The sequence below is a fragment of the Mus caroli genome, unplaced genomic scaffold (genome assembly GCF_978045245.1).
Source record: "Mus caroli unplaced genomic scaffold, Mus_caroli_1 scaffold_2, whole genome shotgun sequence".
Taxonomy (NCBI): domain Eukaryota; kingdom Metazoa; phylum Chordata; class Mammalia; order Rodentia; family Muridae; genus Mus; species Mus caroli.
This window is the reverse complement of record NW_028227257.1, coordinates 118,036,254-118,097,201: the sequence shown is the minus strand read 5'-3', so window position 1 is coordinate 118,097,201 and position 60,948 is coordinate 118,036,254. Positions and strand designations below refer to the sequence as shown.

The 60,948-nt window shown below is 39.4% G+C and overlaps 1 protein-coding gene across 1 annotated transcript; it reads right to left on the bottom strand.

Annotated features, from left to right (window-relative positions):
• Positions 1–859: 859 nt before the first annotated feature.
• On the bottom strand, positions 860–51,008 carry Ifih1 (interferon induced with helicase C domain 1). The gene is made up of 16 exons (XM_021155759.2): positions 50,491–51,008; positions 44,223–44,391; positions 40,066–40,212; positions 29,486–29,590; positions 23,383–23,606; positions 17,818–18,028; positions 16,572–16,789; positions 15,331–15,447; positions 13,124–13,247; positions 12,343–12,618; positions 11,603–11,862; positions 9,606–9,755; positions 6,979–7,140; positions 4,330–4,520; positions 3,737–3,827; positions 860–3,647 (listed from the first exon to the last, which is right to left on the bottom strand). Exons 1-16 carry the CDS (start codon positions 50,941–50,943, stop codon positions 3,468–3,470), a joined length of 3,078 nt encoding a protein of 1,025 aa, XP_021011418.1. The 5' UTR covers positions 50,944–51,008; the 3' UTR covers positions 860–3,467.
• Between the last annotated feature and the right edge of the window lie 9,940 nt (positions 51,009–60,948).

The window sequence follows — 60,948 nt, the reverse complement described above, 5'->3', positions numbered from 1 at the left end:
CTCTGCATGTATTTTACTTAAAGATTAGATGCATATCTACTACTATGTTCTTTCACATTTTTTGACTACTGTAGCGGCTTCAGCTTGTCCCAAGACTCTTTCCACTGGGCTTTGTGTTTTTTTCTTGTGCATGCTAACTGCTGGCATTGTTCAATTCAGTGCCTGTATGTCTATAACAGCTCTTCAATATAGTCATTATGTCCTTTGGCCTCAAAGATTTTAAGTGACTTTGTCTCAAAGTTCCCAAACTAGTAATGATCCTCATCCAAGTTGATCTTCTTACACATTCTATGCACAAAAACAAAGACATATCTAGCAAGACTAAGTACTGCAAAAATGAACAAACTTTTAAAGTTTCAAATTAACATCATAAATCTTACAATTCTTAGAACAGCATCAAATCTGTGCCTTGTTTTGTGCTTCTTGCTCTGACTCACATTCTTGTTTAGAGATTTCATGAGTATTTTATGCTGAGGGAGAATGAGTAATACTTTCCTTACAAGCTCTCTTCTGGAAATGCAAATGCAGCTGAATTCTGGGGAGTAACATCTGGATTGTGTTTTTAAAGAGTCATAAACAATATCTGTTGAAGAAGTGTCAAAGAATGCCTTCCTATTTGAATAAAGATGAGAGTGACCAGAAAGTACTATAGCAGTGTAGCAGGAGTATAAGGTAAGGCACAGAATGTCATGGGTGCCCAGGAAGTGATTTAAGTTGGGCAATTTAGATATCTATTTTTCTCTTCATCTTCTTCTCCTAAGTGTGTGTTTGAGACTTGCACATTTAAAAAGCTACAATGGCAAGAGGGACTCTGACTCTTCCAGAGCTCTTTCAGTTGAATTGTAAACAACATCTGCAATGTCTTTTTTCCAAGGCAGTACTTTCTGCTCTAACCAATACTGAATTGCAGAGAAAGTACCTACTTCTCTTATAGCACAGTCCACGTTGAACATTTACTTGTGACATGTATTAATGGCTTTTGAGAAGTCATTTCATGTTCATGGGCTATGGTTGAGAGAAAAAGTACAGGCATGGAGCAAGAAGCACAAGGCATGCATGGGTTATGGCAGCGAAGGAACATTAATCCAGTTGTGCATGACTCGGGAGAACACATATATGCAATAGGAAGTTGGTGAAAGTCATTCAAACAACCAAAGAACTAAGACATGGCCACTCTAAGTCCCAGACTCATGACTTTGTGTCATGCGTATATTCTGTCAATCCGTGCCAAGATATTAAGGAGATTACAGTGTTCGATAACAATTTATCAAGATGCAACAATCAGTAGTTGCTTTTAAAAAGAAATGTGTCTACTAAAGTTTAAGTTGCCATACATCATCACATATTAAATTAATAGTATCTGAAATATACATCTTTAATTTAGAAATAACTCTTTATTGAAATAAAAATGATTGACAAAACCAAACAAAAATACACCCTGATATATGTTGATGTTTCAGAAACAGAATATATATGTTACAGTGGTCTACTTGGATATCTTAGATATTTGATTTCCTGCATCGTTTCCAAAATTCTTTAGAATAGAACAATACTTTAAATAGAGTTAGATGGAATGCTTCAAGTATTTTAAGAAAACCAATTCTTTTGTCCATTTATATTCCTAAGAGTTCTGATTAATATTTTCATTTTGGCTCAGTTCTCATCAATAAAAGATTCAAGATATCTTAATATGGAATTAAACTACAAAAAACTACAAAAAAAATACTGTCTTCACTCCCTTCATCATAAGAGATGATTAGGTCATATTCCAGGATGGTACCGTGTTTGCAGAAGAGAAGGCAGAAGAAGCAAGTCTGAACCCACTTGATACTGTGTTTTAATAACATTACTTTCTTTATCAAGTTTCCTGTCAATGTGATCGCCTATGGATATACATTATAATAGCAAAAAATGAACAAGTGACTATAAAATGACCCCCAAGATTCCTTCCCAAATCATGTCAGTTCATGCATGATATCCTGAATTATCTATATCCCCTTGCTTTGAGTGTGGGCATTGCCTACCAGCTACAAGGGATAGGCATGCCCAGACATCCTTATCCCAGGTAACTGCAGATCTTATCAGTTAACAATCCAGATTAAGTATCAAGTCTGCTTATTGCTAAGATGCCTCATCCAAAGCATAATGCATTGTGTTCCTATTACTATAGTTAAGTTACACAAGATTCCTTAATAGCTTTGAGAGTTTCTACTGCTCGCCCTTGAAGAAACACATGATATGTACTGTGAGGCCTTCCTGAAGAAGCCACAGACTAAAGCATTCCTAGGATGTGAGAGCAATTCCTGGTGGAAATGTAGCAAGAAAGCAGAAATCCTAGCCAGACAGCTGCAAGGAAATGGGTTGTCAGTAAGCATGGTTTCCTCCTTCAAGGCCTTTGGATCAGAACAGTCTGGCTGAAACTTTGATTTCAGCCTTGTAAGAAAACGACATCTAGATGTTTGGCATACAAAACAGCTGCTATAATGAGTAGGTGTATTTAAAACCGTAAAGGGTGTCAATAAAAGCAGGTAGTTCAATCAACATTTCACCATAAGGAGGCTGGGGAAGAAGGATGAACTGAGGAGACGAACTTGACTGTGAAAATCAGTGACCGAGAGTCTGGGAACATGGCTTAGTGGTTGAGTACTTGTTGCTCATGCAGAGGACCCATGTTTGATTCCCAGCACCCACATGGTGGCTCACAATCATCTATAACTCCAACTTCAGGGGATCTGGTGCCTTCCTCTGACCTCCAGAGGCACCAGGAATGCATATGGTGCCCATACATACATGCGGGCCAAGCAGACATAGACATAAAATAAATAAATCTGAAAAAAAAATCAGTGACAGGGCTAATATTGGTACTTGGGTTCTCATTTATATTTCAGTGTTTCCATAATACTATAACACTTTGCAGTTACGAATATTGTTGGTAGATTTTCCTTATCCCTGATGTTTTAGATACTTTTTGGTTGCTGTGATGAAACACCCTGACCATAACAATTTTGGAAGAAATGATTTATTGTAGCTTGCAGTTTGAGGTTTTAATCCATGACTGTGTGGTGGTCACCGTGACAGGAGCTTGAAGTAGCTTGCCACATTGCACTCCCCAATGAAGTGCAGAGTTAGGAGAACAAATGGAGACTCAGCTAGTTTTCTTAATTTTATATTGCCTGAGACCACCCACAGAGGACAGATCTTCCTTAATTAATTTAGGACAAGACCTCATGGGCATTCCCTGAGCCCAGGTGATTTTAGAACTCATCAAATTGACAATTTTGCTTAACAATGACATTTACCAACCAATAAGATGTATACATTTTTTGGTGTTCTGTTACGTCACTAAAAGTCAAACAAAAGCATCGTTTACATATTCTAGAGTTAGTTCAGTAGTGTAGCGAAAACATCAATCAAAATCATATTCAATGTTGAGTTGACAATATTTTAAAATAATCATGAATCAAGTGCTAGTCTTCATCACTGTACAAGCAGTATTCTGAGTAGTCAAGATCGGGAAATCTGATAGGCAATTCCACCCACTTCTTGTACTGTTTCTTCGGTGAGTTATTTTTGAAATTGACTACAAAATTCCTTATTTTAAGACAAGGCAAATCTAAACCTTTGTGCACCATCATTGTTCCCCAAGCCTAGAAAACAGAAGAGGAAGAAGAAATCAATGTTCAATGAAACATTCCTTTTGTGTAAATTGAAACTGAACCCATGAGATTTTACTCACCTGGCCACACTTGCAGATAATCTCTCCATTGGTCTGATAATCAGCAAATTTCTTTTGCAGTGCCTTGTTTTCTCTTACAATGTAGAGTCCCCTAAAAATTATTGTAGAAGAAGGATTGTTAGTGACATGTGACAAAATGACATTATGTAGCCATGGATTCATGTTGGACTTGATGATGACCCACATGGTTCTTTCTCATTTTCTGCTCCCCAGAATTTTTGTGAAAAATCAGGTGGCTGTCCCCATTCTACACATGTACTTCACAAATGTCACATTGTGTCTGGGTCTTCTTTGAAGTCTGCTGATGTTTTAACTTTTCAGTCATTCAAAGAAAAAAAAATGAGAACAGATATGGATATCCACAAATTAAGTACTTTACATCAAAATTGCTTTGGCTCTTACTGTTACTCCTTATCTCAATAGAGATTACATTCAAAGCCGACACAAGAAATGAGATTCTATTTGAGGGACTAAAAAGGGGGAAGGTTTGATGGGGGAAAAAGATCTTCCTTTCACTTGTAAACACAATGTGTACAATGCCATTATTCTCATCTCTACTAAAGAAATGCAAACGAGGATCTTGCTGCACTCACTTGAATTCTGGTGTCATATTGACATGATGCATCTTCTCAATGACATGGATGTTTTCTCCCGAGCAGACCAGCATGCTACAATTTTTGCAGAGAAGTGTTATTAACGATGGATTGTTGTTGTATTGCTTTGCAATGCTTCTTTTGACTTTCATTTTCTTTTCCAGGATACTTTGCACCTGCAATTCCAAAATCTGTGTGGAGAAAAGAAGAGAGTACTCAATTTCTTCCCTAGTTTTATGGAAGTAAACGAGCTGAAAATTGCATATCACAGGTAGATTGTACTCTAGAAGATAAAGAGATAGTGGCATGGGATAAACTTAGTTTTTCCTCTTCTACTGGAATCTACCTAAGTCTAAGCACAAAGAAATGATAGGCAGAAAGTCTTTGGGTGAGGTCATGGGGGCAGGGGGGGGGGTGTTTGGATTCAGTCTAGATGTTTAATATAATTTTAAGTTTTCAGTAAAACTGACATTTTATGACATGTGAAATAGATTTTGCTTTCTGCATCAACTCTCACTCTTTATCAGTGGTTGCCTAAAATTTGTTTAAAAGGCATTTCAAACCTGAGGGACGGAGTTGCTCTCTTAGTAATTGACTGTGTAGTAATGCTTTCTGGGGGGGCTTTGAGCATAATAGCTATGGACTTGGTCCACTTCACTGCTCTCATTCTCTTTCATCTGCCTGAGTGAGAAGTCTTGGGAGGGCAGATCTCTAGCTCAAGAGAAACAGAGAAAGAGAGTCAGTCCATTCTGGAGTCCCTCTGTGAATCCTTTCTTAGGATTTGAATATGGCTTGTACCTCTGTAGTCATGCAGGAATTGAATCCACAGTCTTGTGTAAATAAGACTTAGTAATTAAGAGAAGTGATACTTACTGTAGCTGTGTGCTAAGAAGTGGGGCCCTTGAGAAGAGATTAATCTTGGATTAAGATTTAGGGGTCCAATCCACAGGATTGAATTATGGTGGTTTTGTAAGAACAGAGAGAGCACAAAGAAATTTAGGGACATGCATTCCTGCCATAATGTGACAATGGATCAGGGGGTGAGGCCTCACAGAGCCTTCTACTTTGTTGTTAGACCTTATAGCTTTAACTCTTGAGTCAAACTAATGAACCTCTTTACATTATTAGTCAGCTCTTCTCAGGTATTTCATTAAAATAATGAAAGACTAACTACTACAATGTTTCATTCTACAGATTGGGGAAATCTGAACTGTAAACTATAGATTGTCCTATAACTGAACTAAACAATGTAGTAATAACACTTCAGCTTTTACGAGAATCTCACTGATTTGCAATTATGCCTTTAGTCATAAGTAGGAGGGAATAAATCTATAGTAGGATTATTTGGTGGAAAATGTTTGGTTTGCTTTACATTTAAGGGGGTTTAAAATGTATGTTTGTATGAAAACCTGGCCAGGAAACCCTGGAGTTGGTTATATACTTTGCACAACAATTTGAAAGCTTCCCTTCCCTAAAACTCTATTTAGGGTAGAGCCAATTCTAATGTTAAGAAACTAACATTCACACCCATATGCAAGGGTGTGAATTTTCTTCTAAATGGATTGTTTGCTATTATAAGAGTTACAGTCTTTACTTCAGTGGTATGAAAGTTTCCTGAAATATTGTATAAATATATTCTTTTTCCCCATTGCATTTCCTTCACCCAATTCAAATAGCTCTGTTAGTAAATTGAGAAAGAGCTATATGAGTTATTACATAGGTTGTAATCATTCAGAATTAGCCTCGGTGTCAACATCTCAAAAGTAGCCAGCTAGTTGTGTTTTACATTATATATTACTACTCTTGGTTTTGTTTTGTTTTGTGGGGTTTTTGAATAGGATTCACTCTATAGCCCAGGCTCACATTCAACACACTATGCAGTCCAAAATAGCCTCAAACTCACTGAGTAACGCTCTTGCCGCTGTAGCCTTTTGAATGCTGGGATTACGGACATGACCCACCAAGCCTGGCTCTGCAACCCTCGTCTCATTCTATTGTGCTTAGTTGTGTATGCTCTGCACAATACTGTTAAGGTTGTGACTATTGTCTTTCCCCACACTCAGCAAGCACACACTAGAAGCTCTACTTCACATAGCAAGGGTACTATGATGTGCTTTCTCACCATGTTCTCTTCTTTTAAAATATTGTCTGGGAGACAGTAGGCATTTTATAAATATTTCTATATTAAAGACACTGTGCTCATATATATATATATAGATTGGATCAATTTGAAACTACCAGGTAGGTCTGAATGAGTGAACTGTACAAGTCTTTCTGGAAAAGGGCATCCTAAATTTATATTACCAAAGTTGATGTTTGGTTTCCCTGCAATGATCAAAATTCCCTCAGCATTTCCTCTCTCTCTCTCTCTCTCTCTCTCTCTCTCTCTCTCTCTCTCTCTCTCTCTCTCTCTCTCTCTCTCTCTCCCCCCCCCCTCTCTCTCTCTCTCACACACACACACACACACACACACACCACACCAGATTTGGAGGCTTTGTGTTTGAATCTGGACTAAGAACAAGTCTTCCAACATAAGCTGATAACTCAGCCCAATTTCTGTCTGAAGAAGTAGCCACACAGTCATCTGTGGCAATCAAATATAGCCATTTTTAGGCAAAAACTAAACTCAGTGGTGGCCAAGAATAATACCTTATGTGCATACTCCTCTGGTTTCATATTTTGAACACGGTTAATAGCTTTATACATCATCTTCTCTCGGAAATCATTAACAATCTCCCGTTCGGTAACTCCTGAGCCACTGCTGGTGACCAGGACGTACGTGCTCTCATCAGCTCTGGCTCGACCCCGGGCCTGAGAATGTGAACAAAAAAAGGAAGTGTTGTGTCTTGTTATGAGCTCTCATGGTTTGAAACTGAGAAGATAGTCTTTGTTCAGAATCCCAGTCTTCAAATGATCTCCCTATTCTTAGTAAAGGTAGTTATTACCCACGGCTTGTGGATAAATTTTTGAACTTAAATGTTCTTTAATTCAATGTTCTAGAATGGTTTTGGCAACTCTTAGGGGCCAAAATAACACAACCATCCATTTAGCCCCATTGCACTCTGAGCAACTGTCTTACACCACAGAAACCCTGAGCAGTGACTTGGACAGTAAAGCCATCTATTTGGAAGGATGATTGAGGACAAGGGCTCTCTCTGACCTTGGCACCAGGAATTCTGAGCACAACAGAACTGTTCCTGGAAGCCTACTTTGGACTTTGTACATTTCTTTGGGAAAATGCACACAATCATGAGTCAAATTTCTATAGGCCTCTTAAGAAGGTAAAAGTTAGGCTCATCAATTTTATCATTGTTCTTTAAAATTTTTATTCATGTAAACAACAAAATATGATACTGTCCACTTCCCATCTGTCCCCTCCAACTTCTCTCAGGCCTCCCCTTTACCTCTCTCCCACCTCCACATATACCTTCATTGTCCTCTTCCTGATTTATAAAGACCATTGAGGCCATTCATTTAGTGACATCCATTCGTGCATGGATATTGGGCCATCCAATGGAGCATAAATACCTAGCACTGACCAGGGGTGGGACTCACTAGGCTGGATCAATCACTCAAAGTAGTATAGACATATTTTTTTAATAGTATAAGCTTTGGTTACCTAGCCCAGGAACTTAACTATCAACTACAATACTATTCTGAAGGCAAATTACATACATATTGTAGTCATACGCCTCTGACCTATAGGTCACTCTCTAAAATAATCTTGCTTGCTAGCAAGATGGCTGCTTAATGAGCTTCATCTTATACAACTTGTCACCCACCTAAGGATGAAAAAGAAAACTTTCACATGTTAAGAATAATGTTGTATATTTTCTTCATCTTAAGTTTTCTACATATCATGAATTTGTTAATATAGAAGAGTAAGAGAGATTTGAAACAGAATCAGTCTTTCTTTCTTCCTTTCTTTCTTTCTTTCTTTCTTTCTTTCTTTCTTTCTTTCTTTTCTTTCTTCCTTCCTTTCTTTCTTTCTTTCTTTCTTTTCTTTCTTCCTTCCTTCCTTTCTTTCTTTCTTTCTTTCTTTCTTTCTTTCTTTCTTTCTTTCTTTCTTTTCTTCCTTCCTTCCTTCCTTCCTTCCTTCCTTCCTTCCTTCCTTCCTTCCTTCTTCCTTCCTTCCTCTCTCTCTCTCCTCTCTCTCTCTCTCTCTCTCTCTCTCTCTCTCTCTCTCTCTCTCTTTCTTTCTTTCTTTCTTTCCTTCCTTTTTCCTTGTACTTGTAAGTGACCCCACTCCATATTTTATGAAAAATCAAAAATGTAGAAAAGTTGACTGCTGGAGGAAAACAGAACTGCAGAGCTCCCTAAGGTCTGTGTGGGATTTGTGGTCAGTGTGTTTCATATTCTGTATCCCTCTGGGGGCTCACTGACATCTTAAGACTGAGGAAGCCTCCTTTGACCATTGTAATGAGGCCAATATCGTTCATGGTCTTGGAAAATCTGGTCATATATTTTGGACAGCTCTGCCCCACATGATCCGTTCCCGAACTGGGATCCAACAGGGTGCTCACCCCACCCCAGATGGGAGTGGGGGACACTCTGCTGAAGTTATGCATAAAAAAGGCAGTTTGGGCCAGCAGTCAGGGACCATTGGGGAGATGTCCAGGACATAGAAATAGCAATCAAATTAGAGCTGTTAGTTAAAGTACAGGAGGTTGCTGCCATAGGTGTTCAAGAAACAGCAGTCATATAAAAAGCAGTGTCTTGCAGTTCTTTTTTTTTTTTTAATTTATTTTTTATTAGGTATTTTCCTCATTTATATTTTCAATGCTATCCCAAAAGTCCCCCATACCCACCCACCCCCAATCCCCTACCCACCCACTCCCCCTTTTTGGCCCTGGGGTTCCCCTGTACTGGGGCATATAAAGTTTGCAAGTCCGATGGGCCTCTCTGCAGTGATGGCCGTCTAGGCCATCTTTTGATACATATGCAGCTAGAGACAAGAGCTCCGGGGTACTGGTTAGTTCATATTGTTGTTCCACCTATAGGGTTGCAGTTCCCTTTAGCTCCTTGGGTAATTTCTCTAGCTCCTCCTTTGGGGGCCGCGTGGTCCATCCAATAGCTGACTGTGATCATCCACTTCTGTGTTTGCTAGGCCCCGGCATAGTCTCACAAGAGACAGCTATATCTGGGTCCTTTAACACTGGTCTTTTTTAGCAGAAACACAGCTAAAAAGGATTTATGCTGTCTTAGTAAAAGGGAGGAATCCACAATAGGAGCACAGGGACAAGAGGAAACATGCAAGGCACGGGTCTGGCACATACCTGGACCATGGCTATCTCGTTCGTGACAAGGCCATAACGGATAACAATGTTGCACTCTTTGATATCCAGGCCTTCCTCGGCCACCGTCGTAGCGATAAGCAGATTTATTTCCCCAGTGCGAAATTTACTAATGACTTCTTTTTGTTCAGTCTGTGGAAACATTTTAATAAATTAAATTTTGTGATGTTAAACACATTCGGATCTTCTAATTAGGAGAAGAAATGATAAATTGCAACTGGTCAGTGTAAACCAGAGGATTAGATCATGCATGGATTTGCTGCCATCTGTTTTTGGCAACGAACAAAGACATGATGGTGAGACAACATTTGATTTCCAATCTGGGATTACCACACAATAACAAAAATATTTCCATCCTGCAGTCTGGAGGTGGGAAGAGCGCTCTTTATGCCAAGGAAATGAATTGATGGGTGATTTGAAAGGAAGAAAGGGAGAGGTGTTGCTGGCTGAGAAAAGGCTTTGGCAAGGCTAAAATGGGGTTTACCTTCTAATATATTAACGTCAGAGTGTGATATTTAGGGAATAAAAACTCACTCAAGATTTTTCTATCACTTTTGAGACACTGAAAATTCCCCATGTATATATCCTATAGCTGGTCACTTTAAGAACCATCCAGGAAAGAAACCTATGGAATATTTCAGAAAGGCTACAGGAAAAAGTTAAAAAGTCCAGGAAGGGAAGCTGGAACAGGAGAAAGGAAAACTAGTCTATAATTGTAATTCTGTGGAAGGTTTAACTTTAACATAAGGTCTATTCAAAGGACAATATCAATTAAAAGTGGGTGAGTAATCACAGGAAGAATTCTTTTAATGTCAAGTTTGAAAGTTAATATAAATATATTGAAATATGACCTCATCCTATATGGACAGTCCTTGGTACTTTATATCCACGCAGATCTTATCGAAGCTGCTAGCGTATGTGACACTCGGTACACACTTTTATCCTTATATGTTACGTAAAATTCATCATCCTGAGCAAGTGAATGCTCTTCCATGCCCTTTCCTTTCTTCTTAAAGGTAAAGTGACCTTTTATGTGTCTTACCACTATGGAAGAATATCATAGCAAGACCCTTGAGAACTCTGTGGCAAACCTCTGCCCTATTCCTTCACATCCAATGGTAAAAAGGATGTCTTAGATTTTAACATCTAACTGTGCCTTAATCTCAAACAGTATCTGAATATGAAATTGCAGGCTCAGTGTTCGGCCCTCAGAGCAAGTATCTACCTAACTGCTAGCAGGACAGATGAGTCTGCTATGGTTCACAAGGTGACAGTCCACTGCTGGATGTTCTAGCTGTAAACTGGATAAGGGGCTATAGCTCAAGGGAAAATGCAAAGACTGGATGTCAGATTTCAAGTTTCCTTTTTGACACAAACACTAACTAGTTTTGGTTCATTCTCTCGTGTGAACAATACCACAGACCTGAAACATGCTTTCCACTAGCCAAGATTCAAGGGGAACTGAGATTTCAGAAGAACATTGAAATGCTTACACAGTTTACAAGTGTCTCTCTCTTTTTTTTCACTCAGAATTGTTTTTTTAACTGTATACACAATTAATAATATAATTCTTAAAACTGATAAAACGGCAGAAACACAGTCAGGACTTTAATTCTTCCAGTTTTGGTTATAGTCCACACAGGCTGGACAGGTTTGAATTTCCACTGGATTGTATATTGTAAACATTTCTTTATGATCTTATTAAGGTAAAGGCTACTTGGTTTTATAAGAGGCGCCAAACTCGAGAAGTTCCTGTACATTTATAAAAATGGAAGGGGATCCCACTTTCGCTTCTTCCATAACTCATCATGGACCACTATCAGCCTTGTGGTACTTAGTATATATTGGCCACTATATACCAAAGCCAAGAGCCTCTGCGAGTGTACCTGTGAGTTGGTCAATGAACTGAGAGAGCCATTATAAGCAATGAGGGAAGACTCGTTGAAATTTAAGCAATGAATTACAAAAGGAGGCCGCACCTGAGTCATGGGCTTGACTTCACTGCTGTGCCCCGCGCCAATCAGGTGATGCGCTTTGACTCCAACTTCTGCAAACTTTGCATTTTCCATGATCCACTGGGAAAGTGCGTAGGTGCTCTGTCGCGTTTTTGTGAAAATAATTCCTCGGGAGGACTCCTCAGACCTTGTGAATTGTTCCAGTATCGTGTTTCTTAATTTAATGAGTTTTTCATTCTCGTATTTTGGGTTTTCAGCTAGTTTTTTCAACATTTTCTTGTTATCTTTAAAAATAATTATTCATGTTATTAGCTTGGTTTAGCTACCCCACCCAACACACTCACACACCCTGTTGTGTGCCATACCCATGTCTAATTTCAGTTGATTTATTAGAGAAAATCATAACTTAAAAACTATTAAAAATAAAATTAGTTTGCATGAGTAAATTTTAAAAAATTACACTGGCAAATTTTACATGATACACTAAGACATGACTCATAGGTAGGTAATCTTGTGATTATGTTTAGTGCTCAGACTATTTAATTAATTAATTGCAACAGTCTTGGCAGTAAAACTGCATGATCAAATGATTATGGTCACACAATTAAATTAAATTAATTTGTCATATCAAATTATAAACCACAGTCCTCATGAGATTTTCTTTCAAGATGAATTTTGAGAGCCTTCTGGAAAACTTAAAGCCGTGAGTTCCTGTCTGAGAGGACGGCGCAGGAACACATGGTTTGTTCTATATTGAATCTTACCAAAGAACAAATTCATGAGAAATTCATCCGTTTCGTCCAGTTTCAAAGATTTCTTTACATCACCCTTAAGTTGGTCATTGCAACTGCTGGCCTCGTCATCACTCACATCGCTGTCGTTGAGGACTGCAAACTTCTTTTCTTTCTCATCAGTGTAGAATGTCTCCAGGTGGCTATACGCATCAATCATTCGGATCGTGTCGTTGATTTGTAGGGCTTCGTTGTACTTCCTCAAATGTTCTGCACAGACGCGATCTTTGCGATTTCCATCTTTAGCAGCTTTGGAAGAATAGACTCTGTGAGTGAGGCAAAGGGCAGAAAACTATCCTACAACTGTGTTGTGAGCTTAAACAGGTTATGGCTCAGAACTAACTTCACCGTGGTGCTGGCATGAGCAAGGCTCCGTATGTTGTATGTGCCAAGAGTCCTAAAGAGGATGGTTTTCAACTCCATCGCTTGCTGCCTGAGCTCAGTGTGAGTGGGAACGTGGACCTGAACCTTAGCAGAAAAACCTTGGGAAACAGCTCAGTAAAACTGCCTTTGGAGACAGAGCTCGTGATAGCTGCCTTAATACTTTAGATATAATAAATGAAAGTGAAAACTGTGTGAATAGACACCTCTTTCCTTAGATGTGGGGTTAGAACATGTGTGGGCTTGCCCTACACCCATAACATCAACTCTGGTTCATGCTCCATTTGCTCTCAGGTTGCTTCTAAGTCTGTGAGGATCATCTAAAATCTTGGTGTAAACAAGGGAAAAGCTGTTAGGTCAAAATCCAAATTACCTTTTTTCTCCATTTGAATGGCCCACTGCTCATAATGTTGGGTTCCAAAATCTGACATTGGACTCTTTTGGCAGTAAGTCTGAATGCTTGCCATAATTTCTAGAAGTTTCTCTTTAAATGGATTCTAAAAACAATGACATATATTATTAACATTGTTTAGAATGGCATTCACTATTTTTGTTAAAATTATTTGCATATTATAATGGGATTGGTTCAGAATCATTAACTAGACAATGAAACAGATTAATCTCTGATCACTTTGTGGTTCACTACGTTTGGTTTTTATATTTTTACCTTTACTTCAGGGCATACCTGACTCTAAACCTCTACCATAACTTTTTAAAAAGTAAAATCAGTGAGTGTTATAGAGCTTGAAAGTTAAAGGAAATTAAAAAAATTCTCTGAGTTAATCTCACAATTATTTAGAAAGTTTTAATTTTACTTAAGTGACATTCTTATGTAAATGAGTGGTTATGATGCTTTGACTTAATCAGGAATCTATGTTTACTGATGCTGAAGGTTCTTGCCCCCAGTTGGTTTTTGATCTATCAATAAAGGTGCCAGTGGCCAATGGCTCCATGGAAAGAAAGAGGCGGGACTTCTATGTTCCCACAGGCTGAAAGAGAGGAGAGGGCAGGAAGAGGAGAATCAAGAGACTTGGGGGAGAGAGATGAAACAGACTGAAACCTGCAGGAGAGATCTTTCAAAACGTAGGTGGAAAGGAAGGGGCCCACTGAAGGACAGCCCAAAAGTGTGTTGGGCAGCAAGACCAATAGGCTTCAGATTAGGTAACCAGGCAACTAAATTGAGGGCAGATTTAGAGATGTTGAGCTAGGAGTAAAGGTAAGGGCACACTAGCCAGGGAACGCTTAGAAGAGCCCAGCCACAGAGCCAATAAGGCCATTTAAAAATGAGCAAATGTGTGTATGTCTTAAGATCTGCAGATTCTAGACAGCTCCTGGGCAGGCGTGTACCGGCAGTCAGCTGGGAGCATGAAGCCGTGTAGCCAAAACTAATCAAAACAGGCTTCAGTACTATTATTTCCAAAATAAAAAGCAATTGGCATACTTTGGGGAAAAATCCAGATATAAAAGAATGTATATTATGCGACTGAACTTTGATAAAGTTCAAAATTAGTTGAAACTAAGTTTCCTTGGCATGGGGACAGGTAGGAGGAGTTTTGAAGGCTTTGTAATGAACTGACTCTTTATCTCTCTGTTGTTTTTTTTTTTTTTTTTTTTTTTTTTGCATAAGTTTGGTCAGCTTATGAAAATCCACAAGTACATTTTGTGCTTTTCCCATGCATCACACTTTTATGAGGAGTAATTGTAAAAGTTAAGACAAGAAAGAATGGCAAATTATTTTCAAGGGAATATCCAGAGAAATGTTTTTTGGATGATCAAGAATAGAAGCATGCATTTGAGTTCCTCGGGTAAATGCAAGAGAGAAAAACGTAAACGTGAGTGGTGGATAATCAACACGAGGCAGCTCCATTTCAGAATGAAAATGGGTGCTCTGTGGAGGGTTCCCACTGGTACTGGTGTGGTGTCCACAGCATTCTGAGTGTTACCTACTGCACACATAACTCCTCATTTAATCCTAGTAGCCTGATGAGGCAGATGGCAGATTCTCAGTGGAATTAAACTTATTTTACATTCCTAAAGCCTGTCAAGTTTCCAATTCTACCAAAGAAGAGACTGGAATAATCTACTAAACATAACGTCCAAACTGACTACAAGTTGGTCATTTTTTAATCGGTGAAAATGTTCACCAGAAAAGCACCAGTACTTTCAATTTTTCAAAAGCGTTTATGGTCTGTTTTCAAAGAGAAAAAATGCAAATGAGGGTTTCTATTGTCCTTGACAACTGCAACAAAATAGTTCCCTCACAAACGCCGAGATCTTAAGAGGGCACGAATTTCCATGCTCCCTCTAGGTTAGCTGTCCAGTGCCCCTGGTCCAATACTCCCACTCCTCCAAGAATCAGAAGTAGCCACACACTGAGCTATGTCTTATATAAGCCAGAAGGGGGAGGATGGTAGAGACAATTAGTAGCAATCTTTGCTGCCTCCTATCAATTTTAAAAGTATAAAGTCATGGCTTGTTTGATAACAATGTTAAATGGGAATGAATATTCAGATGGCAAATGTGAAATATTCCATCGGACATGGTGATGTCAGATAAATGCATATAAAACACTGTTCATACTTCTCTGGTGTCATCAGCAATCACAAATTTCTTGCATGGTTCCTTTATTTGGTGTTTGAGTTGACCAAGATTCTCTTTCACTGTTTTAATGGTAAAGGCATCAAGATTGGCACATATCTGGGAAAAAAAGACACTTTAAGTATTCCTTTCTTATAGCCAAATGCATAATTTCTGTAAGAAAACTACAATATTCATTTTAGCATAAATGTGTAGCATAACATTTCATTCAGGTGATACGCAGCATTATTTATCGAATGCAGTATTTTAGCATTAATTTAATTAACCAATGATAATCAATAATATTTGTTCTGCTGTCTTCCAAAAGTATATTTGAAGTCTAATTCTAGATTTCCATTTTGTATCTGTAATATAAGACTCAGAAAACAAGAAAAAAATTGTGCAAGTTTACAGGAGTTAATTATGGAGAAACTATTTGATTCTGTCAGACAGTCATTTTGACAATTATTTTGATATTCATGGACCATATTCCCATTATTGTCTATACAAAAAAGACAGCACAAAGGGAGGAGCTGCCTAGATCATAGGTAGAAGTTAGGCCTTTATCACAGTAGTGAGTTGAATCTTGGAGAAAATCCTTTTTTGACTCTTGTTTACCTTAATAATTTCTATTGAATTACGTACAGTGAGAGGCTTAGGTACTCTGACGTCCTCACAACTTGAGATCAGCAGTAATACTTAAAATGGTACCCCATCTGGGGTAGCTGGTGAGTGCATCTTTAGTAAAAGATTCTCACATGTTTACTTCCCACTCCCCCAACCCCTTATTTTGAGATGGTCATCCTTTGAGGCATTACTTGATCTGGAATTCACTATGTCAATTCCTAAACTCATAGCAATCAGATTGGCTCTGCTTTCTTCATGCCAGGATGAAAGGCAGGAACCACAACGACATTTGCCTCTTTTCTACTTTAACTTGAATAACCCATGTTCTAGACTGACCCAGAATTGAAAGACACACAGAAAGCATGATGCTTTGAAAGTCATGGAGTAAGAAGCCATTGGGAATGAAAACTATCAGCCTTTGCTCTGTATCCCTGGTATTGATCAAGAATATCACCTTGGTGTAGAAGGCAGAGGCTATTTTCAAGAGGCAAAGCAAATAGCTTCTGTCACTTGAACTCCCACCACTACTTAAAATCTTAAGAGTCATAGGCATTTGGCATTTGACATAGCTTTTGTTGTTGTTGTTGTTGCTATTATACACAAACTCAGCCACTTACATTTAAAATATGTTTTTCAGCCTCAGACTGCTTTTTGGCTGCTCCGACACCAGGTGAAGCTGTCAGTCCTAGTATCTGCGGCAGGGGAACGACTGGTTTGTTTTGTTTCTTGAGGTCATTGTTTCTCAGCTTCTGCTTCAAATATCGTCTCATGATGTTGTTATAGACTGCCTCCTTGTTGGTGTGATGGCACTCATCAATGATAATGAGGGAGAAGTCTTAACAGAAAGATAGAAGGTTTGTTTACCCAAATTGGCTTTCGACAGAGACACAAGAACACTGAAGCTAAAGGAGTGAGCTGCCATGGGTCGCTGTCCTTGGGCAGAACATTGGCACAGCCCTATGTCAATCTGCTGGTATGATTTTAACTGTGACCAGTAGCAAAATTAATGACTACAAAGTTCATGTGTGTTCATCACGACACTGTTCCTGCCAGCTATTATCCCTGTCTCAAGATGAGATGCAGAAAGTGTCAGTGAAATTTACATCTTTCTTCCACACACACAAACAAACAACAACAACAACTGCAAAATCTTCCCAGGGCCCCACTTTGATTGTAGAATAGACTTTTAATTCTAGGCTGATAAAGTCTCTTTTTGTAACGTCAAGTGAAAAGAATATTATCTAGACAGCTATGATTTTATGCTTTTTAAACTTTGCATACTTTTACTTTTCTCTGTTTTCCTCCCAATTATTTTATCATTCCAAATAATGCAGGCAGGACTATAGTTTAAGTCTATAGTCAAGAAGGAGTTCTAACAGAATATTACATCAAATTTATGTGTGTGTGTATGTACATATATTACACAATGTAATTATTCTCCCAGAGAGACACAGGCAGAGAAACTGCACAATGGAAGAAAAATTGGCCTCTCAAGGAAGGACTTAAAGGGACTCTGGTAAGGTATGGGTCAGTCAAGAGGTAAGTTGAAAGTGGGGGGGGGGAGTGCATGCGTGCATGTGCACATGTGCATTTGTGTGTGTCAGAAGTAATAGAAGAACACAGTACTTGATTTACTAATGATATACTTTAAAAAAAAGCAAGCCATCAAGTTAACCATTTCTCTCTTTTTGGTCCTGTTTTTCAGGGAAGTAGAGCACTTCAATGAAGCCTTGTGAAATAAAAAGTAACTTAAACTAAGGCTACTTTTCATCATAAAAAGATGATTTAACAAGCATTCTCTGTTACTATCTTTAATATTTCTCTCAGTCTTTTTTTTTTCTAAAAATAATCACTCCAACCAACCTGACAGCTGCACACCGTCATCTTCTCCACTCTCCAGATTTAAGAGGGAGTTTTCAAGGATTTGAGCTGTGCTGATAATAACATCGTAAGATTTGACAACTTCTGGAAATGATATTTTCAGCTGGGTATCGCCACTTAATCCAATAATGCGATACCATTTCTTCAAATACGGGTTGAACTCTTTTCGGAAAAGTTGTTCTGCTAACATTACCTTAAAAAATAAGAACATACAGAATTTTTAGAACTTCATAAAAAATAGGGAGGAAAGGAAATTGAAAGGCACAGAGGAGTATCAAAGGATTACGTGTGCACTCTTGACATTACCTTCTACATATCATTCCTTCTATTCATCTGACTTTAAATATCCATTGTGTTTGTATTAGATGTAGACATTAGATCTAGAGCATAAAGGAATTCAAGATAAGGCTGCTGACTTAGAGTAACTCAGTGTCACCGAGTACTTATTCTATGACTAACAGAAAGACCCATCACACACAATGTAATTATTTTCCCAGAGAGCCACAGCAGTGTGACACCACAGTGGAAGAACATCTGACCTCCAAAAGGAAGGCTTGGAGGGGCTCTGGTAGCTGTGGGTCAGTCAAGAGTTAAGTTGGAAGTGTAATTGATACTAAATCGATTCTTAATTTGTAGAGCAGGGTCAGCTGGGAATATTAAGTGGAATATTAAATTCTATCTAACAGTTCTCAGGATACCCCTCAGTTGGATTCTAGAGATCATTTCTTCTTAGTGCCTGGGATCCTGCTACGGGCTATCTGACCACAACATTGGAAAGAGCAGGGAACCCGGAACGTAGCATAAACACATTTATTCTGAGGATGTGTGGGGTGGGAGAGGATGAACTACCACAATGGCTTTGGTGTCTGAATAAAAATGAAGTGGCAAGCAAGGGTAGGAGAGGTGGAAATTCACTTTCGTTCTAACCAACTCTGTAAGTCGAAGCATCTTCTGAAAGTCGCTGCTGACACCTTGGTGACACCTGTAATTGCTAATAACTCAGACGACCTCCCAGTCTGAGGAGGACACAGGTTAGGCTGTCTCATTCCTAATTTATTTTTGTTTGTTTGAGAGAGGGAGTTATCCTTTAGTCTAGGCTGGCCTTGAACTCCCTATGTAGCTTAGGATGACCTCAAACTCCCGATCCTTCTGTCTCTACCTCTTTTTAGTGCTGGAATTGCAAGCATGCTCCATGAAGTAAGATTTGGTTGTAGTGCCGAGGACAGAACTCCCAGCTTCATGTATGCTAAACAGTTGCTCTAACACCTGGACTATATTGCCAGCCTGCAATTGCTATAACACCTGAGTCAAGCTACCTTGAGAGTTTCCTTCTAGGAGGATATAAAAATGGAATTCCAGAAGCATATAGTATAGCAAATCGAAAGTTGATAGGAAGAATGTCAAGGCCAGGCTTCGGCACATGCACGCTCTATCCCTCAAAATGTGATTATGCCCGGTAATGCGGTCACTGTTGGACAATCTTGAAACTCACTCTGGGTAGCCCTGTCTTCCCACTGAAGGACATAGAGAAAGCCAGATGCAAGTCTGACATGGCTAATTGGGAGGTGTGTGGTCCTCTTGGAGCCTTTTCCTGAGATGTGACAGAGTGCGTGCCAAGACTAATCAAGCCCAACTGCTCCCCACTTCTGCTGAATCATATGGGGCTGCATCTCAGCATCTGAAGGAACCTGGGACTTCTCTCTCATGATGTTGAAGCCCTAGATAGGAAATGGAAAGTCTGGGAGCACAGGTGGTGTTTGCATTTCTCTCTGCACTTGAAGGCTATAACTTTGGAAAGGATGGAGATGAAAGTAAATGGTATTAGAGACCAAGATTTCTGTACTCTAGATTGGAAGCTAAAATACATTGCAAGTTGGCTAGACACTAATATGCTGCATTTGTAAGTTAGAGATTTCCAAAAAATGAATAATTAAAGCTGAAGGTTCTTTAAATATATTTAAGAGACAACTTACAGTAAACAATTACAATGTAAATGGAGAACTAGTGGGAAGTCTTTGTAGTAGTCTCAAAGAAAACAAGGAGGGAGGAAAGAGGACTGGGTGAAGCTTTTAGTGCTTGTTCAATGGGAAAATGTCATTGGAAAATTCAGATTTCATGTTTGGAACTCAAAAGCTTTGATAGTTAATTGGGAAATTTTTAATTACTCTACTAAATATTCACACATAGACACAAACACTGGGATACTTTTGTTTTGTCTCATAGCTTTTAACAACAGCCACTAAGTACTCGGATTTTTAAGAACCTCGTCCACAAACCATGCTCAAATGGGTACAGGATCTACATAAACCACACAGAACCAATAAAATCTGCTTTGATTATCAAAAGAATCCAACACAGTAGATACAAATAATGAAAATGATAAACATTAAATGTGCCTGTAAATGTGCATGAATAAGAACTACCTAGATTGTATGGGTTGAAAGATTGCTAAGTAGAATAAATCAAGCACAAGAACGTTTATATAAAGAAAGGTACAGTAAACCATTACAAAATTAGATCTGGGACCAGAAAAGTGGCCCGCTTAGTGGTTAAGAACACTTGCTATTCTTTCAGAGGACCCAGATTCAATTCCCAGCCACCACGTGGTAACTCACAACTTTCTATAACTTCAGTTTGAGAGGATCCAACACTCTCTGACAGCTTCCATGGGCCTCAGGCATGCACAGGGTGCACAGACACGCACATGCAGGCAAAACACTCATACACATGAAATAATAAAAACAGATCTAAAATGATCAGACAACATAAATAAGAAAAATGCTGAAGCTTGAAAGTCAGTTATACAAAAGCAAAATAAGAAGGTTTTAGCTTAGTACAGATTCTGATGTACAAATGTACTCAGTCCTGGATTGAGCTAGACCTCATCTCTCCTCCACCCCCCATTCCTAAGACTGCATCTACAGCTTTTTGTCCAATGTTCAACACTGTGTCTGGGAGACTATGAGGATGTTAAATCCTGAGGGGCCTGGGAATCATAATGAAAGGGACTATGGTGTCACCCAGTACCCACAGGATGTTGCCCTTTCTTTGTTGCAAAGCAGGAGAGTTGTGTTTATGCTCCAGGATGACAGAGGAAAGAATGACTGTGGGTTTCATAGAGCACATGAGTTTAAGAGAACACATGCATGGATTACTTTGGGTGACAAATGTGGAAAGAATGGCTGTGGTTGTTTTGGAAGATGGGAAATTTCCTTGGTACCAGACATTAACTAGAAGTGGCACGTCTCTGCCAAGGAAGAAAGCTGTACCACAAAGGTCTTCTCAGCTCTTACAGTCTATGGTCCTCTGACCAGATAAGGGAAATAGAGAAGGAAGTTAATGAAAGATAATCACTGGGCTTTGAAGCTACATGACTTGGATGAGGTGGTCTATATCACACAGAGGCAGATAAATAGGAAAGGGAGCCTTTGAGAGGAGAGGTCACCACCTCTCCTCAGAGGCCAAGATTCAGAAAATGGCAGAACTGCCCTAGAGGAACAAAGACATCAGTGTAAGCAGCTTTGGATTCATTTAACAACATTATTTTTTTCCTGTGGATTTAGGACTCAATCCTGTCCTATATGTAAAGTATTCAATTTCATTAAGTTACAGGTGACAAAGGAAGAAAAGAAAATATGAAAATTTAATGAGTTATTATGAGACTTAATTTTTGTGCAAGCACATACATGCATATTCTCTCTCTCTGTCTCTGTCTCTGTCTCTGTCTCTCTCTCTCCCTCCCTCCCTCCCTCTATCTCTCTCTCTTTCTCTCTCTCTCTCACACACACATACACACACACAGAGGGGTGGGGGAAGAGATTAGACAACTAAAATGTTAGAAAATGTTGAAATTTGTCTGAGGTCAAAGTGCTAATAGGTAGGAAGAAATAGGATTTAAACTTATATTCAAAAAATGAATAAATGAAAGGTTTAGGGCAAATAAATATTAATGTTTCATTATTGCCAGAAAAGAATATAAAAATCATCTTCCCACTATGGGTAGAAAGATATAAAGATATGACCCTCTGTTTGGTTCTGGGAGTGCTGGATTTTTTTTCCTTTGGTTTTTTGAGACAGGGTTTCTCTGTGTAGCCCTGGCTGTCCTGGAACTCACTTTGTAGTCCAGGCTGGCCTCAAACTCAGAAATCCTCCTGCCTCTGCCTCCCAAGTACTGGGATTAAAGGCATGAGCCACCATGCCCAGCTGAGTGCTGGATTTCAAATCCAGAGCCTTGCATGTTCTAGGCAGGAGCTCTACCACTGGGCACATGTCCAGGAGAGCAGGTCAAGCTTAGAAGGTCCATACAGGTCCATTTCAAACACGGTGATGGACACCACTCACCCTGTGGATACTGAATATGGTATTTTTAATATGGCAAAGCAGCTTCCTACAAAACGTTTTAGAATAATATTAATCTTAAAAAAACATTACACAAGCAGTCTTAAAAGTCTATCGGTGTTATTTCCTTTAAACAAGTACATGATGATAAGAAAAAGGCTAATCATGAAAAGCACATTAAATTTTATTTCATAGAATAGGAAAAATTATTATTCAGCCTACTAGTGTGTAAATTCTCTTCTATCTAAATAAAATTCAAATAAATAAATTTTGTTTACAGTGTTAATATGAAGATGATTGGAGGACCTTTAGAGGATACAAATTTTCAAAGAAAAGTTCAGTAGCATTTAATGTAATACATATTTATGTACAATTGGGTAAAAATAGTCAATTAATTTTTCTCTATCTTTCAGTCACACTCTGTTCTGTGTGTTCTGGATAAAGAATATATACAATGTTTCATTAAGTATTAGTGGCTAAAGATGCTTTAAAAGAAGGTAGTTGATCATCATTTTCGGGTCACACATGCTCAAAAGTGTGAGTGTGTTGAAGTGGATGCTCACAGCCCTCCATTAGACAGAGCACAGGGTCCCCAGTGAAGGAGCTAGAGAAGATACCCAAGGAGCTGAAGAGGTTTGCAGTCCCATAGGAGGAACAACAATATGAACTAACCAGTATCCCTAGAGCTCCCTAGGACTAAACTACCAACCAAAGAAAACACATGGTGGGACTCATGTGTCTAGTTGCATCAGAGGATGCCCTAGTCGGTCATCAATGGGAGGAGAGGCCCTTGGTCCTGTGAAAGTTCTATGCCCCAGTATAGAGGAATGCCAGGGACAGGAAGTGGGAGTGGGCCGGTTGGTAAGCAGGTGGGGGAATGGCGATAGGGGAAACCAGGAAAGGGGAAAACATTTGAAACGCAAATAAAGAAATTATCTAATTAAAAAAAGAGTGAGTGTGCTGACAAATATAATTTTTATATGTAAATTAGAACTATCTTGCTTAATGATCTAGTTTCATGAAAACATCAATTTTAAGGTTAATCTCTTAGATTTTAGATATAAAGCTTAAGGATAAAAATGAAAATAAATGGTTTCTTTGACATTAAACCTAATGAAATGAATCTCTGTGTGATTTGGTGCTACAAATGTTATCATCTAAAGGCTTCAGTGAGAATATACATACAAGAGGGAGCACAGGAGCATATACCTTATTGACAAGAACGATAACCTTCCCGGATTCAGATGCCTGCTTCTTCTTGTCTAAGTGATCTTTGGTGATGTAAACAGCCACTCTGGTTTTCCCACTCCCCGTGGGGAGGCAGATAATAATATTCTTCCCATCTAGGGCTGGTTGGGCCACTTCCATTTGGTAAGGTCTGAGCTGCAGTTCTGGCTCGGGGGATGTTCTTTTTGTCTGGATGACACTTTCATCTGAGGGAAGCAAAACATGGAAAAGTGGCGTAAGAGAAACAGCAAAGATACGAAGGCTTGGAAGCCCCCAAACTGCAGATAGGATTTAGATGTTTAAGGTCCTGTCCTCTGTGTTCCAAACCACTTCAATTTCTGTTTTCTGTACCAGGGAGTGTCAGGTCTGTCTTTCAGGACTGATCCAGGCTCCCTATGTTGGAGTGAATTTACAGCATAGAGGCCTTGGGAGGAGATGACTGGAGAAGAGTTATCAAAGAGAAAGCACTTCCCAGCTTGGATCACAGAAAGGATGTTGTGTGGGCTTGTAGGTTCCTATCACTAATGCACAGGGCATCTCAGGTCTTTGCTCTGTCTCTTGTCCTCTGGGTTTCTCTTAGCCCTCCTCCCATTAAAGCAAAGTGGGCTAGAAAGGAAAGCTGATTAATCCTCACTGCTCTCATGTTCGTTATTTTTTATTAAAAAGAAAGAAAAATAGCTGGAACTACTTCCTTAATTTGTTAAAAACATCATTTAATAACTAAATATCACAAAGCACATGGATGCTGTCATCTGCTGCTATCTGGGGGACTTTAGGAGCTTCATGTAAACTGGAACATAAATTGTGTGTAGTGTGCATATATATCTTCTTACAAATTATTTCTACTTACAAATCTGATATAGTGTGAGTGCTTTATAAAAAGCTGGGTTTTATTGTTTAAGGAGTAATGACAAAATATTTCTATCTATTCAGTATAAATTTTAAAATATAGTTTGGATACACAGTTGACAGAATCTGTGCAAGTGGCACTTGGGGACATCAAGAGCTGCTTCTGTGCTTCTGTGTGTGTGTGTGTGTGCACACACGGGCGTGCACACATGTGTGCGTGTGCTCGTCTGTGTGGAAGAGAAACAGAGACACAGAGAAACACAGAGAGGCAGAGACAGAAAAAAACAGAGTCAAAGAGACAGAGAGTGTGGAGATCATTTGCGTTTGAGGCTACCAGACTAGAAAGCATATTTAGGGAAAAGGAAAGCAATTCCTATACTGGCCTTTACTTAGTAATGTTTCCATCAACAGATAAAACATAATTATGTAGTTTTAAGCTAAATTGTCATTGATTTGCCATGTTGTTTTGGTTTTCTCTTATTATTTCCTGATATGCAGGTCTCCATACATTTGTTCTCCTGAAACCCAAATTAAAATATATTTATTACAAGTAGTTCCATAACATGCATTTTTTAAAATAAAAACTGCTGACAAAGTAAGTACTAACATAGTGATTTTATAAATGCTAGAGTAATTTTATTATGACACATATCTTGTTTTAGATATATTTGTTCAGAAGGGACCACGTTTTCTCATCTTCTTGGCCAAGAGGAAAGGATCTAAAATGTTCTGCTCACAACGTGGAATGTAGGAAAACAAATATTATTGCAACTTAAACACCCACCTGTGCTTTACAGCATCAGAAAAGATGAGATGACCCTGCTTATCAGCCCTCCAGCACACACTGGGTGAGTGCTTACTCCCTTATCAATGGCCACAGTAAGACTAAACTAACACCATCCCATTAACTTTAAAGAACTTGCTGACAGCTCCATTTCCCGCAAACCGTTGATTCCGTTTAAGTGGGTTTTAACTTGCTGAGATAGAACTATCTGAACAGGTAGGAAAATTCACACCAAAAACCACTTAGTGAGAACCATTTACCGAGTAAGTAGGACATTTGCCTTCTACACATGAATAACCACAGATGCAATACACTTAAGCTATGGTTGGATCATCCGCTGAGTCATTCAATGTTTTTTATGAAAAAAAAATCACACAAATCACAAGCATTTTAAATTCACTTCCCATTATATTTCTGTAAGGTTCAGATTTATTTAATGATAACATTTCTTTTCCACCAAGTGGCTTTTTTAGGTAATGAAAATTTTAATATTTCTTCTCTACTGAAAGCATGAATTACCCAACTTTTCCCAAAAGAGCAAGCTTATAATGAAAGATATATTTTAAGCAGTATCTAAATCAAGACACAGAAATCCATATCAATAAATTCTCCATTAATTTTACTCTATCAAAATTTTGGTATAGATTTAAGAACGATAAAAAATTGCATTCCTCATAGTAATTGTAGATACTTTTTGGTAATAAATTTCCCACTTTGATTGTTATGTTTTCTTTTATATCATTTTGGTAGCAAAACTTAATTTAAAAAGAGAAAAAAAAAAAACCTAAGGATTTTCTATGTCTCTCTTCCAGAAACCTAAAACCCAAGTAAAATGAATGAGCCCCCAGCGTTCATGTTAGAGTCTGGAAGTGAAGTGGCCCACCATCTCCTGTGTTCTCCGAAGGTAGCTCTGCTTTGGGAAGATACTCTGGATGGTTGGGTCTAGCTGCAGGAAGTCGGTAGCTGGGCTGACCTGAGGGGAATCTTTGAGTTACAGCCTGAACAGCTTGCTTCCTATTAGGCTGCCAGAGACATAAGCAAGACAATTCCCTCTCCTGCTTCTACAGTCAGGAGTGGCAGGCCCTCCATGCTGGTTCTACCATGGTGGATTGTTATCTCCTAAACCACTGGCTAGGGTAATTGTTTCTTCTCCTAAGTTCTTTCTTGTCAAGTATGTGGTGAAGGGATGAGAAAAGAAGCAAATAAAGTAAGGTGGGTTTTATTATATTATCAGAACTAAAAGGGATTATTAGAAGAGGTAAAGGTCTATTGCTTTTAAGGTTTGACCCCAGAATCAAAGTTATGAGGTTTCATGTGCCAGTAATTCATCCTCAACGCACCTACTATACACTATTCTGCCAAAGTGAATTTATTTCTCTTATATTTTTGGTTGTGAGCCTAGGCTCTAATAGTTGAACCACCTATCCAGCCTGAGAATTTGTTTCCCAAAGGACCTCAATATAAGAAATTGAGGTAATATATAATTTACCTGATATAGCAGTCTAGGTAAATAAATGATCTTACATATTTTTGAGTCAAGACTAGGAAGTCCAGTGGGCAGCCAAGAGATTTAAAACAGAAAAAAATAGCGTGGATTTGGAGAAGAAAAATAGAGTTGGATTCGATGTGAGAAAAACATCCAAAGAAATATGCTGGTTTAGTGCTAAATATTCTGCCTGATTCTTGCCTTATCACATCTTTTGACACAAGGATGGGAAAAAATCCTCCATATAAGCAATGAAAAAAGAGTTTCATCTTCTCTGTCACCAGAAGGAGAAAACTGGGCTGGAACCAATGAGCCATGAGCCAGCATCAGGCAAAAACGAAATGTTTCCTTTTGGTTTATTTATTTTTCTTCTTTCCTCTCTCTCTGATGTAATCAATATAACCCAATTATGTAATCAATATGACCCAATTATATCATCAGTATAACCCAGATTATAATCAATTAAACCCAATAATGAAAATGGTATTTTACATAGTGTCAGGCTTTGAAATACACTGCACATTCCTTTAAAATAAAAGCCAGTTGAAGATTTTTAAATTATATTATGACATGTAAATGGTCAAAGATGCAATGAAATAGAGTTTAAATAATAATATTCTATTGGAACTACACCATGTGGCAAATTTCATTCTCACATGGATTTTGACAGCTGAGTTATTCTTGGAGAGGAAAGGTCTGCCGCTGCATGTGTTTGAAATCGACAAAGCATCCTCTTACCTATAGTGTGTAACCACAGGGGAAAAACATTCCTATTGGACAAATATTAATAGACATCTTCTCAAAATAGCAGGAGGCACATTCTCCATATCAGGTCAATATGGATTGACAAAAAGTGTCACTGCTCTGAGAAGCAATATATCTTTCTAAAACTGGGGGAAAGAGAAATCTGGTATCCTAATTAGACTATTTAAGCCCCAAAAGTACTAGCAATTACATTCTGCTACAGTATGACATGTCTGCAAAGATCATAATACAATTGCCTATGCCACCTTTGAAGGGGGATGAATGATATGGAGATTAAGGTCCCTTGTGACATCAGCCTAAAAGGTAACAACAATTTCAGCTCTTGCAGTGTTATTCAATGAGCCAACGTGCATTTAACCTTTCAGCAATTTACCAAAAGCTCTTATTAAATGACTTCTACTTGGCTTTGGTATGCACTTAAGGGTCAAACACTTCACAAATGTTATCACTTCTCAATTTTACTGCCCACTATGCAAAAATCATTATTTGCCCCTAAACATTGGTTCATTTAGACCTTGAAGGGCGTCCTTGGAAAATGCATTTGCTGTTAAAGATGTTATTTGCCTTTGAAAATGTATTTGCTTTTCAAAAGTAGGTTGCGTTCAGATTTATCATGTCTTTCATGCCACATTGAAGACTAGAAATCAGCAAATACATTTGCTAACAGATCTAAGTAGGCAAAATGCCCTGCAAATAGAGGATGTGTTTTAGATATTTATTGAGTGAATGAATATTGTTGAAAAGCCCTTACTTAGACAAATACAAATTAGGATAGGGCAAAGCAGCTTAAAACAACCCATATGGATTGTAACTATCAGCTAGAGTATATTTAGAGTTCTAGCATCAGTGGCATACAGTAGAAGTGGTATTAAATTTAACTATTTCACAACAAAGACAGAATGTCACATTTAATCCACACGGAGAACTTAACACTGACTGTACTGAACAGAAAAAAAAAAAAAAACCAAAAACCTGACTTCCAACCCCGCCCCCTTTTTTTTTAAATGACAAAGCCATGACTGACATTTGGTGAACTGGCTTTCCTCACACTAACTTGTAAAGAATGCAGGAGTGCTCAGAGGGAAATATGTGTCTACATACTATGCATACACACATACATATATATAATAGAAGCATGGTCTAATCTGACTTCAAACACTTTTAAGGCAAATGAACATGCCTATGGAAAATATTTTCCCTCTATTATTGATCTATAGTTCTATAAATCTGACAATGCAGAACAAAATGAACCACGCAGTATTTTCTAAGTAGAAGCAATCCAATCACAAAGAAGAGTAAGATAACTGATTTCTTAATTTGTCAGTTTCCCCCTGGTCCTTAACTGGGTCATTGCCAACTCATTTTGTTTGTTAATTTTTGCAGGGCATTTTCTTCAGACTTTGAGCCTAATATTGAAAGGAGAAGAGTGGGACATCAATAACCCGTCAGCCACAGTTAAAAGATGCTAACCCTCCAGCTCTCGGAAACCACACATTCAAGAGATAGAATGAGATAATTCGCATCGATCAAGCTGGCAAGTTAGAAAGTCTAATAAGAGGAGGTATTGATAAAAGTAGGGGAACGCTGGGAAGCAGGGGTTCTCACTTCCTGCGGGTGTGAGAGGCAGCCAATATGGGAGAACAGGATGGGAGATACCTACTCAAGTTTTCATTTACTGACCAAAACCCCATGTTTGCTCTGCTACTCCCACATCCAAATCAGATCTCACTTAGCTTTATGTGTAATTTCAAGCTAGACTCTCGTTTTAAGAGGGGCCCTATTTATCATCTGTAGTCACATTAACTTGGTCGGCAGTGTCAATTTCCTGCCTTAGTACCTTTGACAATAAAAATAATCTTGTAGGAGATAAATATGCCAAACTGCACAAAGGATGGGAGTGCAGTTAAATTCACACAAGCAGATCTCACACATAGAATAGGCACCGCGAGTCTATGAAACATGGCTTACGTCTGACCAAAAGACACACACTAGATCAAGATTAGAGTTTCCTTGTAAGACTTGAGCAAGTCATACTGTTAAAGAAAGTAAGTGGCAAAGTTCCAAAATGACTCGCTGTTGAAAAAAAAATTGCCTTAATTGCATAAATCCATTAGGGAGGCTACGCACAGCCCCCGTGCGTTCCACTCTATGGTGTCTTATTTCACACTTTTTTTCAGGTTTACACAACAGTTAGGCAGTACCTGAATCACTTCCCATGGTGCCTGAATCCCTGCCCATGTTGCTGTTATGTCCAAGACTTTCATCGAAGCAGCTGACACTTCCTTCTGCCAAACTTGTGTCTGATTCTGCAAAGGAAAACATTTTAAAATATTTAAAAAATATTTCTGAGAATAAACGTATTTTAGCTGCACACCTCTACAGCACACAGCACATACAGTTCAATGCAAGTGGGGAAGGCACACCCAAGCAAGCCTGAAGAAAAGGTAAAGAGTGTCTCCCAGGCTCCACTGAAAACATCCCGCTGTGGATCAGCAGCTACCCAGGATGACTCAAATCCCTGTTACCTACCCACAGTCCTTAACACCCAACGGGATTGTAAAAGTGAATCCCTGCGCATCTGTGAGTTGAATTATGGATCTTACCTGTGCACATACATTCTGTCTCCTGAAAAAGAATCTCTAAGCTTAAAAGCCACTTTTAAACAAAAATTAGTGTATATATATATATATATATATATATATATATATATATATTAAAAAAAACCACTGGGCTGTTTCATGTAAAAAATGACAGTGGAATGAACAAGGTATAAAATTTAATAAAGTATACAGAGCTGCTGACCAGTTATGGAATTACCCCTTCAGAGATAAATAAACATGAATTCAAAGAGCTGAAAAAGGATCTTCTCAAAGAGAACATGACTGACGTTTGGCATTACATTCGCTAGAGTCTGTGAGTCTGGAAATGTTTCTCTTTACTATAATTACAGGAAGCTGCCATCAACCAGAAGTATGAACGGCAAGTGTATGCCCTTCACTGGATCCCATTGCTGCTTCCCAGGTCAGGGTCATTCCTTTTTGACACCCTCCTTTCTTCTCCAGCTCATCTCCCAAGATGTATGCTGTCTCATTGTCAAGGATCAGAACTAACATTCAACTGAGAAACCTCAGGGCACAGGCGTTCTTGAAGCTGACTTGGAATCAGAAAGACCCGTGAAACTTGCTGCTCAGGTTGCTGTGATCCTAGGCCCCTCTTATGTAAGGTGGGTGTGGTATCAATTACCTTTTAAAATTTGATATCTACTGTGCAACACTAGACACAATATCCCTCTGGCAGGAGAGCTTCATTGAAATGAAAATCAAATGATACTCACCTACCTATGAAAAGGATATCACATTCTATCTTATAATGCTCTTGTCATTAGTTCTAGTGCGTAATATTTATACTTATAACTCGTTAGGCAATTATCATTTCATCTCCAAACACTCGTAAACTATATTAAGATATCTGTAAGTTATTTAAAACTAGTATCATTATAATTCCAGTTCTAGACATATAGGCCAAAACATATCAGTGCCACATTTTTTAGCACTGAAATAGAAATAGACAAAAGCACACTGTATCACTGTTATATTATTGGTCTATTATTGGCTTGAGAAGGAAAAGCTGTACGAGGTTACTCATTCTCAATCAGATCAATACAGCTTCATTACGAAGGCCACTCCCTTTGAGTGTATGGTCAATGAGTTTGACAAATGTTTCCTGTTCTGCGTGTAGCCACGACTGCAATGACGATATATCCATCATCCTACAAGTCCACTCAAGCTGCTTTGCTCTCAACACTTTCTTCCCATCCCTCAACACTTTCTTCCTGTCCCTTGCCTGTCTCTGGTCTGGTTCCTGACTCCATGGCTTTACCCTTTCCAGAATGCCATGGAAGTGGATTCATGCACCACACAGCCTTCCTTTAACGTAGACGTAAAGGAATATTTGAGAGTCATTCACACCTTGTGTGTGTCAGTAATTCCCTGCTTTTTGTTGTTGTGCCTTTGTCCCTGTGAAGTATGTTCTTGGAATATTAGGCCTCTCCCTACAATTTGATTTAGTCCATTGACATCGAACGATAACACGGAAATTCAGCCCATGCTAATCAAACACATGAGACATCATCGTTAAAGAATAGAAGCTGAAAAGGAAGTTATGCAAAGACTCTCAATGGACATACATACTGTTTAAGTATATTAGCACAACATAAATACACTAATGTGAAAATACTGTGCTTATCAGTTGTCACAGATTAGCTCCGGAACTCAGATTTGAGGAATCCCTCATGATTACACGGGAAAACCTGTATATCTCACAGAGAGATTTTAAATATGGCACTTTGCAATTCCCAGAGGTATGTCTTGTTAGAAGCTCAGAGGCGAGTGTGGGATAGAACTGTCAAGTCGAAGAGCGTTTTGGGCAGATGTACTGATGAAAAGAGAATATGATTTGTAAGGGAAAGGCAAGGTGTAAAATGAGATGGGAAAATGTCATTGCAAAGATAATTCCACGTCTAGACATATAGGCCAAGATTTCTGTGGCAAAAAGTAAATTTCGACATATTTTCCATTTGTTATTTTAAATGTAGAGTTGAGAGCTGGAGTATATTAAAGTGGCTGGAAAATGCCAATAAATACAATCTAGAAATTAGGTATTGTTTCTGATACATTTTTCCAGTGAGTGTAATAGATATGGAGATCCTATTTGACCTTTCCCTTCATTTTCCAATAATTATCAATCAAACTATAATCTTAAACTTATTCTCAGCATACATAAAGTCAAGAATTTTCCCCAGATTTGTTCTAGTATATGTGAGTTTGTGGTGGAAGCTTTAAATAGAGTGAAGAGATAATTTATTGATAATTATTAATTGATAATATTAATTAGTATTGCTACTAAATACAGAGCATGGTTGATTAAGTTCATTATTTGGTTATGCAGATTTCACAGTGAAAATCTTGCACAATGGCAAAACGCTGAGCTCAAAGCTTTCCCCAGATATAATGCAAATTATGATAGCATCTTCTGCAGTAGATACCCCCATTAGCATGTCAACTTTATAGATGAGAAACAGATACTCAAAGAGGTTCAATGATTCATCCATGTCACCCAGCATCTCAGGGTTTCTTACTCACAGCGAGCACGGCTCACCAATTGAGTGCAGAGGCTCTTTAAGCTTCTGCATCCTTTGTGCTAAAGGAAATGAAGCTCACGTTAAGAAATCAATTTTGCTGCAATGTCAAATTTTCCATAAAAAAACTTAAACCATCTTATCTTTCCAAGAAACAAGTTAAGAGAGATGTTTGAACTTTGCTAAGATATTCTGACTCACGGATGGACACCACCAACTTTCCACCCATTCCTCCACACTCACATTTGCACACACATCACCAAGGGACACTTCTGTCTTCAAAGCACAAACTCAGTTGCAGAAGCTCTGTTTGAGATAACTGTAACAGTAAGGAGGCCAGAGCACTCCATTGCTTTGTTCAAAGTATATACAAACACCCAGCTTCTCCTTCCTCAAAAAAAAAAATGCATTTGCCCAAGCAGCACATTTTTGTGCAATTTTATTTGTTCTTTCTTAGAAATAGAGTTATTAAAAAGAAAACAAATTTATCATTAAAGAAAATAGTATATCTCCAGCAACACTACATCTTCCTTCCCTGTAGTTTTTGTTTGAAATCAATTTAAAAAAATGTACATGCATGTGTGCCTATGCACACATGCACACATACACACACCTCCAGAAAAGCAATACCAAGAAATGATTGACCTATTATGTTACAACAACAGCAAATAATGTTTTAAGTTTATGCACCAAGATGGAATTGCTACACCTGATTTACTTAGGATTCTCTTATTTTTGTCTTTGAATTTTTCAAGGCAGGTCAATCTGGGAGGTTCTAATATCCACAGTCATGTATGTTGCATGTTTCCTTTTAAAGAAGACACACAAAATAGAGGCTGGAGTTAGGGCTTTGCTTTGAAGAGAATAGGTGTGTTGGAGACCATTGAAGTCTCCCAGATCTGAGTTCAGCCACTGCTCACAGGTCGCTCGCTTTTATTTAAAAATATATAGTCATATATAGTCGCTTCTATAGTTTTAAATTTTATTGTAATAATGATCCTGTTAAATCAGGGACCAGAGTTTTAAAGGGGAATAAATTCAAACTCTTGTAGAGTTGTATCGAATATTGGAATCATAGTGTTAAATGGGTTTTATTGACTTTTACATATGCCATTTTCTTCTAAGGGAATTATCAAAGCCAACTAAGAAATAAATTTGAAAATGGCAGTCATGTCTATTAGTATAGTTGTCTATATCTAATTAATTGGAAACACAGAAAGTTATACTTGTTGAATTATGAGATAGAATGGATTTTCAAAATAAGAAAAATAAAGAATAATAACGTAACAAGTAAGATAAAAACAATATCTTTGCTTACAATGACAGTAGATCTCTAAGAGGGGCTGTAAAACCATTTCGGGGGGGGGCAAAAACTCTTCATTTTGGAAACACGTTTTGAATATTTTGGTAATAGTAAAAAAATTACTGGAATCTAAGAAATTTCGTATTTTAACATGATATAGACCTCAAATACTTTTAAAACATTTTAAAATTGTTTAGAAACCAAAAAAAAAAAAAAATTACAATAAAATATTGAAAGCAAAAATAGGGAAGGGGGGTTGGCGAGTTTAGATTCATTTTCGTGCAACGTCTGCCCTCTGCTGGAATATACTAATATAGCAAGCAATGAACAATAGTGTGTTTTCTTCAAGGAGCTGGGCTTCCTTAGGTAAAAACCAACTTCTTTTCCCCCCAGGTAGACTTCCTCCTAGCCTAGAAACTTTTCATTCTACAGACTCTATCTTTTCGTTCTTGCAACAATCCACCATAGCTTTTCTGTGATGAAAAGTGGGTTTACATCCTTGGCGAAGAATAATAACTCCCTGTTCTACTCTCTCTGGAGCTGGTAGGGACAGGGTCTACACCTCACTGAATCTCATCTCCCAGTGTAGTTTGCTTTTCTCTTACTGTGACCTTGCCTTGAACTTGAGCATCATACCCATATTTCCTCCAGTTTCATAATCCTCTTGTCAAAGATTATCCCAAAAGCTTGAAGCACGTCCTCATGTTGGAACAGACCCAAGGCTGCTTGGACCCCTTAAGTGTGCTTTCTTTCATCCTGCTAATAATACATATTTCCTTTTCTTTAGAAATAACAATCTTTTCTTTGAGAGGAAATAGATTACTTTTATTTTCAGCTCTATGTATATGGATCTACACACACACGCTCACATTTTGGTCTGTCATAGTTCGCTCTGTGTGCCAGGGAACATGTGTTCCTGCAGAATGGAGAGAAGCCACCTCCACCCACCTTGCATATTCTATCCTGGATCCAAGCTTCTAGGAAATGAGTTCCCCAAAGAGAAAAAGAAAATCTCTCTCAGAGCCACAGGCCCACATGGCCATCCACGGAGCTTCTTTCTGCTCCTGTTTATAGATGTGTGTGTGTGTGTGTGTGTGTGTGTGTGTGTGTGTGTGTGTGTGTGTGTGCGTGCACACACACAGAAATATGTCAGCTAGAATTAAATGTGAATCATTTGTGATGATGTTGGCTTAGCTTGTATCATCTCTGCCTGTTAGTTATTCTTTGCGCTGGGGTCCAAACATAGAAAGAACTTATTAAAATACTGGGGTGTAAAAGCTACTATACCCACCAGAAGATCTTGTTCCTTAACTTAATGATGAAGGCACAATGTTTCGAAGTGTGGTCTGTCACAACTGTGGACCTTGATGACCACACTAGAAATCTTGACATTAACAGGACCATGGACTGGAAGATGTGAACTGGAAACATTTTAAATTCAGAGATGCCTGTTGGAAAGGCTGAAGGCGCTAAGCAACCCGAACCAGACAGAAGGGAAGTACAAGTGCAGATATCATTAAGGGTGCACAGGTAATGCTCAACAACAAGCTCTTGCATTTCTGTCCCCTGCCACCCAGTTTTATCACATTTATGACACACCACAAGCTTTCGTATAACTTCCCTTACTAATGACATCCACTCAGTCCGAAATGTTATCAGTCACCTCTGTTCACAAACCCACCATAAGGCAGCCCTCCCTGGCTCAGACAAATGTCTGTCCTTCGCTCCTAGCTAAACTTCTTTGGGGTAACCTTCCTTCCCACTCAAGTCTGCTTCTGAACCCTTTAACCCCTAGACTTGGGGCTTTTCTTTCCTTTCCATTGATTTTCCATGGTGTAATTACTGTTTCTCCTTGGGAGCATGTAATATCTGTTTTCTTACCAAGGTCGTATAATTTTAAGATATGAACACAATGGTTTGGTGTGATCTGACCAACTCACTTCCTTCTTGTTAAGAGTCTGGCTTTCAGTCCTTTGCAACTCAGGATAGAGAAGGTAAGATCTGATAAACAAATTAAAATCTGTTATGATTCTGCTAAAAATGTTGTTTGTAGTGATAAAATAAACCAGCCTAAATTAATTTCACTGTAGCATCACACCACTCAGTTTTCATATGGATAAAAATACCTATGGCATTGACGTTGAACTCTGGATGACTGGCTGATAGCCCTTTTATGACAGCTGTGCAGTTGTGAGTCACATAACACGCTTAGTTTGAAAAGAAACATAAAATCCTTTATAAGCATTAATCACAACACATTCATATTCCTTCCTTCCCCTCCCTCTCTCTTCAAATTACTCCCTACCCTTAAATGGCCCCAGTAGCACTGCAAATTCTCAGAAGTCAATGGTAATAACTAAATTTAAGGAAATATAAAAGATAGCTCACTCAATTTGAGCCAATTCTGAAACAGTAATATATTGCTACCGCAATGATCTTCCTTTAGCTTCAAATGTTGTGGCATTTATTTCTAGGTTTCTAAAATTCACTAGATTTTCTACAGGATAGTGATATGGAACGTTATTCTGATCCTTAAGTGCAAGGATAAATTTTGTGACACCTTCACAGAAATAAGTATAGACCAAGCCTAAGATTGGACTTTGGTCTATGAAAAGGAAAACAAAAACAAAAACAAAAAACCCAAAAACCAAAAAACAAAATAACAAAACAAAACAACAATAACAAAAAGTGCTGTGACAGATTGGACCAGGGAGAAAGAGGCTGTTTTATAAAGGTCAATTTTTAAAACCCCTCCTACAGAACATGATCTATGCAAAATATATCCACAATATATTCCAAAGCATAATGTCACCGGATAAACCTAAGGAGTTGAACATATGGGGGAATGAAAAAGAAGGTATTACAGTCTGAAAACAAGCAGGCTGGTGAGCTCATTAGCTGAGGTGGAATTTTAAAATCTTCACGTGAACGAATATATAAATCAAAATATACACATGCGTGCTGGGTCATGGGCCCTATGTATTCACACATGGCTAGTTACATTATCATTTTCTACTCTTGAACAGAGAAATCCTTTCTCTTTATAAATGTCAAAGCGCCCTCTGCTGATCATTCTGAGGTACTTGCATTTCTAGAGTCCAAACAAGGTGCTCTAATGGCTCCAGAGGAGAAGCTTCCGGTTTTGTTGTGGTTATGCAGTGTTACATAAAAGAGTTTCTTCCAAACTCAATAGCATTTCCCTTGTTTGAAATCTCATTTACTACACTTTTATTTTACCACAGCACTTTATTTCCTAAAATGTAATAATAAAATCTCCACATGAAAAAGTAACTACTCACTTGTTTTAACAAAGCAATAACAGATATTTAGAAATGACTCTTTAACTTTTCTGGAAATGTACAGAATTAAAATAATCCATGGAATAGGTTAAGTCTCTTCGGAGTCTTCCGTGTGAATATGGTCTAAGAAAACATCAAAATTCTGTGATATTTTCTAAAATCGCCAGTGACTTCAGAAGGCAGAAGAGGCCTGACAGTCACATTAACAGCTCTAAAATGAGCAGTTGCTGTTTAGAAGTCACTGTGTCAGTTTGGGAAAGGCAATGCTTTAAAGAAAACTTTGCTTTATTTTAATTAATAACTTCATTTTAAGGGGAGGATAGCATCTCTCATAAACATTTTTCTTTATTCATGAGAATTTCATACATGTCTTCAATAATATCATCAATATCATCATCATTAGCCCCCATTTTCCTCCTCCTGCTTCCCCTAAGCCCTCCACATGTCCCTCAATGTCTCTCCTACCCTAGTTCATGTGTGTGTAATCCCAGTCAGTGCTGATGTGCAAGCAGTCAATTCTGAATGATGAATGAGCGGAGAAGAGATGCCAACGCCCCACGTGTGCTGAGAGGGTGAAATGGCCATCTAGAACCTTCCACAGGAGAATTCTAGTCTGTCACCCTTAGAAGGAGGGATAAATGTCATTAAATATCAATATCGGCTCAGTGTGAGCCACTGTGGTGACTGGCGAGGTGTGAAGGAGTTAGAAGGCTGTAAAAGTGACTCCGAAAGGATCTTCCTGGAAAAGCTACTTACATCTAATGGGCTTAAATGCAACAATCTACCATAAACTAAAAGACATGCAAACGGGTTCAGCAAGATAATAAGAAGTATCCTGACATAAGTTACAAACTTCTCTTTCCTTTTATTACTGCATATTTAAAAAAAAATCCAAGTTTACAAAATGCATGCAGCTTAGGAAACAAGATTTGTTGTTGCTGCTGCTGCTGTTGTTGTTACTTTTAGCAACTACTAGGGGTATTAGCCCATCTTGCTAGAACACAAAATAAACACACAATATCTTTATCAATAAGCTGTGCATGTCATGCAAATAGGTACCAGAACCTTTGGCATGCTTCCGCAAATATTTTCACTGTTTACACTAAGAACGACTGGACAGGCAAAATCCTCTATTAAATTTAGCAATAAGCATTGTGAGCCAAGTAACTCCATGGGTGGGATACAGAGATGAGTGGCAGAGCACTTGCCCAGCAGGAGAGAGGCCATAAATCCAGTCATCAGCATTTATCAGCAGCTGCACCTAAAGCAAACGTCTGGTGGAAAGGCATCATGTCTTCACAAACAAGCAACCCTCCATCATCGGCTTGGAAAGGCTCAGGATGGGACTAACGTATTCACAGATGCAGGCACCGGAAGGCCCTGGAGGTCAGAGGGCTCCTGTGATCCTGACGGACTTCTAGAAGCCTGTCCAGCTTACTATATGAGCTCACTCTCTAACAGGTACTTGCATATTTTGCACTAAGCTTAGCCCTAAGGTGAATTGTATGGCCAACCTCACAGAGTGGGAAGCTGCCCAGGGGCTGAGGCCTGTTCTGTGTTTCTCACTGTGTGTACAGGATTAACCAGGAGCTCATAGTTCATACAAATCAGGAGAAAAAATACAAATATGTTAATATGAAAGGTGACAGGTACTCAAAAACAGTCCAAGGAGGAGGGATTAAAAAATAATAGTACTAATCAGAAAAATTCAAAGCTGTATTCAAATTATCAAAATATTGTATTTTTGTAGCGAACTGTACAGAGAATGGAAATGATGTCACACACTCATACCGCAAAGGTTGGGAGAAGAGGGTACTCGACACACAAATCAGTGTAAATTCCTACAGTGAGAGTTGACACTAAGTATCAAATGTGTTAAAACTGTATAAATCGTTTGACCCAGAAACTCCAATTATATATGTTTCTAATGAGTTAAGCTTGACATAAGTGCAGAGGGCTCTAAAGGCATTGTTCACGATGCCGTAATTTGGAAATGCACTCCATGTCAACACTTGTTTAATTGCATCCAAATGATGTTACTATTATTCAGTCAGTAATGAACCCCCGAGCAACACCTAAAATGAGCACAGGAGAAATTGCAGTTCCACACACAGGTATGCAGAAGGAGGGGCATCCCAAATGTCACCTGTACTGGATACTGTGGGGACATGGGTGGCTTCACAGTGTTCCTATGCATTCCAATTCTTCTAAAATGCAGCCTCATCGCTTCAGGGATAGGAGAGCTGGCTCAAGCAAGTTTAGACTAGAGACAAACTAGAATATTTTTAGACATAGCTATTTTTTACAAGTCAGATTGTGTATTTACACAATTTGACAAATTTGCAAGAATAGAACATACCTAAAATTCTTTGCTTATTGTTCATCTGACTGGATTACACTCTGCTCTTTGTAAAATAAAGTTAAAATATATTCTTTCCTCTCCAACTGTAACCCCCTACACATGCCCTCTGCAATTCATGGCCTCTTATTCTTTAATTGTTGTTACACCACACACACACACACACACACACACACACACACACACACACACACACACAGAGGAATAAAGATTTAAATACAGCTCAAGAGTCTGCATAGTGTTGTTTGTATTTTTGGTTTTAGGGCTGATCCCTTGGTATTAGATAACCAAGTGGGGCTTCACCCATGAGGAGGGAGTAGTAATTCTACCCCTCTGCAGGCATTAATTGTCTGTAGTCCTTCCTCACTGGCATATTGGAAAATAATTTGGCAATCATGAAAGATGAGCACTCACCTGGGTCAGTTACCACATAAAAAAGGCCACACATTATTAAAAAGTGAAATTAGAAGCAAATATGTTCCTATTCATCCCAGTGTATCCATTTAAACATATTTAAACCTAAGAGTAGCAGTTTTAATTCAATCTTCTCTAAAATATTATTTGAATAACAACTCTCAGTAACACCAGGGTCCAAATTCGCCTTGAGTTCCATAGGTTCTGCTGTCATAGGGTTTTTGGAGGAAACAGTTATGATTCACAGAGCATCTTCCCATGCCGGGTACCTGTGGTCACAGACGAATCTGTACAAGAAGCCTCTGGTGACACGTCCTCTGCGTTCCTGGCCTCTGTCTCCAGACTTGACTCATGGACAGCAGGCAGAAGACACTCATTAGCTGCAGGCCCATCTCTGTGAGACGAGTCAGCCAAGTCTGTGAATGAGTAAGTATCATATGTAAATGACAGGGTAACACAGGTTTCCACAGAATGTGTACAGGTGCCACTGGTGTTCTTAAAAGGTAGCAGGGTCTGTTTCCCATACACTGTACATATACTTTCTAACTTTGACATTTCCGAAGACTTTTGTTATTTCAGGGTAACACAAAAGAGACGTATTTTTACTTTTAACGTGACTACGGCTGAGTATCTGTGTAACAATCACATTTTCCATGGAAGGAAAGGCTAGTCAAATACTAACTGAATCACCCGAGGAAGTGAGATGACTTCCTGTCTGACCATCCTCTTGGGAAAGTCACTCACTGACCTGAGGACTCTGAGCTCTATCTAAGGCTGAATTAATGGAGATGCAAATTGGGTGGCTTTCTTTAGCCTTTCCTTGCCATTTTGTTGCTGCCTCCATGCTCATGAGACGTGCATCTGTTTTAATGTCAGACTGAATCCATGTGTTCTGGATTCCTGGGATTTCTTATTTTAATTGAGTGAAATCTTCTGTTTTCTCCGTTCTTCCATTTTACCTTTCCTGCTCTTTGGCCTCCAGCACGCAGAAGTATTTAAGCCACAGCCTAATGGTCATGTCGGCTGCATGGGGGAGCCTATGAATACAGGCCAACACAAGCCTGTAAGCCTACCTCATACACTATGAGATTCGGGGTGGGGGGACTTATGTTCTCTTTGGAGCGCTAGGTCAGGGTCCCCTCACTCTGTTTTGTTGATGATAGTGTGGTGCTGCAATGTTAAAAAGCAGAGACCAAGAAAATCATGTTTCTTGTCCTTGTGAAACTCCAATCTGTCAGAGGAGTTTGAAGCCATAAATACAATTCTTTAAAAGAAAGAAAGAGACGGGCAGTGGTGGTGCACACCTTTAATCCCAGCATTTGGGAGGCAGAGGCAGGCAGATTTCTTGGTTTGAGGCCAGCCTGGTCTTCAGAGTGAGTTCCAGGAGGGCCAGGGCTACACAGAGAAACCCTGTCTCGAAAAACAAACAAACAAACAAACAAAAATGAAAGAAAAAGAATATGTATATATTATAACATATTATATATACACATATAATTGTAATTATATATATTAAGAATTGTATTTAAATATATTAAGAATTGTACATATATGCATATAAGAGCTTTATATATATATATTTATGAATTATATATTCTCTCTATAGATAGATAGATAGATAGATAGATAGATAGATAGATAGATAGATAGTTTTTTTTCCAGATTATCCCACCCAGAAAAGCAAGGGCAAAACCCATCCAGCCTGGCATGAAGAATTTCCTAAAGAAAATGATTATGGTTTCTGACAAAGCTAAATTGACAATGTTTATAAGTAGCTACTAGCTATTATAGTACTCCCGTGCCCCTTTAAGACACTAGTCACTCTACAGTGTCAGATCCCGCAGCCCAAAGAAATCAGGCCACTCCACCAACACCTAACTCATGGCCCTACCCTGTACAATACCTGGCTGCTGATCCTTCTTGCCACATGGCCTATAGCAGACTACACCTCACAATGTCGACCTTCCTGCCATCCCCCAACCGCTGTAAAAGTCAGTGGATTTCCTGAAGGCTCTCTTCCCTCCCTCCTCCCTGTCTCAGCCTCCTGTTGAAGAGGCTCTACCTGTATTCTGACCTTAACCTGCTCTTCTAAACGAAACCACTCTATGGTTTATAGGCAAGTGCATCTTCCCTCTCAAGCCTGCTATGCTGTTTCTCACTAACCGCCCCTGACCTCCAGGCCCAGTCTTTCTACTCCTAAGCCTCCTTCCTGATCAGCAACCATGTGTCAGTTCCTTTGAGGAGTCCACACAGTGAGGGATCTCTTCTTTTCTTTATTTAACAGTTACTAAGTTTTAAAATGATGACAGTCCTGTACTGGAGAGACTTAGAGCACTTGCTACTCTTCCAGAGGACACAGCTTTGATTCCCAGCACCTGCACCGTAGCTCAGAATTGTCTGTAACTCTAGGTTCTGCTGTTTTGCTGACCTCCTGGAGCACTCAGGCCTACAAATGGTGCCCAGACATACACGTGGGCAAAACATACAGGTAAAATTAAGTAAACAATAAATAACTAATAAATAAAATAGTCCATTCCCTATTTTTAAATAAATGAAATAGTCTAATAAATAAAATTAGTCCATTTATAGCTACCACAAATCCATGTACATATATTGAAGAATTTACTTCTCAGAATGACCTAGCCGGTAAGGGGCATTATTGTGCCCATTTCACAGACAAGTAAGGTGAAACCCAAGGAGGTCTAGTAGCTGAACAAAGGTCACAGGTCCAGGGAAAGAGACGGAAGCACATAAGCATTTGGATTTCAAGCCCGGGGTCTTCTACAATGGCAACATACCATAGCCCAGGTGCTTAGCATACCCCTCTTTCTCACCGTGTCCTCATTGAGAAGCAGAAAGGAAGATGCTCATTTTTGCTCCTCATCTTAAAAGCCCACAATCGCGGCATAAGCTAAAATTTCTCCAGATCTTCTGTGTTTTGATGAATGATTCTTTATTTTCTTTTCCATTTTACCATAACTGAGCAGGGAGAAACACAATCACTCCTCTGCCGTCCTCTAAATCGGCCCAAGGAGGTTGCTACTCCCTGGTCAAGAGAGTGGACAAGGAACTTGACAGGAAAGTGTGAAGACCTGAGTTCAAATCCCAAGAACCCCCTGGAGGCAGGAAAGGGTAGGGCGTGTCTGTTATGTTCCTAGCAAGATGGGAGGCAGAGGCAGGAGATTGCAGGGAGTCTGTGGGGCAGCCAGCCTGATGTATGCAGAGAGAATAACAAAGACAGCCTATCCCAGACCAGGTATAAGACGACAGACACCCCACGTGGTCCTGTAACCTCTTCATGTTCCCTGTGTCACAGAGAACCCTGTACCTGCAGAGCGATATAAGTGAGCATGCTTCCCCCGCCCCACATACACAGAGAGAGGGGGAGGGGAGGGAGAGCAGGAGACAGACTGACTCACTAAACTCCTACCTAACTTTTTTCAATTTTTCAAAATTTTAATTAAAATATAATCACATTACTTTTCCCCTTTCCTCCTTCTAACCCTTCCTATATCTCCCGGTTCTAACCCCTCCCATGTCCCCCTCCCACTTCCTCTCAAACTAATGACCTCACTTTCTCTGATTTTTCTTGTTACACTTAAACACACACACATGTGCATAGATATAAAATACGACTTGATTGACGAGTCTACTTGGTTTTGATTGAGAGTGTATGATTTAAGAGCTGAATACTTTGTATTAGATAATAAATTTGGGGGTGTATTGCTGGGAGATACAAATTTTCCCTCTCTTAGCAACCATTAGTTGCTGATATATATATATATATATATATATATATATTACACACACACACACACATTTTGGTCTGGGAGTGGGACCCCATGAGGCCTGTTCCTTCTGTTGGTATTATCGCTGTGTCTGGGTCTTGTTTAGGCAGCATATTGTTGAGTACCATGGCTGTGGCTTCCCTGTCCTTTCTATGAGACAATCTCACAGCAGACACTTCCTGATTCTCCAGCTCTTATAATCTTCACGGTCCCTCTTCATAGCCTTATGTACAAAAGTTGTGTTTCAGACTCATCCACTGTGGCCCTGCTCCCCTTGGGTAGCTGTAGTACTCTTTGAAATGCTCTCCAATGCAAAGAGAAGCTGCTATTATTATTTATTTATTCCTATTTATTTATTTTACATTCCAGTTGCTACCCCCATCCTGGTCTGCCCTCCCACAGTTCCTCATCTCATTCCTCCTCTCCCAGACGCCGCCCCCCCCACCCCCCACCCCCATCTCCAAGAGGATGTCCTTACCCACCCGACCCCACCTCCTACCCCTCCACTCCCTTCCCCCCCACCTCATCCCTTCAAAATGTTGATTCTAAAATCACCAATGTCTGACACTACAGTTTGAGGCCTCCCTGAAATCTCAATCGCATGACATACGAAACCGTCCTGATAACATTGGAAATACCTGTGTTGTCTTCTGGGCAGCCTCCACCTGTCAGCTCTTGGAATAGTGCATCATTTCCAGTTTGGCGCAGAACATCCAGGAAGGTAGAAAACCAGTTTTCCTTCTGCACAATCCTTCTCAGCAGCTCTCTTACCCCTGACTCATTCCCACTGTTTCCTGCAGCAGAAATCTATCATTTCAACAGAAGAGAAGGAAGAGAAACACCCTTTGAACATATTAAAAGTGAAAATATTCCAAAGGAAAACCAAAGGGTAAGACATGCATATGAACCAAGGCTTACATTCAAATGCTAAAGAATACTGCAGTGGTCCATGTAGCTATTCTAGAGTCTATCAGGAAAAAAAATCATCGACCCCAAACCTCTTCTATGTATGCAATATTTTTTAATGTAGAAAAAAATTGTAAAGTAGGCTGATGAGGTGTGTCAGTGGGTAAATGTACTTGCTGCTAAGTCACACATGCTGAGTTCTTTCAGCCCCTACATGGCAGAAGGGAAAAGCCAGTTTTCACAAACTGTCCCCTGACCTCTACATATGCATCACAGCACATTTCCTCCACAGTGTCCCATTTCAACCTAAAATTCAAAACAAAAACTTTACTGAAAAGGAAATACTAAAATAACTGACAGATTAATAAATGCTTTCCTTGAACTCCTACAACCAAAGCCCCAAGAAATATTTGGGGCTTGCTATTTTCTTTCAACCTCATTGATGATGTTTATAAATGAGGAACCAAACATTGCATGACCACTTCCTTGACTGTTACTACTCTGGGAATCAAGCAGTTAGTGATGTAGATTTACCTTCTTGCCTATTTAATATTTGCAATATTTACTATTGCAGTGACATTATTTCTCCAAATTTCTGTGCATTCAATATTGGAACTCAGTTCCCCTATCCTTTCTAGATATGTGGTCACCATTTTCTTTCTCTTCTACAGTAATCTAGCAAATCATTTTAAAATACACATCCCCTGCAGAGTCATTATCAATGCACAAACTCCCAGTTCCAAACAGAGTAATAAACATTTGGAGAAAATGCTAACTTAGGCTGTGCTACAAAGGTCCCAACGCTCAAAAGTATCAGACACTGAACTTGGATCCTAGCTAGGCAACTGAGTTTCTGGTATGAATGCCAACTTCTTGATTCTAGCTAAAAATTTCCTCCAGTTCTAAGTACACTTTCTGGCAAGAAGTGGTTAAAACGACTATCCCACCTGATGCATTTTATCCATTTCAGGCCATCTCCCCTAAGAGCATTTTTTTAAAAAAGAAGTTTCTTTCTTTTTGTTTTTGTTTTTTTGTTTTTGTTTTGTTTTTGGTTTTGGTTTTTGAGACAGGGTTTCTCTGTATAGCCCTGGCTGTCCTGGAACTCACTTTGTAGACCAGGCTGGCCTCGAACTCAGAAATTCGCCTGCCTCTGCCTCCCAAGTGCTGGGATTAAAGGCGTGTGCCACCATGCCCAGAGTAAGAAGTTTTTTTCTTAATCCTTGTATTTACTCTAACTTCAGTAATCTCACAATGGAAAAAAAAATCTCCATCTCTTCTGGAATTTGCAAGATTTTTATTGATTTCTGGTAATCTAAAACACAATTGCTATACACATAACGGAAGACTGATGACAGATTCTTATTTCAACTCAATATTCCCATTTCTTTATCATTATACCTTTTCATCAGCTTTAACTCTGACAGAAATAACCAGGATTTTTCAAAGGATGGTGACTAAAGCCTTACAATTAGTATTCTTATTAAATTCTAAGAGTATTCTATTACCCAAATTTCCTTCAATCATTATTCTATCATTTTTATGTCTCATAGCATAATCTGAGATTTCATACTTTCTGTTCCTAGGCATATGTGGGTCACGATGCCATACTGCCTCTCAAGGATTTTTATTATTTGGATGCCAAACTACATATACTATCTGTTCGTTTTTGTTTTTGTTTGTTTCCAATAACTTCATCAATGCTCTCAGTTTTTAATGTCTTCCTGTTTTGGTGCTGGAAAGCACAGCATCTGAAATTGTGTTCTCACTGCCAGTGACCATATTTCTTTGCTTCTCGGCCTCCCTAGTAACAAAGGTGGGGCCATGCACAAGTGACAACATTAGATGCGTCTCCATCACAGCAGCTGCCATCATGGCCGTGAACAGCATCGCGGAGGCTTGTAATCATACTGTTCTCTTAAAATATTGCAGTGATATGCAGATCCCAGCAGATAAGCACACTAACTCCAATTCCCAGGAGGTTAATAAATATCTATTTACAATTGTAGCAGGACAATGATTCCCTCCCTAACTGGGAGTTTTCCTTGTGAACTTAAAACAAAATGTTCATAGATACCATATAAACTAATTTATGGAATAAAAAAAAAAAAACATGGGTGAATTTGTGGGTAGGACAGTTCACTTCTTGAATATTCTAAATTTGATATTCTTTTCCTCTTCAACAGAGATCAGTGGGAAAAGCAACACTATTTAAATAAAGTACTGGATTTCCAAGACAATTGTATAGTTTAGAACAAAAGTTTTCTCTTAAATCCACCAGAGTTCAACTTAGACAACAGAAAAGTAGGAAGCAAAATTTATTTCCTAAGCAAAGAATTTGTTCCTATTTTACCAAGTGCATTGTCAATATTGTCAAAATCTTATTCATACCTTTTAAATTTTTGGCCCCAATGACCCCTGTCCTTCCTAATTTGCCTAATAACACAATATGTGAAGGAAAAACTTACTTGGACATTCAATTTCATAACAGAAGGGCTAGATTCAGTGTCTATCTGGGATCTCAAGGTACCTTAGTTCTCTATGTAAATGAAGGGTATATGACCTCCAAGACTACAGGTGCTCAGTGATGTCCTCCAGGGCTAGAACAGGTATCTCTCTCTCCATAGCTGTTCATGTGGATCTTACTGTACTACTGAAGTGTTAGCACCTTTGTCTCAGAGATTCCTGCGATTCCCTGTTGATGGATACGCTCAAGTTATATCCCGGAAATATTGAGCAATAAAGGAAATTCTGTTACTGTGAGAGATAATTCTAGTTTGATTACCTGTAAAATGACCCTTGTAACGTTTGAGTCTAGCTTGTAGACTCACTAATGCTGCAGACAGTCTTAAAGTAGGAAGACTGAACGCTGTTCAACACTATAACAAAAACTTTAGGCACACAGTGTCTGTGTTTTTCTCTTGTCTTCTCACACAAGCATGGTGAAGATGTCACTCAAATCATTCCTTCTGAAAGAATGAATAAATAAGTCAAATATGTTCTTAGGGTTCTTTTCCTTAAACCCTCCAGGGGTCAGCTAGTGCTGGCAGATATGGGTAAAAAGCACAAAATAAAATATCTAATCAAATTGAAAACGTCTACAAGATAGCTTCTCGGCCTTTGGCAAAGGCTAACTCAGGTCTATAATAATAATAGTAACAGTAATAATAATAATAATAATAATAATAATAATAATAATAATGCATTTTTAGAAGCCCTGATTAATTAATTAAGTGATGTTTAACCTTTAATGTCTGTTTGAAGATAGTAAATTTCAAATTTTGGAATTTAATGCCCACCAGCCATCTCTTTTCCAGCATTGACAAAGCAATTCAGCTCATCATGTCTTCAACTCAATTTCCTTTCTTTCTTTCTTCTTTTTTTTCTGATAAATTCAAACACCAATCAAATGATGAAAAGACTAGCATTGCCTGGGTCCTAGGCACTCACAAAGTGACAGTCAGCTTCTCTTTCAAATCAATTTAATCCAAGGACATTAAGAAGTAGGCTTGTATGTGGGAGATTTCCCAAGTCCCTGAAACTCTACCCCTAAATTACAAAGCAACGTGTGTGATAATTAAAGTCCATATAATCTTCATATCGAAAGAACATTATTTATGAAACTTCTCTTTAACATTTCATAATTTGTGTTGATGTGAGCTTAGAAATTATTGTGTTATTCATTTTTCCAGGGAAACTTAGGATCATGGAACCAAATATCACATACAGCAAAATTCAAAGGGGGACCTCCATTCTTCTTCTTATTCTTCTTCTTATTGCTATTATTTATATTGTCCTTACTATTCTAAATTCTTATAGTTGTGCCATGCCAGTTTGCTGTTGTGTGATGAGTCCTGTATCAAAAGAGATTCTTCCAAACGTAACACCACCACTCCACTGTGCTTCGTGATTACACACAGAGCTGCTCACTTAAAACACTGCATGAGGAAACAATGACAGACTCCTGCAGCCTCACCACTGCCCCCTGGCTTCAAATCAGTAGCTCTTCCTTCTCTCAGGGATTCCTTAGAAATGTGAAGCTGGGAGAAAGTTCGGTTGTTTTTTGCTTAACTGCTGCCAGTACACAAAAGCCCTCTCCCCATCCATCTTCTCCGTGTCATTACTGTTAGCTGCCTCCGAGCTTGCCAGAATCAAGAACTTGGATAAAATGTAGCTGGCAGAAATTCAACCCAGGCAAGACAAAAGTGATGCAGATAGGCAGACGTATTTAGAGTAAACACGGCGAAGTGCTGATTCTCTGGCACTCGGGACATCGTACCAGCAAACATAAACAGCTTTGTGGTGTGACTGGACTCTGTTGCTTCTGGACTTCCTAACAGCTACTGTGGCTGGAAATGCCATCTTCCTTCTCCAGCTGGCTTGGAGGCTGCATACTTTCTTCCAAATTACGACTCTGCCACAGTGATGTACACATTTGTTATATCCAGCTGGACCACTATAATGCGCTCTAGCCGGTTCTCAATACAAGGAATGATATAAACGCGGCTGACAGCAGTGCAAAGTAATTTACTTGTTGGAGAAACTGGACATCCAAACGCGATGCAGGACTTGTCTCTGAACAGGCCTAGGTGCTGCTAAGTCTATGAAGTACTGCAGATATTGATAACTAAAGGCCAAGTCACCTCATATTATAACCGATCAGTCTGATGCCAAGAGTCTACACTGAAGATACAGCCAATGAATCAAACAGAAGAAACTGTCAAAATTGTAGCAAACTATAATGAAGCTTTTGACTTACATTAACGAGTTATTAGTCCACAAAAAGACTTTAAATTGTATTTAATTTTATTTTACTTATGTGTCTATGTGTTGGGGGGCAGTCGAGGATGTGCACGTGGCTGCAGTGTGGGTGAAAGACATAGGTATTGAAATCTCTATTGATCTCATGAATTCATAGCCAGTTGTGTGACACCTAACAGGGTCACTGGGAACTGATTTCCCATCCCCTTCAAGAACAGCACTTGCTATTGAGGACAGAGACATCTCTCCAGCCCCCAAACAAGACTTTCAACTCTGAACACTGGGTAAGCTAGATGCAGAGAGTTCAGTGTTTACACAGAACATGGTAAAGTTTCAGTCTTTACAAACTACCAGCATTGTGTTAAGTTCCCAGGTAAAGTGACCCATACAAATGATACTCCAAAAGGGTCACCTGCTCCTTCAATAGTGTGAAAGACTGAGAGTGGTGGCATTTCTCAGTGGCCTATGTCTGAACTTGAATTCTAGACAATAAGAAAACTCTGATCAGAAAGAGAGAAACAAGATCTAATTCCTCCTCTGACCAAGACTTATTTACTAAGCTCTACAACTCTAAGACACGGAAGGGGGACATTGGAAACCTGGTAATAAATATGTTAGCCTTATAGGCCATATTACCCACACCCAACCGTGAAAAGGCAACTATAAAAAAGTATATAATAAGCAATAAGGACGAGAGTTCCAATAAAACTTTATCAACACTTACAATTGAAAAATCAGACAGCTAAAGAACATTCTTAATTTCTGGTTCTTAAAATACGAATAGAAGGCTAGATGCAGCGGGTGGGCCATAGTTTACTGGCTAAATAAAACTTTATCAACACTTACAATTGAAAAAATCAGACAGCTAAAGAACATTCTTAGTTTCTGGTTCTTAAAATACGAATAGAAGGCTAGATGCAGCGGGTGGGCCATAGCTTACTGGCTGACATTCCGAGGAATAGGTAAACTAAATCATAAAATTCAGTATCACCTGGAATTGATTAATCATAATGATGGCAAGGCAGCTTCTGTTCTTCCTGGGAGACCAAGAGTGAATTGTTTAACTTACCTTGTTTTTCTCATCTGTTAAATGGACTCCCTGTGGGTTATTTTGAACAATTTATACAAGATGGGGAGGTTGCGCTGAGAGAAGTCAAAAGCCGCCCTCTAGGGAAAAATGTACAAGCAACCCTGCTTCCCAAAATCTTCCTGAAATCCGTCTCCGACTACATTGACACCTACCCGATTTCTGTCCTCGACTGTCAACAGTCCCTTCTCGAAGCAAGTGTCCAAGACATCGTTAATCAGAAGTTTGTCCACCAAAGTGGGCTGGAGGAGGGTCAGCAAGTGGAGACACTCGTCATGGGCAGTCTCAGAGGAAGGAGAGGGCAGATCAGTGAGTGTGGGTTTGACATAGCGCGCGGCTAGGGGATTGCCACTGTGCTCGAGGGCATCCACGAACGTCTGTGTCCATCCCAGCGGCCACTGTCCCTGCTCCAAGGTGCTCAGCAGCAGTTCTGCCGCGCTGGTGTTACCACAGGTGTTGATCTTTTTAAAAATCTGCTCTTTGGTTTCTGCGGACAGAAAGTCGAGGTAGTCCAGCACCGGCTCCACCTGAATGTACATTTTCAGCCTGGGCCTGAAGAATAAGATGAGATTCCTGAAGCTGTCCTCTGCAGAACAGACAATCGACATCGTGAGGTCTCGAGGAATGGGAGAGGAGTCTCCCAGGCGGGCGGGCGGGCGGGCGGACGGACGATCCTCAAGTGGCAGTGAATGGGTCCCCGCCTGAGCTGCCTGAAAGCCGCAGGTACCAAGTAGCCTCCAAGCACCGGTTCGATCGGTGGCAGTCGGCAGGGGGCAGACAAGCCAGGACAGCGCTGCAACTGGTGGGCACAGATCCGGGACCGCTCTCTTTCTGCCACCGCTGGGACGTTCACCCTCAGGGAGCTTTAAGTATTGTGTTCCACCCACAGATCGGTTTCTGTTTCGATTCTCTTCTCCAGACTTTCCTAACGTCAACTTCCGGGCCAGAGAATAAGTTTCGTGCGGGTGGACGCGGCGGGTTAGGTGAGGACTTTGGTCAAGAACACCATGAGAAAGTGAGAAACAGGGAAGGGAAAGCGAATTCTTCCTTGTGTTGAGAAAGCATGGGGTACTCTGCACTATTTTAAGGATACTTTTGTCTTCACCACTGGGTGCCGCTTAGAAGACAGTACTCACTTGTCACTTAATAGGGAGAGGGCAAGGAAGGTCTTGGGGGGGAAGGAAGAATTGCCCCTAAGCCTTGATGTAAAAATTGAGTTATTCTCATTTGTGGGGATCAAGGGGTGGGGTGGGCCATCCTACCATAAACTTCCCGTCCAGTGGGGTCCCAAGAACTAATTTGTTCCTCCAAGAACTGGGGCTTAAGCATGAAAAAGTGAACTATACTCAACAGCTTTATTTTCTCATGCTTTGCTTGGCGGTGTTATATTTATTCAGCTTTGACCAGGGCCTGCCTAATGACAGATGCATGCTGACTTTAGCCACCAACTGAGTTGAGGAGGAAGCCAAGACTGAAGGCTTCCTAACTCCCAGTATGCAAGGTCCCTGTATTCTCTAGTAGACAACTCTCTTACAATAAAACAAAACAAAATAACAATACAAAACCCTCAACAACTTTTTTTTTTTTTTATATAGCTGCCATTCTTTTCTTGGACTGAATACAACACGTTTTGGCTGCAGCATCCAGTAACTTAATTAGCAACTAATGCACTGCCTTGTAGTAAACATTACCATTTGTCTATGTCATGGGAGGGAGAAAAGAGGCATTCAGAGTGAGAAATAAAGACAGCAGCTTTGTGGCAGTACAGAAATAGCATAAAAGAGAGTCTGTAGGTTGCCATTCCCCGAGCAGGCAACTAGACCACCAGCTATGGAGGATCATTAACACTTTGAAAAGAACTTCCTGGTCCAGAATCATATGGAATTAATCTTTTAGAGGAGATATTCACTGAAATCTGGGGAGGCCAGGGAGGCCTGGGATTCTTTGAAAACAATAAGAGAGCTGCAAGATTTTCATGAACCTCGTTGACAGCGTTCAAAATAACCAGAGCAGCACTTTATGCCATGCCCTCCTTGTTAGTCTCTAGTTACGATTACAAAGCTGAGATCCACTTTAAACGATTGTAAGCTGCAATCTGTAAAACGTTTTAGGAGTACCACGTCACGCTGATTCCTGCCTGGAATGGGCGTTCTGGGCTGAACACAGAGGCAGGACTTTGTCAAACACACAGGTGAAGTCGCCCAAGTGATTGGAAGCATGCTTGGCCTTGCAGGCTTTCCCCCTCTGTTTCCTCATAAAACCCTAATATTTTGTTATTTAATTTATTTAATTTGGAGGACTGACTTAGTGTCCAGTTAGAATTCATTTTAGTTATTGAATCTGCAAAAGGTATCTTTTTGAGATATTACCGAAATGTATTATCAGGTTCCCCCAGCTACCTCTAGATTTTATTTCATTATGGTACAGCAGAAATACTCAATACACCAAAAATCATTTTAGTCCGGGCATTTTCTCATCTTCTCTTAGTTTCAAACACTGAAGATCCAGAAGCGATTGCTGGTTGGATATGGGTGTGTGTGTCTGTGTGTGTGTGTGTGTGTGTGTGTGTGTGTGGAGAGAGAGAGAGAGAGAGAGAGAGAGAGAGAGAGAGAGAGAGATCATTTTAACAGCAGGTTAAATGCTGGTATTAAAATGATAGCATCCATTCAGCACATCAAATAGTCACCAAGTATCACTTGATATTTTCTAAATAGTATTAGTAACATAAATTTCCTACATTTATGAGCCCACATACAAAAGGAGAATGAAGACAAATAATAATAACAATAATACCTGTTAAACATCCGGTGTGCCAGATCAGGATAGCTGCTATGAAAAAAGCTAATACCAGGGTGATGGTGCAGGGTTGTCTCACCAGTTGGTTCAATTTCCTATGTAGGTGTCCTTACCAGTATCCCACAATCAACGTCCCATGATATTCAGCAAAAGTAATATATATATATAATATATATATAGAGAGAGATTTGTGATATATATACATATATATGTATATATATCACAAATCTATATCTATATCTATCTATCTATCTATCTATATATCAAATGAAAGTCACTAGCTAGTTGAAGATTGAATGTGGTATCAGAGGGACAAGAGAAAGGAACCAGGTTTTCTAAGACTCTGTCACAATTTCGATAGGACCCCTTTCAAGGAAAAAGAAGGTCAAGAGATAGAACTCCATTCACAATCTCTCAACAATTATCATCTTGGGCCAGTGAGATAGCTCAGTGATTCAAGGCACATGGTTGAAGGAGAGAATTGACTCTTGCAGATGTTCAGATGTCTACATAGTCACTGTGACATGGACGGACGCGCACACACACACACACACACACACACACACTGGACACTTTCCCCACTCATTGTTTTCCGTGAGGTTGTGTCTTCTGCACTGTCTTTCCCACAGGATTTCCTTTTAGCATTTAGTTGCTTTCACTTCCTTTGCCACTCCTCTTTGCTCAGTATTAAGTTTCTTTTTCTTTTCTCTTCTGATCCGTGTTTCCTTTCCTCTTGCTCAGAACTGCTTATGATTGTGAAAATCCCTAAAGATCCATTTCAGTCCTCAGTGGTTTCAAGTCACTCTTAAGCATCTTGTCTAAATGATAACACAGGAAGATACTAGAATGTAGATTTTCATGATTTCCAAGTTTTCACTATAATTTTTAACACTAAAGGAGCAAAGGAGAGAAGGCCAAAATGAATCAGCCAGTGATAGCTCATGCCACCAAGCCTGAAAGCCTGAATTTGACCTTGGATTCAAATGGCCGAAGAAGATAGTCCCTTCCTACAATTTGTCCTCTGGCACAGCATCTTCCTAACACCTCTCTCTCTCTCTCTCTCTCTCTCTCTCTCTCTCTCTCTCTCTCTCTCACACACACACACACACACACACACACACACACACACACACACAATGGATCAATCAATCAATCAATCAATCATCAATGTAACAAAGAAGTGGAGATGGTCATAGCTGCCACACAATGTAGTAGGCACATAAAACAGTAATAGCTTTTTTAAGTTGTTGTCTCTTTATTTTATTTAAAGAAAATAACATGAAACCTAGTTTTACGAGCAAATCCTTAGTACACCTGTCTTTGTATTTGTTTATTAAAGAAAGAACCCACTATATCTAAGTTAAGGGTTACTCTGTCTTAGCCTAGCAGTATGAAGTCATTGTGTGTGGCGACTGACTTTAGGGGTGCCTGAACTCACATCCTATCATTGTCTTCCTAATTCCTGTGTAATTGGCAAATCAGTAATATGAGGGGCATCAGTGCATGAAGGCCTGAGTTCAGGTCCTTTCAAAGCCATTTAAGATGCCAGGTTTTTCAGGGTGTACCTGTCAGCCCGTGCTGGGACAGAGGAGAGTGATGAATCACTGGGTTTATAGGCCAGCTAACCTAGCTGATTTTTAATAGGAAGATATGTTGTATAGGATTGAAGCACCTTAGTTGAATGCTAAAATAAAAGGAAGAATTCAAAGAATGTTAGCAATCTGTTTCCATGTGTTTCACACATCTGGACATCAGACCATCATTAAGGAAAACATCTGACGGAGAACCCAGAAGTGATTTCCTCTGGGGTGACACAGTGAGCCAAGGCACTATCCAGATGTGGAAGTTGTTCCTATCTTCAGATTGAGTTTTTGTGAACAGATATTCACAATTACCTCTTGCATTCTTCATGACTGGAGTTTCCGTGTATTCCTGCCAGTTCCATTTGTGGAGTCCACTCTCCAGGCAGAGTCAAACCCCTGAGGTTAGAAGCTCTCAGGGTGAATTAATGACATAGTTGGCATTTCTGTATGTATATGAGGGGAGGGGAGGTATGTGCCCATGTTTGGAGGCCAGAGGTCAAGTTCAGATTGTCATTTCTCAGGACTCTCTCCACCTTGCTTCTGCTACTTGTTTTGAGACAGGATCTCTTACTTTTTGTTGTAACTTACAGATTTTGCCAGGCTAGATCTGGCTAGCCAAGTCCAGAGAATGGCGGCCCGTTTCAGCTTCATCAGTGCTAAGATTATATATGTATGTCACCATGCCCAGGGCTCAGAAAGCACTTTCCAACTGAGCCATCACCCTAGCTATGGATGCTCATTAAAAAAAAAAAAAAAAAAAAAAAAAGACAAAACAAAACAAAACAGGTAGTTCTGCACAGTTACTGCAAGCAGAACATTGTGGATTCTGAGATATCATCATGCTAGGTAGAAATGCAAGATCACAAAATATCACATTCCGTTGGCCTTCTGGTCACATTTTTCATCAAATCATTAAGGACAGCACTTTGGTTTGTGTGTTTTTCTGTTTACAGATATTGTATTAAATATGGAATGTTGATTTCTAAACATTGAATCATTCATAACCAGCAACCAGTGCTTAGGAACAGGAGTCAGCTCTCATTTGTATGTGTGAGCACCATTCCAAATAGTGGGATCCCCAACACAGCACAAAAATGTGCAAAATGTAGCACAAAATGGGCTACAAAAAAGATCCTTGTTTATATAACATAAAGGCCAGCGCATCGAAGTACACCTTTGTACTGTATATTCTATATGTTGCGTAATTTCTTTCTTTCTTTCTTTCTTTTTTTATGTTTTTTCAAGACAGGGTTTCTCTGTATAGCTCTGGCTGTCCTGGAACTCGCTTTGTAGACCAGGCTGGCCTCGAACTCAGAAATCCGCCTGCCTCTGCCTCCCGAGATTTTTGTTTTTTGTTTTTTAATTGAAAAATAGAACCTTTTATTTTTAACAATATAATGTGGTCACACTCCCCCACCCCCAACTCAAGATCCTCCCCCACTTCCCCACCCATCCAATCCATACCCTGTCTCTCATTAGAAAACAAGCAAACAACTAAAAAATAAAATAAAATAAAATAAATAACAAACAGGGAAAAAGAGTCAAAGGAAAAGCACAATAAACACAGATGCTGAGATACACACGGGGCAATTTCAGTCACCAATGGCATTGAGGTAACAAATGCAAAGAACATTAATAAAGTGCACATTTGGGTGTCTAAAGGAGTTTAACTGAGGAGCAAAGACATCCCTGAATGTAGGCACCATGGGGCCTGGAGCCCCACGTAGACCAAAAAAGGAGAAGCAGGAGCAAACCAGCTGATCCCTGATCTTCCCATTCGTTGCTTCTTCACTGGGGCCAACCTCCTCCAATCTTCCTGCCTTGCCTTCAGTGATGGGATTCCTTTCTATAGTTAGCCAATAATAAATCCCACTTCTTTTAAGTTGCTTTTTGGTCATGTTTATGGACACATATGTTTACCCTCAGATGGGATATCTGGTTGGCGTGACTCAAATGTCCCATGGGGGCACATGTTGTCGGATGAATAAGCAAGTGTGGTGAGCATTGGTGTTGCGGCGTTCGAATCCACTGAGAGAAACCAAAGACTTAGGACCAATTAAAATTTTATTAAATTAATTTATTCTTAATGCTTAGGAATTAGAATAGTCTTAGAGTCAAACAGCATGTGGTGGGGAAGAGTGGGGAAGGTGAAGTTTTAAATCATACAATAGAAAGGTCTGCATTACAACTATTCAGGGAGTCCACAGTCATAAGCAAGTTTTACAGAAGCAAAGACTGCTGTTACTACCGCATGCCCCATTCTCTTAGTCTTATCTCACCTGCAGGCCACTAGGATCTCCCAGGCATTCCAGAGCTAAAGGTCATAGGCCCTTAAGGGATGCCTGGCTCCACAGTAAGTGCCTTTAATCATCACAGGGACCTGTGTGAATTATCGCTCAGATCTGAGCACTTTAATGACTGGGGTACAATAGTCCGTTTCTGGGCAGGCAGAATCAGAGCTGTCAGATTAGGGCTGACTGTCACCTTCCCACATTGGTTGTGGGTTGCTGATAAATGTTAGCAAGGGTTGAATCCACAAAAGGAAGTTAATAAGTGGCATGTATTAGCTATGGTTTGAATATTTAAATCCTCACCAATATTTTAAAAAAAAATCCTGTGAAACTACATGCAGAGGTAAGTGTGGTATAAAATGTGGTTAATCAATTATCAAAGGGTTTAGGGTAAGCTCAGCCCCTTTTATCTTTCAGGTCTATCCACCACATGAACACAAAGTATCAAAACACGATAAGGAAGCTGAGACTGGGGCTTCTTCAGAACAGCCTGCCAGCTTCATCTTGGATGTCCTAGTCTTACATTAAATAAACAATATGAACTAGCCAGGTATTGTGGTGTAATCATAGCACTTGACAGAGGCCAGCGAATCTCTGAGTTCAAGGCCACCTTGGTCAGCCGATCGAGTTCCAGGACTATACAGAGAAACTCTGTGTCAACAAAACAAAACAAATAAGAACACCAAAAGGATGAGAGAAACTGCTTGTGCGTGCTTTCCACACGGTCTTTTCTGCATCTCATTGTCATCTCTGGGCGAAGGCCCAGCCGCTATTATTTAGAAAACTGGATTGTGCATTTCAGACGTGTTTCTGAATTATGTATAATTAATTTTGACGAACATGATTTAAATGGCTTATATTTTTGCTAATTTGTTAATGAACAGGTTGTAGCTTGGAGCCTTCATCTGCCAAACCAAGTGAATTAGGCATCACCACACATTTCCTTAGAATAAATAAATCCTTTATATAGGACATAAAAATGCCTAACTTAATAACAGTCACATCTGGGATATTTTAGAGCATACATTCCTACCTGGCATTTGGGAAGATTAAATCACATATGAATTCAACTGAAAAAGCTGAGTAATGTTTTTAGAAATGAAAGAGAAAGTTGCAGGAGTGACTGCTCTGACTTGCTACAGAAGCGGACGTGCTGATATCATTCCCGGGTCTTTGTTTCCTCAATCTACTGGCTCAGCAAAGGGAAGGGACAACGAGCAACTCATCTACTGTTCAAAAGCATGCCGTACGCAGGGCGTGGTGGCGCACGCCTTTAATCCCAGAGGCAGGCGGATTTCTGAGTTCAAGGCCAGCCTGGTCTACAGAGTGAGTTCCAGGACAGCCAAGGCTGTACAGAGAGACCCTGTCTCAAAAAGCCAAAAAACAACAACAAAAAAAACCCCAAAAACAAACCAAAAAAACCCATACAAACAAACAAACAAAAAAAACACAAAAAAAAACACACAAAAAAAACCAAAAAAACAAAAAAAAACCCAAAACATGCTTTACATATAGTTAATTAAATACCTTATGGTTTTATAATTAATTTTGTATACTTTTAGCGATATTACCAGGAAAGTGAACATCCCGAAGAATACAAGGAACAGCCCTTTGTTGCCTGCTTATTGCACCTGAGGTGACGAATATTCCAACTAAAGAGATTCAGATATGCCTCAGTGGGTGAAGCTCCGAGACTCACACCTCCTCCAAAGAGAGCAGGTTACTTTTTTTTTTTTTTTTCCAGTGTTAAACGTTCAGGTTATATGTTTTGGGGAAAGTGTTTTCAAATTCTGAATGAAAGACAAAATAGAGGACTCTTGTAAAAATGAATTTTTAGATGAGCTCACACTTGATATATTTACGTTCTTCAATGTAGCAAGGTGAGGCTGGCTAGGCAGCTGCCTTTATTCTATGGGTTCTTCATAGAAACGAGTGTTAGGAAGTTGCCGGATACTGAGGCTCTGCCCCTAGATTAAGTGAGGGAAAGGACCCAAGCCCGGGGAGGGATCCAGACATTTTAAAGATGGGTTTCATATCATTCTAAGTTTTCTTCTAAATTTCTAACTAGCAATGCATACATTGGGTATTCATGTTGCAAATATATCTCTCAGATCTTGTCATAGTCTTTCTTGATCTTCACATCTTGTTCAAATGTTCAAAATTTATTTAGAAGTGACGATTTCATTTTATTTCATTTTTGCCACAAAATCAGTAAAAACAGTCTCAGGACACGTTCATACTATGTGACCATCCCCCCCACTTTCAATAATATGGTGATTCAAGTTATTTTATGTTATCAAATTATTTATTTAGAAATAGTTGAAGATAATAGATCTATGACTCCAACAGATAACAGTAAGTAAGGCCTTAGGTGTGGGGTCTGGACAGGCTTCAGGAAGTCTCTGCCTCCTTTATCTATAGTCTGTGTATGTGCACATAAATGTACTGCATTCGGCTCACTAGTAATCAAGAGTATTTACTTTGCATTTATTTTGTGGAATTAATGCCATGAACCAGAGGGAAAAAAGCCTGAAATTTACCTCATACAATGAATTGAAATGTTTCCAGATCCTCTACAACCAGGTATGTCCTTCGAGAAGCTGGCAGACACAGAACCACCAACGTCAACTCTTAGACATTGCCCGGTCGGTCCATCCTTTCACAGTGAGTGAGGACACTTAGTCTCTTCATCAGCCTTGCAGACTGCTTCTCAGAGATGATGACTCCTCTGCTGCCACCTTGTGGGGCTTCATTATCACATCTTAGAGGCATTGAATGGGATTAAGCAAAGCTAACTGTACATAGCATAGACTATATTCAAGCAACTGATAGGGAAAGCAGGTAATTTATGTTTCCCAGTAGGATTTAAGGCCATGGCTATGATTTAAAGGGCTATTCTTATAAAGCCGATGTAACTTTCTCACTACCCCCACTGTCTGTTCTGGCCAGGCTTGGAAAAGAACAGCTGAATGAAGCTGCTCAGGCCTCAGGTCCTGCTGCTACAGAGTCATAAGAAGAAAGGCATTTGAATGTAAGGGGCCGGATGGTAGGTACTAAGGATGAATTAAGGAAGGGATTATTTTAGGATGGGCTAAGCCACTGTATCTGTCCCCACACTAGTTTTTCTGCAATCGTGGACTTTACTCTAGGCTGATCACCTATCTCACTGGGATTGGGATGGGGGTGGAGTTTTGTTTACATTCCATTCCTGGCAAAATTCAGTTCTACAAGGCTGTGCAACATGTTCCTTTCAAATCTTCTGTCTCCTGTAACAATGTGCAGTCTGGCAAGAGAGATACCCAATATTGAATGACTGAATTTTAAGTATCTTTCATGTGATAGTCATTGAAGAAAAAAAATATTCTTTTCCAGAACTTTCTATACATTACCACTTCAGCTTTCACAACAATCATAAATGAGCCTGTCATCTTTTTGTCTGCTCAGTAATTATTTTTATGGTTATGGTAAAATTGCACCAGAATTCCCTAGCCAAAACAACTTTTTCCCTACCCTACCTTCAACCTTTATTCTGTATGATTGATCTATTTCCCATAAAACAGGAATTTGTAGGTCTAGAGCCATGTTTCTCAATCTTTGGGTTGCAATCTCTCTGGTGTAAATGACCCTTTCACCAGGATTGGCTCTGAAGCACATTAGGATTCATAACAGTAGTGAAATTACAGTTATGTGCAAGCAACAGAAATGGTTGGCGGGCCACCACAACTGAAGGAACTGTATTAAAGGGTCACAGCATTAGGATGGTTAAGAACCACTGCTCTGGAGATTAATTGGTTCAAGCTCTTCCACATGTCCCCACTTTAGCTATCGTGATAGTTATATAGTCTGATCCCAATGAGATTGGGACCAGAATCCAGTTAGAACCAGAGAGATAAGAATGGAATTTCCTTGAAGTTATATTTGACAGTGGGCTGATGCTCAATCA

Bases quoted from the DNA above. Each gene is read 5' to 3' on its own strand.
- Ifih1 (XM_021155759.2), bottom strand. From the start codon at position 50,943: ATGTCGATTGTCTGTTCTGCAGAGGACAGCTTCAGGAATCTCATCTTA. The intron at 13,248-15,330 runs GTATGAACAGTG...CATTGTTTTTAG, and splicing joins TTGCTGATGACACCAGAGAA to AATCCATTTAAAGAGAAACT. The intron at 3,828-4,329 runs GTGAGTGCAGCA...AATAATTTTTAG, and splicing joins AATATGACACCAGAATTCAA to GGGACTCTACATTGTAAGAG.